This window comes from Oncorhynchus clarkii, chromosome 20 (assembly GCF_045791955.1).
Source record: "Oncorhynchus clarkii lewisi isolate Uvic-CL-2024 chromosome 20, UVic_Ocla_1.0, whole genome shotgun sequence".
NCBI classification, from domain to species: domain Eukaryota; kingdom Metazoa; phylum Chordata; class Actinopteri; order Salmoniformes; family Salmonidae; genus Oncorhynchus; species Oncorhynchus clarkii.
The window spans coordinates 57,223,903-57,295,991 of NC_092166.1; the positions used below are offsets into that span (position 1 = coordinate 57,223,903).

The 72,089-nt window shown below is 41.3% G+C and overlaps 4 protein-coding genes and 1 pseudogene across 7 annotated transcripts; 2 read left to right on the top strand and 3 right to left on the bottom strand.

Moving 5' to 3' along the window:
* Nucleotides 1-3,933: 3,933 nt before the first annotated feature.
* LOC139377122 (interferon-induced protein with tetratricopeptide repeats 1-like) lies at nucleotides 3,934-5,276 on the bottom strand (annotated as a pseudogene).
* Nucleotides 5,277-7,638: 2,362 nt separating this feature from the next.
* On the bottom strand, nucleotides 7,639-11,620 carry LOC139376569 (interferon-induced protein with tetratricopeptide repeats 5-like). 2 transcript variants are annotated; one of them, XM_071119309.1, is made up of 2 exons: nucleotides 11,257-11,620; nucleotides 7,639-9,473 (listed from the first exon to the last, which is right to left on the bottom strand). In XM_071119309.1, the coding sequence occupies exons 1-2, from the start codon at nucleotides 11,259-11,261 to the stop codon at nucleotides 8,033-8,035; spliced, it is 1,446 nt and encodes a 481-aa protein (XP_070975410.1). In that variant the 5' UTR covers nucleotides 11,262-11,620; the 3' UTR covers nucleotides 7,639-8,032. The 2 variants fall into 2 exon arrangements, with proteins under 2 accessions (XP_070975410.1, XP_070975411.1); XM_071119310.1 differs by lacking the exon at nucleotides 11,257-11,620 and adding an exon at nucleotides 10,292-10,398 and having other exon boundaries at nucleotides 7,734-9,473.
* A 180-nt stretch (nucleotides 11,621-11,800) lies between these two features.
* On the bottom strand, nucleotides 11,801-24,718 carry LOC139376570 (interferon-induced protein with tetratricopeptide repeats 5-like). 3 transcript variants are annotated; one of them, XM_071119313.1, is made up of 3 exons: nucleotides 24,627-24,710; nucleotides 21,106-21,197; nucleotides 11,802-13,581 (listed from the first exon to the last, which is right to left on the bottom strand). In XM_071119313.1, exon 3 carries the CDS (start codon nucleotides 13,560-13,562, stop codon nucleotides 12,222-12,224), a length of 1,341 nt encoding a protein of 446 aa, XP_070975414.1. In that variant the 5' UTR covers nucleotides 13,563-13,581; nucleotides 21,106-21,197; nucleotides 24,627-24,710; the 3' UTR covers nucleotides 11,802-12,221. The 3 variants fall into 3 exon arrangements, with proteins under 3 accessions (XP_070975413.1, XP_070975414.1, XP_070975412.1); XM_071119312.1 differs by lacking the exon at nucleotides 21,106-21,197 and having other exon boundaries at nucleotides 11,801-13,581; nucleotides 24,627-24,718; XM_071119311.1 differs by lacking the exons at nucleotides 21,106-21,197; nucleotides 24,627-24,710 and adding an exon at nucleotides 23,071-23,922 and having other exon boundaries at nucleotides 12,004-13,581.
* A 7,346-nt stretch (nucleotides 24,719-32,064) lies between these two features.
* LOC139375599 (cholesterol 25-hydroxylase-like protein) lies at nucleotides 32,065-33,296 on the top strand. The gene has a single exon (XM_071117387.1). The coding sequence runs from the start codon at nucleotides 32,089-32,091 to the stop codon at nucleotides 32,845-32,847; it is 759 nt and encodes a 252-aa protein (XP_070973488.1). The 5' UTR covers nucleotides 32,065-32,088; the 3' UTR covers nucleotides 32,848-33,296.
* A 24,152-nt stretch (nucleotides 33,297-57,448) lies between these two features.
* On the top strand, nucleotides 57,449-58,685 carry LOC139375600 (cholesterol 25-hydroxylase-like protein). The gene has a single exon (XM_071117388.1). It carries the CDS (start codon nucleotides 57,468-57,470, stop codon nucleotides 58,224-58,226), a length of 759 nt encoding a protein of 252 aa, XP_070973489.1. The 5' UTR covers nucleotides 57,449-57,467; the 3' UTR covers nucleotides 58,227-58,685.
* Nucleotides 58,686-72,089: the final 13,404 nt, after the last annotated feature.

Here is a 72,089-nt window from a genome sequence, read left to right on the forward strand (position 1 = left end):
GGAACATTTCAAGAACTTTGAAAGTTTTTTCGGGTGCAGTCGCCAAAACCATCAAGCGCTATAATGAAACTGGCTCTCATGAGGACCACCACAGGAATGGAAGACCCAGAGTTACCGCTGCTGCAGAAGATAAGTTCATTAGAGTTACCAGCCTCAGAAATTGCAGCCCAAATAAATGCTTCACAGAGTACACGTAACAGACACATTCTCAACATCAACTGTTCCCCAGGCGCCGAAGACGTAGATGTCGATTAAGGCAGTCCCCTGCACCTCTGATTCAGAAGGGTTGGGTTAAATGCGGATGACACATTTCAGTTGAAGGCATTCAGTTGTACAACTGTCTAGGTGTCCCCCCTTTCCCTGTTCAGAGGAGACCATGTGAATCAGGCCTTCATGGTCGAATTGCTGCAAATAAACCACTACTAAAGGACACCAATAAGAAGAAGAGACTTGCTTGGGCCAAGAAACATGAGCAATGGACGTTAGCCTGGTGGAAATTTGTCCTTTGGTCTGGAGTCCAAATTTGAGATTTTTGGTTCCAACCGCCGTGTCTTTGTGAGATGCGGTGTGGGGGAACAGATGATTTCAGCATGTATTTATCCCATCGTAAAGCATGGAGGAGAAGGTGTTAGGGTGTGGGGGTGCTTTGCTGGTGACACTGTCTGTGATTTATTTAGAATTCAAGGCACACTTAACCAGCATGTCTACCACAGCATTTTGCAGCGATATGGGATTGGGAACTCCTTCAAGACTGTTGGAAAGGCATTCCAGGTGAAGCTGGTTGAGAGAACGCCAAGTGTGTGCAAAGCTGTCATCAAGGCGAAAGGTGGCTATTTCCACAATCTTAAATATATATTTTGCTTACTACATGATTCCATGTGTTATTTCAAAGTTTTTATGTCTTCACTATTATTCTACAAAGTAGAAAAAAGTTAAAATAAAGAAAAACCCTTGAATGAGTAGGTTTTTTGACTGGTAGTGTACTTAGAGTACAAACCTACCTCACACAGGAAGCGGCACAGGTCCTAATCCAGGCACTTGTCATCTCCAGTTTGGACTACTGCATCTCGCTGTTGGCTGGGCTCCCTGCTTGTGCCATCAAACTCTTGCAACTTCTCCAGAACGCATCAGCCCGCCTGGTTTTTAACCTTCCCAAGTTCTCTCATGTGACCCTGCTCCTCCGCACACTACACTGGCTTCCAGTTGAAACTCACATCCACTACAAGACCATGGCACTTACCTACAGAACAGCAAGAGAAACTGCCCCTCCCTACCTTTAGGCTATGTTCAAACCCTACACCCCAACCCAAGCACTGCCACCTCAGATCTCATGGCCCTCCCGTAGGCAGGTCCCGCTCAGCCCAGTCCAAGATATTCTATGTCCAGGCACCCCAACGGTGGAACTAGCTTCCTTCTAACGATAGGACAGCAGAGTCCCGCCGATCTTCTGAAAACATCTGAAACCCTACCTCTTCAGTATCTTAAATAATCCACCCCTCAAAAAACACTTAACCAGCACTTTAAATTGCACACTTCTAGCTCTGACTCTACTGATAGGTACGTTGAGTAAAAATTTACTTTCTATGCCTGTGATATGTGGTTGTCCCACTTTGCTATCTTAGGTTGGATGCACTAACTGTAAATCACTCTGGATAAGAGAGTCTGCTATATGACTAAAATAAAAAAAAGAGTAAATGCTAAAATATTAACAAGTTGGCCTTTGGTTGTCACTGGCCTAACAAAGAGAAGGGGCCCTTTGATATCCAGAGTTTTGCTTAGCCTTGTTTTTTTTCAAATACCTAACATTCAACATGTATTCTATAGTAATGGTTTAACATCAATTATAAATCCTGCAGGTTGAAATACACTGTCTTCCCAATTGTTTTACTGGTTCCATTTCTGTATTTTACCACTAGGTGGAGACAGTCCACAGTACCCCTCACCCTGAGGACCAACATGTATAGTCTACCACATACTCTTTCATTAGCACCGCCAGCTGAAGAGTTTTCTCCTCAATTGTCAGTGGTGTAAAGTACTTCAGTAAAAAATACTTTAACATAATCCTTAGTCGTTTTTTGGGGTATCTGTACATTACTATTTATATTTTTGACTACTTTTACTTTACTACTTTCCTAAATAAAATTATGTACTTTATACTCAATACATTTTATCCTGACACCCAAAAGTACTTGTTACATTTGGAATGTTTAGCAGGACAGAAAATAGTCAAATTTGCACACTTGTCAAGCGAACGTCCCTGATCATCCCTACTGCCTCTGATCTGGCAGACTCACTAAACACAAATGCTTTGTTTGTAAATTATGTCTGAGTGCTGGATTGCGACCCTGGCTATCCGTAAATTAAAGAAAACAAGATAATTGTGCCGTCTGGATTCCTTAATATAAAGGATTTTTTTGTTATTTATACTTTCACTTTTGATACTTAAGTATATTTTAGCAACTACATTTACTTTTGATACTTAAAACCTCTTGGAACTACCCATCCCGGATCCGGGAGAATTGTCATCAACTACACTAATTAGCATAGCGCAACGGTCAAAACCAATTTCTAGAAAATATTCATATTCATGAAATCACAAGTGAAATATAGTGAAACACAGCTTAGCCTTTTGTTAATCACCCTGTCATCTCAGATTTTGAAAGTATGCTTTACAGCCAAAGCAAGACAAGCGTTTGTGTAAGTTTATCGATAGCCTAGCATAGCATTATGTCCAGCTAGCAGCAGGAAGCTTGGTCACGAAAATCAGAAAAGCAATCAAATTAATTGTTTACCTTTGATGAGCTTCGGATGTTTTCACTCACGAGACTCCCAGTTAGACAGCAAATGTTCCTTTTGTTCCATAAAGATTATTTCTATACCTATAATACCTCCATTTGTTGGTCACGGTATGTTGAGAAATCCACCAGAAAAAGCGGTCACAACAACACCGAAAAAAAATCAAAATGATATCCATAATATCGACAGAAACATGGCAAACGTTTTTTATAATCAATCCTCAAGGTGTTTTTCAAATATCTATTCAATAATATATCAACCAGGACAATTGGCTTTTCAGTTGGAGCGAGAGGAAAAATGACTACCTCTGTCTTTTACGCAAGAATCACTCTGAGAGCCCTCAGCTGGCCACTTACGCAATGTAGTCGTTTACGCTCATTCTTCAACATAAAGGCGTGAATCTACGTCAAAATGCTGTAGACACCTTAGGGAATACGTAGAAAAAGGAATCTGGTTGATATCCCTTTCAATGGCCAATAGGGGTGCATAGGAACACAACGGTTTCAAAACACGAGTCACTTCCTGATTGGATTTTTCTTAGGCTTTCGCCTGCAATATCAGTTCTGTTATACTAACAGACAATATTTTTACACTTTAGAGTGTTTTCTATCCTAAGCTATCAATTATATGCATATTCTAGCATCTGGTCCTGAGAAATAGGCCGTTTACTTTGGGCACGTTATTTTTCCAAAAATGAAAATAGTGCCCCCTAGCTTCATTTAAAAGCTAATACTTTTAGATTTTTACTCAAGTAGTATTTTACTGGGTGTCTTTCACTTTTACTTGAGTCATTTTCTATTAAGGTATATTTACTTTTACTCAAGTATGAGAATTTAGTACTTTTTCCACCACTGTGTATAATGTTGTTCATTCCTTTTGTGTGATTATTCGGATGAAAACCATTGAAGGCCGAAACTTTTATTTTTGAACCTTGCTTAATAAAACAAATATTTTGTTATGGTGTGCAAGTGTTGCGCCTTTTCCTTTTCAATAAATACATTGGCTAAAATATATATTTTTCAGCTATTGTAAAAACACATAATTCTCCGCTCAGGGAGAATTTAAACTATGTCTAATAAAGTTGATGCATGCACCCTTGCAGGGATTTATTACTAGATCACTTTGTAAATGACTGTTTTACCCTGGTATGTTATTACTGCAGTGAGAGACTGAGTTCACGGTGCACAGAGAGGTATTTGTCATTCTCTGGCCTGCTGTTTCTCCCCCTGTTATTTTATACACAACCCCCAGGATACCACAGGCCTTTTCATCTGTGGCGTCTTTGGAGAAAGGATTCTCTGCGATCATCATCCGTTTCTGGATACATCTCTTCTCTTCAGCAGTGTCCTTCTGCAGCTCCAAAAATCTTTGTCGTGCTTGATGGCCAGAGGTTCACATTTGTTGTGATACTGGTGGAACTGGCCGGTGTGCAGGTTGACCACTTGCAGAATGGCAGTCATGTCTAAGACTTTCTTGAACAGTTCCTCTGCATTGGCGGTGTCATTATCCTCGCCGTAGTGCAGTGCCAGTTTAGCCGTGGCATAGGTGAAGGAGGACATCAGTAAAGTAGACATCTTCAGATGATAAATGCACTTACGGAGTAGCTGCTGGATCTCCCTTTTCATGGAAGCTTCCTAGCATAGAACGATATTTTTCCTCTTGTAGCAGAAAGCCAATCAATGATATATTGTGGCAGACTGGCTTGTACGCTTTAGTGCTCCATTCAACAGATCAATGGACTTGCAAATGTGCTCCTGTTGGTCGGAGAAACTTCCCCACATATCGTGTCACATGCATGCAGTCTTGGGACATCTCCAGAGCTTTCTCCACTAGCTCCTCTGTCTCCCCAAATATTTTATAGACAGACCGTTTCAGGCCCAGTAGGACCATCAGGACTGCGTCTTGTGGGTTGATATTTAGGGCACGTCTCAGCTGTTTGATAGCTGGCGAGTCAAAATTAAGAGCGCTCTTGTTCTGCATAGCCTGCATTTCACTCACTCTCCTCAGGCTCCAGTTCCAGAGCTTTCTTGAAGCACGCTACAGCTTTGTCATAGTTGTTATAGGAGAACTTGAGGTAGGTCCAGCCTTTCTCCCCAATAGACCTCAGGGTACAAGACAGATGTGGAACCAGAAACTTCTCCTTGATCTTCAGTTCTCTAAGTAGCTCTGGCACTTGATGTGATCACCCACACATAACCAGGTGAGGTCTCCATAGGTGACACAGATGTTTCTCACAGTTCTCCCCATAGTGCTCCCTTCTGAGCTCCTCAGCCTTTAGCCAAATTAGCCACGGCCTCCTCTGGGTAACCCTTCAGGTACTTGATGTTGGCAAGAAAGCTGAATGACCCTGCAACCCCTCCTTAGAGTAAAAAAAAAGGAACCTCTGACTCCTCTGAGTTGCTCGCTATGCAGTCTATGCTTCAAAATGTAAATTCTTAAACCCTTTACCTTGTACCTATGTTTATCCTCTGTTGTTGCATGCCTTTATTTGCTGAAATCTATACCTTTCAATAAAATGTTCATCCAAATAAATCTACAACCACTGACTGTTTCCATGTTGAGATTCAATTGGCACATGCAGCAATGAGGAAAGTCGGTGGTTGTTTTTGATTAACGTTTTAAACAAAGGCACCCTAGAGGTACATGGTTTAAGAATGTACTTTTTTGTTGTTGTTGAATTTTAGTAGTTACTATCTTGTCTCATCGCTACAACTCCCGTACGGGCTCGGCAGAGACAAAGGTCGAAAGCCATGCGTCCCCCGAAACACAACACAACCAAGCCGCACTGCTTCTTAACACAGCTCGCATCCAACCCGGAAGCCAGCCGCACCAGGAAACACCGTACTTTTTAGCGCCCACCAACACACACAACCGACCAGTCTCTACCTGTGTATGTAACCACACGGACTTGGATGAAATACCTCTTCCAAGTTGGTGTGGTTTCTCCTGAAAATACCCAATTTGTGGCACAACCTCTTACAGGTCCTTAGACTTATAATAATATGGCTAGTATGTGCTACAAGAGCAAGGATTTCGTTATTTCTAAAGCAAATCCTAAAGTATAGTTCCACCAGTCATCTAACTCAGGCATTTTAACCGTGGCGCGCCAAGCAACTATGAGCCAGGGATGCATTAATCATTAATAACCAAATCTCCTACTTTAATCTTGAAACTGCGACTTTATTCTCAAAATGTCGACTTCATTCTCGAAATATACCCACTTTATTCTCGTAATATTGCTACTTTATTCACGGCATTTAAATGTGACTTTATAAAATGAAAATTCTACTTTATTCTCGAAATCTTGACTTTATTGTAAAAGTATTTTACATTTTTAAAGTACTATCTGCGCAAAAAAAATTATCAGAGTTCTTCCATCCATCAGCATGTTTTAATTTGTTTTTTTCACTTGGCAGTAATACTCTTCCGTAGGCTACTACTCTATGCTTTAATTTTTTCGGAACATTTTATTTTCATATGATTATTTTTGTTATATTTAGTCCCACCCTTCAGCTCCGCTCAACCCCTCCCATCTATCTCTGAACACCATCCAGTTTTGATTTCTATTAGTCATATATTTTTCAACTGTGCTGTGATGTTTCCCAAAAGACCTGTACCTTTATATTCTTATAGTTTCTACAGATTGTGAATTAAAGATCAAATGTTTTGCTAAGAGTATTATTATATTATTGATTGATTGACTATGACTTTTCAAATCACCCAGCAGTGCTATTTGCAGAGTTAGATCCTGGTAAATGTTGTAATGTTGACCAAAAACAAGCTACATATGGGCAGTACCAAAACAAGTAATCTAATGATTCTCTCTTCGTGGCAAATTCTGCAGAGCTGGGATGGTTGTATCCCCCATATATATACAATTATATTGGTAGCAAGAATTGTATATAAAAAGTGTTTATTTATTTTTTACCCCCTCTTTCAATCGTGTCTCATCACTGCAACAGACTCAGGAGAGGCAAAGGTCGAGCCATGCGTCCTCCGAAACGTTACCCACCAAACCATGCTTCTTGACACCCACCCGCTTAACCCAGAAGCCAGCTGTGCCAAAGGAAACACTGTTCAACTGAAGTCAGCCTGCAGGCACCTAGCCCGCCACAAGAGCACAATGAGCCAAGTAAAGCACCCCTGGCTAAACCCTCCTGTAACCTGGACAACGCTGTGCCAATTGTGCACCACCCTATGGAACTCCTGGTCGCGGCTGGTTGTGACACAGCCTGGGATCAAACCCGGGTCTGTAGGAAACACGCCTTAAGCACTGCAATGTAGAGCCTTAGACCGCTGCGCCACTCGGGAGGCCATACAAATCTAAATTGAATCCGGTGTTGTTTTGTGTATGTTCATAAACCATGGAATCGGTACATTGAAAATCTCTTCCTAACTACTGTGCAACCTGGATGGCAGCACAACAGTTTGCAATGTTACTGTCACCAGAGCCATAGCCTAACCCCTTAAATGAAGCCTACTCACTTACAATCGTTAAATGCCCAGTGCAGTAGAAACATGATTTTCCTGTGATTTATATATATTTCCAAACTATGAGGTTGGAATAGTAATGTGAAATTGTGAAAATTAGTGTAAGAGCTGTTTGGAAAGACTGCCTGAAATTATTTGATATTGAGAAGAAAAAAACCCCAGCTGCATTGGACCTTAAATATCTGAAATAAAATGACTTTTAATTTTGTTATGGAATTTATTTCTTATTGTTCCCTGTAATGTAAGTGGTAGGTAGACTCACTGTCTGTCAAACTTCGAGTGAGTCCCTCCAAACTTCAATCAAAGTGCAAGCATGGAGATTCTTAGAGGGAACAACAGGAAACGTGTATATCTGACGTGGTTCCCCTTTATTAAGCAATGTTGGCTTTAGGAACTAAGTAGAAAAAAACATAGCAATTTAACAAGAACAAAAGATAATCAAGACTTTGGTACTGTGTTTTATTACCTCTTCAGAATGTTACTGTCAGTTTAAGCAACAGTTTAACAGTCAATGAAGATATCTAATCATCTACGCTATAGGGGACACATCCAAAGACATTAAAAAAAAAATCTTACAAAAGTAAATAGAATCTTACTCAAATTTTCTTTGCAATTTTTTTACACAAAATCAAACTTAAGAAGCATACATGCAACTTGAAGTAAATATTACTCCCTGATTAAAACCATTAAAATGCACGTAGCAGTATTCTTATGTAAGCCATGCGTTGTGTTACAATCAAATATATCATTTGAGTTTCATTCCTTTGCCTAGGGCATCTGTAAGGTCATCTGTGTCTGGAGAGTCCACATTGACTCCCCTTGGCTCTTCAGCCTTTCTCTCCTCTTTGTCTACAGTGGCGAGGAACGCCAAAATCTCAGAGGCCTCGCCAACTCTCCTCTTGTTAGTCTGGCACCTCTCTGCTATCTGCTTAAGCTTCTTCCCAGCCTCCTTCCTGTCCCAACTCTCAATCTGAATCTGGTAGGCCTTTTTGAATTGTGTCGCAGCCCTGCCCTCATCTTTCTTCTTGTGGAACAGAAACAGGCCAAAGCTGGTGTGGCAGTGCTGCTTGTCAGAGTCATTGAGGGATTCATCTTTCACCAGGTTGATGAAGATCTTCAACGCCTCTTCCAGCTGGTAGTTGTTCCCGTAGGCCTCAGCCAGGTTCACCCTGGCGTGAATGTTGGAGGGCTTCAGCTCCACGGCTCTGGAGAAGTGACGGATGCAGTCCTCCACCTTTGCTTTTATCTGGCCCCCATTGACTCGTCCCCCTTTCCTCTTCTGCTCGAACAGCTGACTGAGCTGTTGTTTGTGACACAGGCCAATTTGGTGATGGAGGAAGTGGGAGTTTGGAGACAGCTCCAGAGCTTTCCCCAAAATGTTTAGGGACTCATTGACGGAGCCCTCGTATCTGAAAAACTTTGCCACGTAACGCATGACGTGAGGCACATCAGGAGACAGTCTGAGGGCTTCTGTGATGAGTTTCATGGACTCTTGTTTATTTTTGTTCTGAAGCTTCAGGGCTAGGAGGACCATGACCTCCGAGTTATCAGGCTCCAATGACAAGGCTTTCCTTAGCTGAGTGGTAGCTTCACTTTCCTCTGACCTCACTTTGTTATCCCTAACCATGCCCTCCAACCTGTACAGGACCATGGCATAGCCCACATTGAAAGAAGCATTGTTTGGCTCCCCCTGTAGAGCTTTCTGAAAGCTCTCTTTTACCCTTTTATAAAAGAATGCCCCAAGCCTGATAAGGCTCCAACCTTTCTCACCATGTACTGAAGGTAAGCTGCCTTGAATCTTTGAGGCCCTTGGAATACCCTTATTGATGTTTTCCAGCTTCTCAAGGTAGGCATCCACATCATCCATGTTCCCTGAGTGATAGTGAACCCATGCATAGTTAGCATAGGTCACCAGTAACTCTGTATCATCCTGTCTGTCCTTCAATGCACTCTCAGCCTTGTGGAGATACTCAAGAGCACTAGCATAATTTTCCTTCAGGTGGCTCAGGAACGCTAGTAAGTTGAAATACGTGACATGGTATTTTGAAGGGCAGAACTTCATGATGCGATCCAGGAGTTTTTCAGGGATGCTGTCCAGTTCCTTAATGTCAGCCTTCCTTATGCCCCATGTGAAGTGACACTCAAGTGCTTTCAGCTTGACTTCCATATCTGCTTTGACCGAGGCACTGTGAGAAAAAGGCAAAAATACCATAATTAACACACAGCATTTTAACGGTTGTGGTCACTTCTGCCTCCCAAGGTGTCGGACCATAAAGCTGAGGTTCACATAATCACAATTGTACCCAAGGTCGTCAGGTTGATCGACACCCTCTCCCCTGAGACCTGACCTACACTATCTGCCTATTCTATCCTTTCACACACTTACACGAATGCCTAGCTCCCTTTACTGCTCAAACATTAATATTGCACTAGCACTATCGAAGTTGCTTTGTGTGAGTATACAGTATGACCTATTTTCTTCTTAATTTTTTTTTTCCTATATGTTGTGGTAATTATATGAATCATTTTTCATGCATAGTCCACCTGTCAACTGTCACCTTTCATTTCCAGAAATAATTGTCCCTCTGGATAAATAAAATGCGAATTGAACTGAAGCAGCATACAGCACACCACACGGATTATTACTGTGTTATGTCAAGTCGATGATACAAATCATAGTTATTATTAACAATACGAAATGACACTAATGGTAGTATACGCTAAATAAACCATGATTTCAAAGACAAATATCACAGGTGATGCCAAAGTGTGCCTTCAACTCATTGATGAAATACAATAAAAATGTTACATATTGTAACGAGCCTGGGTTTATAAGCGCGGAAATTGCCCCTGCTGCTTGAGCATGCTTTTGCGGTACAGTCGATAGCGCGCTGGACTTCGGGCTAGAAGGTCGAGGGTTCGAGACCTACTCTCTGAAGTTTCATTACAATATATTTATATCACAACATGAGATCCTGTCTAATTTTCGCAGTAAAATTCGTACCTCATCTTGTTGAATACAGCGAGTTCTTTTTTGCATTGCACAAGTACGCGGACGTAGCCTACACAGCCGAAACGTACTCACTCCCTGGCAATATATAGGCCTTCTGCAACTTGCAAAGGACAGGAAAACGAAACTGATGAGTAGCTGTATTGCCAGTCTCCATTCCGGCAATACGCCATTTATGAACCTTTAGCACTGTAGCATACAACATATTGTGGTAATTTAGCTTACTGACCCTGGATCATCATGTTACAAAAGTTTCTCAACCGTGAATAGAAAATAGGTGCTATCGACAATTTATTCAGTAAGAATGCCTCCACGAAGAGAATTCCTGTGCTGCAATGATTGACCATGTACTGGCGCTGTGTACTATATAAAGGGGGAAAGGAGAAGGTCATAGAAGGGGTAGAGAGGAGATGCTTGTAGAAATGTAATTTTCCAGCGAGTAAATATTAAAATTGTTTTTTCAACGCTAATGACTCTACAATCACTCGTTGTGTTTGAACAATGCGTATTTTCATGGTGAATAACCAACAGAAATTGGAGTAACACTGCCTCCTCTCTATCCTTTCACACACCTACACGAATGTCCTATTTTCTTATTGTTTTTTTCCTATATGTTGTAATTATATTAATCATTTTTCATGCGTAGTCCACCTGTCAACTGTCACCTTTAATTTCCAGAAATAATTGTCCCTCTGGATAAATAAAATGTGAATTGAACTGAATAAGCATACAGCACACCACACGGATTATTACTGTGTTATGTCAAGTCGATGATACAAATTATAGGTGTTATTAGCAATACGAAATTGCACAAATGGTAGTATACGCTAAATAAATCATGATTTCAAAGATAAATATCAAAGTATGCCTTTAAGTCATTGATGAAATACAATAAAAATGTCATATTTATTTATATCGCACCAATAGATCCTGTCTAATATTCGGAGTAAAATTCTTACCTCATCTTGTTGAACACAGCGAGTTGTTTTTTGTAATGACCAAGTACGCGGAATAGGCTACACAGGCGAAACAACTCACTCCCTGCAATATATAGTCCTTCTGCAATTCGCAAAAGTCAGGAAACCGAAACTGATGCTTAGCTGTATTGCCAAAGTTTCCATTCTGACAAGTGACAACAGGTAATTTATTAACATTTTGCACTGTAGCCTAACAAAGACGGTGGTATATAGTCTACTGACCTGCGATCATCACGTGACAAACGTTTTCAAACCGTGAATAGAAAAGCAGTGCCATCAACAATTTACTCAAACCTGCATGAAGAGAATTCCTGTGCTGCAATGATTGACCATGGCGCTGTGTACTATATAAAGGGGGAAAGGAGAAGGTCATATAAGGGGTAGAGAGGAGATGCTTGTAGAAATATAATTTTCCAGCGAGTATATATTCAAATTGTTTTTTCAACTCTAGTGACGCTACAATCACTCATTGTTTCTGAACAATGCTTATTTACATGATGAATAACCACATTTGGAAATTAGAATACCACTTCAAAGTATTTTTTTTATTGCAAGATTTATCATGGTACAATTGTACAGAAAAAAACGGAGCTTTGTGACACTACATGACACATCTTTACGACATAGAAACATATGCTTTCCAAAAGTAATACATTTGAACTGACATTTTCTTTGCAACTTTTAAATAAAATAAAAAGAGGCGCACAGCCAGAGATGCGTACACCCAACTTGAACTTCACCATTAAAAACATGCACTGTTGATTAAGGGCTTGTAAGTAAGCATTTCACGGTAAAGTCTACACTTGTTGTATTCGGGGCAATGTGACAGATAAAGTTTGATTTGAGCAGTGTTTCAATGTAAGCCATGCATTGTGTTACAGCTAGGTATATCATTTGAATTTCATTCCTTTGCCGAAAGAATCTGTCTGGATGTCTGTGTCCTCAGACTACCTCTCCTGTTTGAGGAACGACAAAATCTCAGAGGCCTCGCCAACTCTCTTTTTGTTAGCCTGCCACCTCTCTGCGATCTGCTTCAACCTCTTCCCAGCCTGCTTCCTGTACCAACTCTCAATTGGAATCTGGTAGGCATTTTTGAACTGTGTCACAGCGCCATCCCCGTCCATCCTCCTGTAATAAAGAAATGTGCCGAAGCCGGTGTAGAGGAGCTGCTTGTCTGAGTCACTGAGGGACTTGTCCTCTAAAAGGACAGTGAATATCTTCATCGCCTCTTCCAGCTGGTAGTTGTTCCCGTAGGCCTCAGCCAGGTTCACCCTGGCGTGGATGTTGGAGGGCTTCAGATCTACGGCTCTGGCGAAGTGACGGATACAGACCAACACTTTTGCTTTTATCTGGCCCACTTTCACCTCTCCCCCTTCCCTCTTCTGCTCGAACATCTGGATGAGCTGCTGTTTGTGACACAGGCCAATTTGGTGATGGAGGAAGTGGGAGTTTGGAGACAGTTCCAGAGCTTTCCCCAAAACCTGTAGGCACTCATTGATGGAGCCCTCATATCTGAAATATTTGGCCACATAACGTAGTACATGAGGCACGTCAGGAGACAGCCTGAGGGCCTCTTTGGTGAGTTTCAAGGACTCCACTTTGTTTTCTTGATTTTTGATTTTTGATTTTTGAAGTTTCAGCGCTAGGAGGACCATAAGTTCAGAGTTATCAGGCTCCAAGGATAAGGCCTTCCTTAGCTGGTTGGCACCTGCAGTCATCACTGAACTCACTCTCTTATTCTTGACCATGCCCTCCAATCTGTACAGGACCAGGGCATAGCCCATATTGAAAGAAGCATTGTCTGGTTCCCCCTCAAGAGCTTTCTGGAAGCTCTCTTTTACCCTCTTATAAAATAATCCCCCAAACCTGATAAGACTCCAACCTTTCTCACCATGTACGGAAGGTAAGCTGCCTTGAATATTTAAGGCACTTGGAATTCCCTTACTGATGATTTCCAGCTTTCCAATGTAGGCATCCACATCATCAAGGTTTCCTGAGTGATAGTGAACCCATGCAAAGTTAGCATAGGTCACCAGTAACTCTGTATCATCCTGTCTGTCCTTCAATGCACTCTCAGCCTTGTGGAGATACTCAAGAGCACTAACATTATTTTCCTCCAGGTGGCTCAGGAACGCTAGTAAGTTGAAATATGTGGCATGGTATTTCGGCGTGGTAAACCTCATGATGCGATCCAGGAGTTTTTCAGGGAGGCTGTCCAGTTCCTTAATGTCACCTTTCCTTATGCCCCATGTGAAGTGACACTCAAGTGCTTTCAGCTTAACTTCCATATCTGCTTTGACCGAGGCACTGTGAGAAAGGCAAAAATACCATAATTAACACCCAGCAAGCATTTTAACTACCGCTGTCACTTCTGCCTCCCAAGGTGTCGGACCATAAAGCTGAGGGTCACATAATCACAATTGTACCCAAGGTCGTCTAGTTGATCAACACCCCTGACCGGCACTATCTGCCTATTCTATCCTTTCACACACTTACACTAATGCCTAGCTCCCTTTACTGCCCGAGCATTAATATTGCACTAGCACTATCGAAGTTGCTGTGTGTGAGTACAAACTATGTCCTATTTTCTTCTTGGTATTTTTTTTTATATGAATCCTTTTTCACGTGTAGCCCGCCTGTCAATTGTCATCTTTAAAACCTTTTCACAGGTGAGTTCCAAATATCTCTAACAGTCGCCCCAGCGTAGGTTGTTTTCTGCACGTGATATCAGAATGCACTCACTTTTCCAAAATGTGATTGTTACGCAACAGGACGGTTAACACGGGCTGCCTGCTAATTATCTATAGGCTTGTCAATTTCAAATTATTTTCTAACAAGTTGTATTTTCTAGCTGTTTGAATTGAGGTGTGTCCCACCTCCTCATTAATTCACATAGAAGTAGCCCATTTCAGCATTTCTGGCAATTCATGTTTGAGGCTTTAATGAGCCGGACAAACTTCTCCATTCGAGGAGTGCCCACGCACTACACCAATGTTTCCGCAGATCAAGTATGCAGACATTCCCTGATGGCCTGTCAGTTGAATTCTATAGGCAGTACTTGGAGTTACTAGAAGACCCTATTTTTAATGTTTCAACATTGCATTGAAAATGATGAAATGGTCTCCACTATGAAACAGGGCCTTATTTCACTGATTGCGAAGCCCGATGAAGACCCTTCTCTCATTGACAATTGGAGACCAACTACTTTATTAAATATTGATTACAAATGGATTGCTCTGGATTTTCCAATAGATTAAAGAAAGGAATAGATACCATTAGAAATGAAACTCAAACAGGATTTATGAAGGGCCGTCACATAAACTCCAACATTCGTTTAGCCCTTTTAGATTATTCAGATGCAATTGACTCAACTGGGTAGCGTACTCCGTTGTCATCAAACGCCAGCCCCGAAATACCTTTTACCCTTGGAACGCTGAGCTCCCCCCATTGTTTTCCTATGGAGAGGCATGCTGGTATATTTCGCCAAATATCTCGCAATATGTATATTTTGATTTTTTTCAAGTTGGACACCATTTTAATCAGGATAATCTACCGAGGTAAAGTTGGTTTTATATTCACATATTCAGGCATTCATCAGTCATTCAACAGACATTCGTCAAAATCCATTTAAAAATCAATAACTAATTCACCGTTTGTCACAATCATCAAACTAAATATGATTCATTCTATAAATGTCTAGCATACTTTTATAACTTTTGTTTTGAGTAAAAATTCCAGTTTTGATTTGATAGAGGGCATGTAGTCCATCTAAGAGGGTGTGTGTTTAAAGTTCTAACGAGTCTATTAGAAGGGGCCTGACAGAAAATTCTGCATCTTCAGTCATATTAATTTAGATTACAGGAAAAAACTACGGGATGAAGTGGTCAGGCCTGACTAACGAAGAAGACCGGTGGATGGATCGAGAGGACCAAGACAACCAAGAGGATCAACATGGACATTCCACAGAATGAGCCAGTGTAGTGTACAGTGTAGACATTGTTACAGGCTCAAAATGACCAGAAACAAAACTTTCTTCTGAACCTCATCAGTCTATTCTTGTTCTGAGAAAATACGGCTATTCTATGTGAGCCTGTCATTGAACCCACAAATGCTGATGCTTCAGATACTCAGCTAGTCTAAAGAAGGATAGTTTTATTGCTGCTTTAATCAGCACAACAGTTTTCAGCTGTGCTAACATAATTGCAAAAGGGTTTTCTAATGATCAATTAGCCTTTTAAAATTATAAACTTGGATTAGCTAACACAACGTGCCATTGGAGCACAGGAGTGATAGTTGCTGATAATGGGCCTCTGTATGCCTATGTAGATATTCCATTAAAAATCAGCCGTTTCCAGCTGCAATAGTCATTTACAACATTAATAATGTCTACACTGTATTTCTGAGCAATTTGATGTTATTTTAATGGACAACAAAAAATTGCTTAAATTTAAAAAACAAGGACATTTCTAAGTGACCCCAAAATTTTGAACGGTAGTGTATGTATATACTGTATGTGTGTGTGTATATACACTGCTCAAAAAATAAAGGGAACACTAAAATAACACATCCTAGATCTGAATGAATGAAATATTCTTATTAAATACTTTTTTCTTTACATAGTTGAATGTGTTGACAACAAAATCACACAAAAATTATCAATGGAAATCAAATTTATCAACCCATGGAGGTCTGGATTTGGAGTCACACTCAAAATTAAAGTGGAAAACCACACACAGGCTGATCCAACTTTGATTTCATGTCCTTAAAACAAGTCAAAATGAGGCTCAGTGGTGTGTGTGGCCTCCACGTGCCTGTATGACCTCCCTACAACGCCTGGGCATGCTCCTGATGAGGTGGCGGATGGTCTCCTGAGGGATCTCCTCCCAGACCTGGACTAAAGCATCCGCCAACTCCTGGACAGTCTGTGGTGCAGCGGTGGATGGAGCGAGACATGATGTCCCAGATGTGCTCAATTGGATTCAGGTCTGGAGAACGGGCGGGCCAGTCCATAGCATCAATGCCTTCCTCTTGCAGGAGCTGCTGACACACTCCAGCCACATGAGGTCTAGCATTGTCTTGCATTAGGCAGAACCCAGGGCCAACCGCACCAGCATATTCTGCATATTCACAAGGGGTCTGAGGATCTCATCTCGGTACCTAATGGCAGTCAGGCTACCTCTGGTGAGCACATGGAGGGCTGTGCGGCCCCCCAAAGAAATGCCACCCCACACCATGACTGACCCACCGCCAAACCGGTCATGCTGGTGAATGTTGCAGGCAGCAGAACGTTCTCCACGGCGTCTCCAGACTCTGTCACGTCTGTCACATGTGCTCAGTGTGAACCTGCTTTCATCTGTGAAGAGCACAGGGTGCCAGTGGAGAATTTGCCAATCTTGGTGTTCTCTGGCAAATGCCAAACGTCCTGCACGGTGTTGGGCTGTAAGCACAATCCCCACCTGTGGACGTCGGACCCTCATACCACCCTCATGGAGTCTGTTTCTGACCGTTTGAGCAGACACATGCACATTTGTGGCCTGCTGGAGGTCATTTTGCAGGGCTCTGGCAGTGCTCCTCCTGCTCCTCCTTGCACAAAGGCGGAGGTAGCGGTCCTGCTGCTGGGTTGTTGCCCTCCTACGGCCTCCTCCACGTCTCCTGATGTACTGGCCTGTCTCCTGGTAGAGCCTCCATGCTCTGGACACTACGCTGACAGACACAGCAAACCTTCTTGCCACAGCTCGCATTGATGTGCCACCCTGGATGAGCTGCACTACCTGAGCCACTTGTGTGGGTTGTAGACTCCGTCTCATGCTACCACTAGAGTGAAAGCACCACCAGCATTCAAAAGTGACCAAAACATCAGCCAGGAAGCATAGGAACTGAGAAGTGGTCTGTGGTCACCACCTGCAGAACCACTCCTTTATTGGGGGTGTCTTGCTAATTGCCTATAATTTCCATTTGTTTTCTATTCCATTTGCACAACAGCATGTGAAATGTATTGTCAATCAGTGTTGCTTCCTAAGTGGACAGTTTGATTTCACAGAAGTGTGATTGACTTGGAGTTACATTGTGTTGTTTATGTGTTTTTTTTTTGTTGAGCAGTGTATATATATATATATATATGTGTATATGTATATAGCAGTGTATATATATATATATATCCACCATCTGGTATCTTTCAATACCCATGCAAAAAAAAGCACTAATAAAAGAAGTGGACGGTACATGTTTTGTTTTTGGGCTAAATGTATACATTGTGATTTGCCTCTGAACTGTATGTGAAACCCTCTGCAATCTACCGGCACTAACCATTAAAAACTAGGACTTCAACCAGGCTGTCCCTTTGCTATTTGCTCTCTTTCTCTCTTAAACTGCTAGCACAAAGCCTACGTGAAAATTAGTTTTTTCACAAAAGATCATGAAAAAATATATAAACTGGCCCAAATCAGCTATACATAATTCAGCAGGGAGGTGTGCAACTACCACACATTATACCCATTATACCAGTGGAGAAATTACATCACCTACATAAGTATTACCATATCCCTTTCAATTCACATTCCTTGCAGAAAGAACTATTTGCAAACATTTTAAAACATCCAGAAAGACTTAGAAGGGTATTTATACTTTAAAATACATATTTTATGTGAATGGATGTGGATGAAAGAATTCTGCCAGTGTGTTAAAGTCCTAGTTTTATATTTTTTTCTTTACCTCCAACTCTATATATCCAAGTGAGCCTATGAGGAACTTGGGGATCAGATGTACCATTATACCCATTGATGAAACGTATAACAGACAAACACATCTCAAAAGGAGTTATTTGTGATATCTACACTCAGTTGCTACTTTATTAGGTTCACCATCCTATTCATGAAAATAAATTACTCCTACAGTACATACACCAAGCCCCGTGGTCTCGGCTTGCTAGACACTAAAGCACATATGTCAGAGTCAAGGCCCGCGGGCCACATCCGGCCCGCAAGAAGGTTTTTTACGGCCCCTGGGATGATCTTGATTTATTATTAGAACCGGCCCGCAGCAAGCCGGCAGCCCGCAGATCTTTTACACGCACCAATACTACATTTCCCACAATGCAAAGGTGACGCACCGAGCAGTAGGCTGCTTCATTTCAATATTTATTGGCACAGCAGTCGTCAGCATCACAGTAAAATTAACTTTCAGATACCCATCAAAAATGGCAAAACGGAAGGTGGATACTGAGAACCGGGGGTTTCAAACAAGGTGGGAGTCGGAGTATATGTTCACGAAGGTAGCTGGAAAACCTGTGTGTCTTCTGTGTGGAGAAAGTGTGGCGGTACTGAAAGAGTATAATCTGAGACGACATTATGAAACGAAACACGCGGACACACACGCGGACGCAACTGTCAAGGCCAGTTTTATTTTGGCAGAAGAGATCGCTAAATCAGCCCGGCCATTTACGGAGGGGGATTTCATCAAAAACTGCATGATTAAAGTTTGTGACGAAGTTTGCCCAGAAAAAAGGCAACTCTTTTTAAATGTGAGTCTGAGCAGAAACACCATTGCCGAGAGAGTAGACCAGTTGTCCATCAATCTAAAAGAGCAGCTTGTGAAAAAGGGAAAAGATTTTATTGCATATTCCTTGGCTGTGGATGAGAGCACCGACATTTCTGACATTGCCCAGTTGTCAATTTTCATCCGCGGAGTGGACTCCAACCTAAGCGTGACAGAGGAGTTTTTGGCTTTACGTCCTATGCATGGCACAACTACGGGGCATGATTTGTATGAAGAGGTGTCAAGATGTGTAAATGAGATGGAGCTGCCTTGGGAAAAACTCGTGGGTTTGACAACCGACGGAGCACCTGCGATGTGTGGACACAGGAGCGGACTGGTGGCGAAGATACGGGAAAAGATGCAAGAGGAAAACGCGACAGGTGAGCTGACAGCTTATCATTGTATCATACACCAGGAAGCGTTGTGCGGTAAAGCCTTGAAAATGGAGCATGTAATGAGCATCATCACGCGCACAGTTAACTTTATCAGAGCCAAAGGTTTGAATCACCGCCAGTTCAAGGCATTTCTGACGGAGTTAGAAACGGAGCATGGTGATTTGCCTTATCACACAGAGGTGCGATGGCTAAGCCAGGGAAAGGTGCTTCAAAGATGTTTCGAGCTTCGTGAGGAGATTTGTCTGTTCTTGGACAGCAAAGGGAAAGACACAACACAACTCCGAGACAAAATGTTTCTGTGTGAAATGGCTTTTCTGTGTGACATTACGAGTCATCTGAATGCAATAAACTTGCAGCTGCAGGGTCGGGATCGTGTCATCTCTGATATGTACAGTACAGTGAAGGCATTTAAAACCAAACTGACTCTGTGGGAGACGCAGATGCGGAAAGAAAATTTGAGCCACTTTCCCAGCTGCCAGACCATGAAAGAGAAGCTCTCTACCAGTGCGTTCCCGAGCACACAGTTGGCTGATAAAATAGGTATGCTTGCCGCTGACTTTCGACGCCGATTTGCTGACTTTGAAGCACAAAAAAGCAGGTTGGAACTGCTCGGTAACCCATTTGCTGTTGACGTGGAAAGCTCACCACCAAACCTCCAAATGGAGTTGATTGACCTCCAATGCAATGATGCACTGAGGGCAAAATATGCGGCAGTGGGTGCTGCGGAGTTCGCCCGTTTCCTCCCCGGCACAATGCCCCAGCTGCGCATCCAGGCTGCTCAAACGTTGTCTATGTTTGGCAGCACATACCTGTGTGAACAACTGTTTTCTTTGATGAACCTGAACAAAACATCACACAGAAGTCGACTTACCGCTGAACACCTCCACTCAATTCTGAGGATTTCTTCAGCTCAGAGCCTTACCCCGAACATTGATGAACTTGTGGAAAAGATGGGACACCACCAAGTATCACCCTCAACCTCAAACAAGTGAACATTACTGTGCAATCACATATTTAGAGTTTTTACTCAGTTCAAGTTTAAAAGTTAAAATTTAATATTTGTTTTCACTGCATGTTACTTCTCCTTAAACAAAGTGTTGTTTTTGATTAATAGATTTTTGCACTTTATTTTTTTGTATTTCAATCCAATTATATTTTAAAAATATTTCAGTTGAGTGGATGATAGAAAATTGCTATTATTGTTTTTTCTTTGAAGTAAATTTAGCCCACTTTTGCTAAAATAGAAAATATAGTCTACTGATGGTGCCTTGAATACCGGTTTCTTTCATTTAATGTTCATGTTATGGGGATATTTATATAAAGGAAATTTGTCTTTTGTGTCTGTTGAAAATTAAAGATTACTGACAGAGCCATAAGAAAATATTGCTTTATTTATCTGATCATATTGTAATATATTTGTTAGGTTTTCAGTAGGTTCAATTAGGTTCACTAGACTATATGCGTCATTTAAAAATTTTTCAATGAACATTCGAATAGTCCGGCCCTCGTCTTGTAGCTGATTTTTTTATTTGGCCCTCCGTCCATTTGACTTTGACACCCCTGCACTAAAGCATGCAGAGAAGTATTAATCAGGTATTCTGTTACTGTTTGTTTGAACTTTAGAATGTGCAAAACGACAGCAGTCTGTGATGGTCTTCTGTAACTCAGAAAAGTTCCAAAATGTGAACTGACTGTAATTAACTCCAACTGGACTTAAAAACTTGAACAGTCTTATCTCCTTTCCCAGTTTCATCAACAGTTCTGAATTCACGCTGTTCCAGATGCAAAGGGGGTTGTACCTAATAAAGTGACCACTCAATCTATAGACTTTCCAGAATGTGTTCTGGGAATACCCGGGGTATTAAACATTTGGCTGTAAGTGTTGAACATTTTAGTCTATTACCTCAGGAGATGGTACTATTCAGCTTGTCTGGGGATGACAAAGAAGGACTTCAACAAAGCCAAAATAGAAAGTGATTGGAAGGGGCCTCTTTCCTGTTAAATTAGAGACGTATAAATAAATAACTGTTGTGCCTTGTAACTACTTTAAAATGTGGAACTGTTGCACAAAAAAATGCAAACTGTACAACTTTATGTAAACATGGTCTAACTTCCCATAGAACACATTTCACTTGAAATTAACATTTCTTTAAAGTTATTGCAAATAAATGCATATTTTCACTTTTTTTGTGAAATCACTGAATTAGTTATGCAATATTTGAGATGTTATGTATTCCTATCAAATCAAAACTGGAATTTCTACTCAAAGCAAAGGTTGTAAAAGTATACTAGACATTTATAGAATAAATCATACCTAGTTTGATGATTGTCATAATCAGTGAAACGTTATTGATTTATATAGCTTTAAATGGCATTTTAAAGATGTTGTGTATTTCTATCAAGTCAACTGGAATTTTTATTCCAAACAAAGGTTGTAAAAGTATACTAGACATCTATAGAATAAATCATACTTAGTTTGACGTTTGTGACAAACGGTAAATTAGTTATTGATTCATGCCGCTTTAAATGGCATCTTATACATTTTATGTATTTATATCAAATCAAAACTGGCATTTTTCCTCAAAACAAAGGTTGTAAAAGTATACTAGACATCTATAGAATAAATCATACCTAGTTTGATGTTTCTGTGACAAACCGTGATTTAGTTATTGATTTATACCGTTTTAAATGGCATTATATAGATTTGACCTATTTATATCAAATCAAAACTGGAATATAAAACCAACTTTAACTAGGTGGATAACATCTTTCTAATTACATAAGGTTGGGCAGCGTACTCTGCTGTCATGATCGCTAGACCAGAAATAATACAAAGTTGTAATTTTTCCCCTACGTCCTCGTTATGCAGACATAAGCACACGTGGCACTATCGAGGTGCGGATGTTTACGTTCTACACAAGTTGTTATTTTTCAGTTGCGTCCTAAGAACAGATTGTAGGGGTAAAATTTAATTCTAAGCGTCACTCCAGTCCGAAGAGGCTCGGCAAACGTTCGATTCCAGTCATTTGCTCTGGGCTCGAGCTAGTGTTCCAGCTCAGCCAAAGTTATTTAGCAATTTTTCAGCCTTGACAGCCTATCTGTATATCGTGTTGTCGTTTCTACTGTAGCATGAAGTATGTATGGATGGAGCATAATGTATTTACAGTCTTAGTCACGTTTTCAAGTACTAGTAACAAATAATGCATTCCGATTATTGCATATATTGTAATTGACATCTATGTGTGTAAAATACTTTTTTGAAGGTTGTACTGATTATAATGATGTAAAGTGATAAGAATTCCTTATAACTGAGTAAAAGACCCTCTGCATTTACCAGTTGGCTCACCAATAGGATCTTATTTCGGAACCAATTTTCTAAAAACAAAAAGTATTTTTATACAATATATCCCGATTATTCCATATATAATATATGTGTGGAGAAAAATGGTGTTTATAAATTAAGGACCATGACAAGAAAACCTGCCAATGAAAAGCAGAACGTTTCACTGGAACTTTGTCAATATTATAATTGCAAAACAACATGAAGTTAAGGCCACCAAAAGTAGAGAAGACATGATGAGGAATACAATTCCAGATAGAAGTGGGTCTTCTTAGGAATTGTTTTATCCAATTGAACTTAAAAGTATTATTTAAGGTAGTAAAGTCCAGAAAATTCAGCCCACCATTCTGTTGTAATGAACACCAAGTGTTCATTACAACAGTTTTCCTAATGTAATGGGTACGGATTCTCCAGACAGTTGAAAAGCATCTGGTCTATTTCCTTGCTTATTTTACCATCAAGATATAAAGATAGAGCGCCATATGTTAGTCTAGAGATACCTTCAGCCTTGGTTATTAGGACTCTTACCTTCTAAAGATAAGTCCCTCTGTAGCCATTGATTTAGTTTCTTCTGTTTTTTTTTAATAAGAGGGTTAAAATGTAGTAAGCCTCTAGACTTCTGATCCTTTGTAATGGTTATGCCTAAATATGTAAGTTCTTCTTTTACTGGAATACCATAATATGAAGGTGTCACACAATCTTTGACAGCCATGAGTTCACATTTATGAATGTTAAGATATAGACCAGACGCTTTGGGAAAGGATTGTAATCACATTGATCGATATTGGAATTTCGTTAGCATCTTGAGACGTCTATTGTTATTATTTTCCACACTTTTTTCACTCTCGTTTTCACATCCTTGATTTCACCACATGCAAACTCCAGTCTTTTTCAAGCCTTCGATAACCATGGTGTTTGCGCCTCTACCATTTTCTCAATTGTGTCAGACTTGCGAGTTGATGAGTAAGGAGAGGGTAGCCACGATGTCAGAGTTCATGTTGGGTTTTGGAGGGTGGAGGTTTGGACGGAGTAACCGGTAAAGAGGGGAATTCGTCATCTTCAACAGTATTCGAAAGCATGATATTATCCATAGGGCACGCGTAGTTATGGCAGTTGTCTATAAGAACGTTTCTCTCTTGTTGATCAGCAATAGAACCGCTAGCTTCTTCCTTTCTTTTTTTTGTCACGACTTTGCATGGACATGCCGAATTAAATTATCCAATTATTATTCCAGTCACATGAAAGGTCTTATATCTTGAACAAATAAAAACTGTAATAGTAATGACTGTAAACTTGTTTTTTTCACAATCGTTCAGAAATTTGGTACGGAGCTCAGTAAAAAAAAGCGTCGGTTCAAGCCGCCATCTTGGCACCTCCCCCAGACGAAAGATATTATAATGAGGTGAAGGAATGGTTTACTCGTCATTCGGGTAAACTTCCGTAAGTGAATGAAGGGAAGTCAATGATGGTAGACGACACACCCCCTTCAACATGCATACTGCAAACAGACCAAACTCATCTTGTCTCCTCGTATTATCTTTGGTCAATGCGAAAAACAAATAGGGCGGCGCGCACAAACTACCATCATCGGATTATTTTTTATTTCTAGAAAGTGTTTTACTCAATTATTTCGATCAATGTTGAGCTCACCCGTGATATGATTAACTATAAATAGTAATTGCTATTAGCTAATTCACATTGTGTTTTTTTTTGTCAGCCGAGAGTTATCTAAATATTAGCTATTGTGTCAAATCAATATTTCATAAATTAGCGCTAGGACTACTGTAAACTACATTTTCCGGTTTGGATGATTGTGTTATGATGTCATTACTTCTGTGAATGTCTGAATATTGCATCCAAAAATAAACTTGTCACATTCAGGACAGCTATTTATTAGCAATACGAAATTACACAAATTGTAGTATACGCTAAATAAATCATGATTTCAAGAAGAAATATCACAGGTGATGCCAAATTGTGCCTTCAATTAATTGATAAATTGACAATTAATTGACAATAACAATGTAACATATATTTATATCCCACATAGAGATCCTGTCTAATATTCGGAGTAAAATTCTCACCTCATCTTGTTGAATACAGCGAGTTGTGTTTTTGTAATGTCGGGGTACGCGGAATAGGCTACACAGCCAACACGTACTCACTCCCTGGCTATATATAGGCCTTCTGCAATTTACAAATAAATGAAAGGAAACCGAAACTGATGCGTAGCTGTATTGCCACGGTTTACATTCTGACAAGTGCAAATACGTAAATTATTAACATTTTGCACTGTAGCCTACATAAGATGTTGGTATATGGTCTACTGACTTGTGATCATCATGTGACAAACTTTTAAAACTTTGAATAGAAAAGCAGTGCCATCAACACCCTTATTCAAACCTGCATGAAGAGAATTCCTGTGCTGCAATGATTGACCATGTACTGGCACTGTGTACTATATAAAGGGGGAAAGGAGAAGGTCATATAAGGGGTAGAGAGGAGATGCTTGTAGAAAAATAATTTTCCAGCGAGTAAATATTCAAATTGTTTTTTCAACACTAGTGACTCTATAATCACTCATTGTTTCTGAACAATGCTTATTTACATGATGAATAATCAACTTTAGAAATTATAATAACACTTACAAGTGTTTTTTTTATAGGCCTAGTTGTTTTATTGCAAGATGTATCATGCAGCCACATGGTGCAATTTTACTCAGACAACTGAACTTTGTGACACTACCTGACATCTTAAGACATAGAAACATATATGTTTCCCAAAAGTAATACATTTGAACTCAAATTTTCTTTGCAACTTTTGCACAAAATAAAACGAAGAGTGCAGCCAGAGATGCGTAGTCCCAACTTGAACTTTACTTTTCACTTCACCATTAAAAACATTCAAATGCTCAAATGCATGCAGCAGTGTGAGTCATGTAAGCCATGCATTGTGTTGTAGTTAGGCATATCATTTGAGTTTCATTCCTTTGCCGAAAGAATCTGTCAGGTCGCCTGTGTCCTCAGACTACCTTTCCTGTTTGTGGAACGACAAAATCTCAGAGGACTCGCCAACTCTCTTGTTATCCCTGCCACCTCTGTGATCCGCTGAGAGGTACCTCTTCCCAGCCTGCCTCCTGTCCCAACTATCAATCCAAATCTGGTAGGCGTTTTTGAACTATGTCACAGCGCCATCCCCGTCTCTCTTCTTGCTATACCAAAGCCGGCATAGCAGAGCTGCTTGTCTGAGTCACTGAGGGACTTGTCCTCTAAAAGGACAGTGAATATCTTCATCTTCTCTTCCAGCTGGTAGTTGTTCCCGTAGGCCTCAGCCAGGTTCACCCTGGCGTGGATGTTGGAGGGCTTCAGCTCCACGGCTCTGGAGAAGTGACGGATACAGACCTCCACCTTCGCTTTTATTCTTAATGTCAGCCTTTTTTATTCCCCATGTAAAGTGACGTTCAAGTGCTTTCAGCTTGACTTCCATATCTGCTTTGACCTCTGTGAGGAAATAGAAAAAATACTAATTATTACAAGTTATTATATTATTACTAGCCCAACATTGTTATCGTTGTTAACAGTCATAATCATCCTCATCTTCAACACAACAGCATTGTTTGTTATTGTGATATCAAGTAGTTCAGAGAGATAGATTATGTGTGTGTAATTAAATTATTTTACAATTGGTGTAAAATTCTTACCTCGTTTTATTTTCGATGGCAGATAAGATATATGACCACAGTATTGAGGTAATACAAATCTGAGACTAGTGCAAACCCTGGCTTTGTGATTTTTCTATGTATTGACCATTGAGAGGCTTTGAAGCCACCGGGTTGGCCGTATTGGCACTCCCTGGTAGGAGCAGTCCTCCATAGAAATTAATGGAATTTTACAGTATTTCAATTCAATGTTTCAAGGACAAAATTACCTGTTTTGAAGTATTTTTGTTGTTGTAATGGCAACAGTACATTAGTTATCTAAAAAAATGTACTTTAAGGAAAATGTTTATATAAAATATTTATATATTTTTATATTACAGACACTTTAATGCATACTTTGAAATTATATTATGTGAGCTAACATTTAAAAAACACACATATATATATAGTTAGCTCACATAATATAATTTCAAAGTATGCATTAAAGTGTCTGTAATATAATACATTTATGGGAAAAATGAATGTCGACAATAAATGCATTTATATAGCTTCCTAAACATTTTTTAGAAGCCAAGATGGAGGCTTCAAAACAGCGCCCCCTGGAAGTAATGTAGTATATATAGAAATAATTGGCACAGAAACTTGAAACTTGAACTAGCCACTCCCTGGCATATTATTTTATTTATATTATTTACGAAAACGAAACTGATACGTGACTGCCATGAGTTTCTATTCTGCCAAATAGCTATTTATCATGTAACAAAGTATTTTTTATGTGAATAAAAAACAGTAGCCTACTATCAACAACTGAATCGAAATTTTGATAACGTGTATGCACCATCATATTAATAGTATCTCAAGCATACCATACATCCGGCTTCTACACCTGCATTGCTTGCTGTTTGGGGTTTTAGGCTGGGTTTCTGTACAGCACTTTGTGACATCAGCTTATTTAAGAAGGGCTTTATCAATACATTTGCTTGACTGATGGATTTCTCCAACAATTTACCGGGTCACGTTTACGAACTATCGGTATTCAGCTTTATCATTACTTGTTTTAACCACTTGATGGCGCTCTGCACTAGGAGCTAGAGGGGCAAAATATTTTGGGGTTTCATCCGTGGCCAGTGTCCAGTCAAAATAGAGCAGACAACACAGCAGCATTCTACTTATGAAACTACAATGCTAAAGATACAGATTCCTGATCTCTCACTTTCAATTTTCAATCTGAGGCAATATTTATTTTATTCATGGTTTTGAAGAATTCATAGGGAAGTTGCATTAGGCCTACATACAATATGTACACTACCGGTCCAAAGTTTTAGAACACCAACTCATTCAAGGCTTTTTCTTTAATTTGAACTATTTTCTACATTGTAGAATAATGGTGAAGACATCAAAACGAGGAAATAACACATATGGAATCATGTAGTAACCAAAAAAGTGTTAAACAAATCAAAATAGATTTTATATTTGATATTCTTCAAATAGCCATCCTTTGCCTTGATGACAGCTCTGCACACTCTTGGCATTCTCTCAACCAGCTTTACGAGGTAGTCACCTGGAATGCATTTCAATTAACAGGTGTGCCTTCCTAAAAGTTAATTTGTGGAATTTATTTCCTTAATGCGTTTGAGCCAATCAGTTGTGTTGTGACATGGTATGGGGGTATACAGAAGACAACCCAATTTGGTATAAGACCAAATCCATATTATAGCATGAACAAATAAGGAAAGAGAAACCACAGTCCATAATTTCTGTAAAATGTGAAGGTCAGTCAATGCGGGACATTTCAAGAACTTTGAAAGTTTGTTCAAGTGCAGTCGCAAAAACCATCAAGCACTATTATGAAACTGTCTCTCATGAGGACCGCCACAGGAATGGAAGACCCAGAGTTACCTCAGATTTGTTTAACACATTTTTTGGTTACTACATGATTCCATATTTGTTATCATGGCCGGTTGTGATACAGCCTGGAATCGAACCAGGGTGTCTGTAGTGACACTTCAAGCACAGAGATGCAGTGTCTTAGACCACAGCGCCACTCGGGAGCCCAAAAGGGGAGAGCTTTTGCAGGTGGTTGTTTAAACACATATGTCAAGCTCACACAACAAGACTGAACACAACGCTTCAACAGAGCCTATGGGACTTGATACTGGAATATCATATGTGACTCAGATCACATTCTCAGATTGACATAGTCACCTGCCTCCTTCGACTTTCAATACTTAATTTGACATCTGCTGCACCCCAAGGTGCCCTGGCTGTACAGGACAGATTTACAGAGTTAATGTAACACCTCAATTTTACACTGAAAAATCAGCACTAGTTAACGCTGGCCAATTTGCTGCGTATAGATCAACATCTGTGTAACACGATCAAGCTTTTTCAAGCAGAAATTTGCTTCCTGCAACACAAACTCAAAACGTTTTGGGACACTGTAAAGTCCTTGGAGAATAATAACACCTCCTCCCAGCTGCCCACTGCACTGAGGATAGGAAACACTATCACTACCGATAAATCCACTATAATTGAGAATTTCAATTAGCATTTTTCTACAGCTGGCCATGCTTTCCCCCTGGCTACCCCTACCCCGGTAAACAGCACTGCACCCCCCACAGCAACTCACCCAAGCCTACCCCATTTCTCATTCTCCCAAATCCAGTCAGCTGATGTTCTGAAAGAGCAGCAAAATCTGGACCCCTACAAATCATCTGGGCTAGACAATCTGGACCCTTTCTTTCCAAAATTATCTGCCAAAATTATTGCAACCCCTATTACTAGCCTGTTCAACCTCTCTTTCGTGTCGTCCGAGATTCCCAAAGATTGGAAAGCAGCTGCGGTCATCCCCCTCTTCAAAGGGGGGGACACTCTTGACCCAAACTGCTACAGACCTATATCTATCCTACCCTGCCTTTCTAAGGTCTTCGAAAGCCAAGTCAACAAACAGATTACCGACCATTTCGAATCCCACCACACGTTCTCCGCTATGCAATCTGGTTTCAGAGCTGGTCATGGGTGCACCTCAGCCACGATCAAGGTCCTAAACGATATCTTAACCGCCATCGATAAGAAACAATACTGTGCAGCCGTATTCATTGACCTGGCCAAGGCTTTCGACTCTGTCAATCACCACATCCTCATCGGCAGACTCGATAGCCTTGGTTTCTCAAATGATTGCCACGCCTGGTTCACCAACTATTTCTCTGATAGAGTTCAGTGTGTCAAATCGGAGGGCCTGCTGTCCGGGCCTCTGGCAGTCTCTATGGGAGTGCCACAGGGTTCAATTCTTGGACCGACTCTCTTCTCTGTATACATCAATGATGTCGCTCTTGCTCCTGGTGAGTCTCTGATCCACCTCTACGCAGACGACACCATTCTGTATATTTCTGGCCCTTCTTTGGACTCTGTATTAACAACCCTTCAGACAAGCTTCAATGCCATACAACACTCCTTCCGTGGCCTCCAATTGCTCTTAAATACAAGTAAAACTAAATGCATGCTCTTCAACCGATCGCTGCCTGCACCTGCCCGCCCGTCCAACATCACTACTATGGACGGTTCTGTCTTAGAATATGTGGACAACTACAAATACCTAGGTGTCTGGTTAGACTGTAAACTCTCCTTCCAGACTCACATCAAACATCTCCAATCCAAAGTTACATCTAGAATTGGCTTCCTATTTCGCAACAAAGCCTCCTTCACTCATGCTGCCAAACATACCCTTGTAAAACTGACCATCCTACCAATCCTCGACTTCGGCGATGTCATTTACAAAATAGCCTCCAATACCCTACTCAACAAACTGGATGCAGTCTATCACAGTGCAATCTGTTTTTTCACCAAAGCCCCATATACTACCCACCACTGCGACCTGTACGCTCTCGTTGGCTGGCCCTCGCTTCATACTCGTCGCCAAACCCACTGGCTCCATGTCATCTACAAGACCCTGCTAGGTAAAGTCCCGCCTTATCTCAGCTCGCTGGTCACCATAGCAGCATCCACCTGTAGCACGTGCTCCAGCAGGTATATCTCTCTGGTCACCCCCAAAACCAATTCTTCCTTTGGCCGCCTCCCCTTCCAGTTCTCCGCTGCCAATGCCTGGAACGAACTACAAAAATCTCTAAAACTGGAAACAATTATCTCCCTCACTAGCTTTAAGCACCAGCTGTCAGAGCAGCTCACAGATTACTGCACCTGTACATAGCCCATCTATAATTTAGCCCAAACAACTACCCCTTCCCCTACTGTATTTATTTATTTATTTAGCTCCTTTGCACCCCCATTATTTCTATCTCTACTTTGCACATTCTTCCACTGCAAATCTACCATTCCAGTGTTTATTTTTTATTTTTTACTTGCTATATTGTATTTACTTCGCCACCATGGCCTTTTTTTTTGCCTTTACCTCCCTTATCTCACCTTATTGGCTCACATTGTATATAGATTCATTTTTTCTACTGTATTATTGACTGTATGTTTGTTTTACTCCATGTGTAACTCAGTGTTGTTGTACGTGTCGAACTGCTTTGCTTTATCTTGGCCAGGTCGCAATTGTAAATGAGAACTTGTTCTCAACTTGCCTACCTGGTTAAATAAAGGTGAAATAAAAAAATAAAAAAATACAAACGTAAAGTGGTTCACTAAGCCAGACTGTGTGACAGAGGGGGGGAGCCAAAGTAAACCCGTAGATCCAGTCGGCACTGCCACAGATATGATCAGAATTGAGATTTCGGAATGTAACCATTGTGTGTTGGGTAATCTTGGAAAGTACACCTTGGATTTTCCGGGAATGGAAGGATCTCTATTTGTAGCTGACACCAAAGAACCAGTAAAGACAAGTGGAACTCAACTTACCTTATCTTATCTCAGAAAGGGAGAGTCACCACTTGACCCACTCCCACTCTCTCCCTGTGATTCATAGGATAGATGCATTGAATTTAAAGTGGAGATGAGGATGAGCTTTAATCCCAACTAAACCCTAGTTAGTTGCCACATCCAGTTTACAGAAAGTGCTATTGACATCTTCATTGTGCATAGAAAATAATTAATTACTGGGGTTTTGTTAACAGATGTTTATCATGAGTAGGGCTTGACAGAGCCTATATGAGTCATGGTCTATTATCCAGCTATTCACTCTAAATACCAAGGCAGTCGACCACTCAACATCAGGAATGACAGGTTTCCTTTTCTGTTTGATCTCTGGCACTGACATAATACTGTTCAGGAACACATCCCTAAAACTGATGAATGGAAAGTTCATTTCATCACACATTGGAATGTGAATAGAAGGACAATTAGTAGAACAGAAACGGAAAGCAATCAACAGCACCATCTACTGTTTGCATTGTCACTATGCCAAGTTCTCAGCTCTCACAGGAATTCTGCTACACAGGTTGAGTCATCAGAGGGTCACAGCTCTGTTGTAACAGTGGTGAAGTCTCTCTGACTATCAGTGGGTCAGACCTCCATCAGCTCTCACCACGTTGTTTGCTCCTGGCAAAAGAAAAATGTTCAACCCAACCCCTCCTCCTTGTCCTCCTCTTCTCTTTGATAACATTATGCAATACAGGGAAACTTTGATTTCCCTTAGCTTAGAATAACACTAATATCTGAATGTACTTACTTAATGATTGTATAGAGATTTTCAATACAGGCACACAGAACAATCATACTCTGAATCAGATAACTGAGCTAAGTGTGGAATAAGTCAAGGGGTATGAATACATTCTGAAGGCACTCTGAGAAGTCCCCCGGAAGTTTAGTAAGTCTATATAAGGACATCTGTGGGCGGATACTTTTCACAGAGAACTCATAAAAGGGGAGAGCTTTTGCAGGAGGTTGTTTAAACACGCCCGTCAAGCTCACACACAACAAGACTGAACACAATGCTTCCACAGAGCCTATGGGACTTCATCCTGGGATATAATGCCTGGCTCAGATCACCTTTCTTCCCTGTGCTTTTCTCCCTCAGCGTCTACCTCACCTTCTGCCTGCCCTTCGTGGTGCTGGACCTCCTCTCCCCCAGGCTGGCCTGGATCAGGACCTTTAAGATCCAGCAGAAGAGCCACGTCTCCTGGACCATGATGTGGAGCTGCCTGGCTCACTCCCTCTACAACCATGTAGTGTTCCTCTTCCCTCTCACTGTGCTGCACTGGTTCTGGAGACCAGCCACCTTCATGCCCGAGGCCCCCGGAACGCTGCGTCTCATCTGGGACGTGGTCGCCTGCCTCCTGCTGTTCGACTTCCAATACTTCATCTGGCATCTGTTGCACCATAAGGTGCCCTGGCTCTACCGGACGTTCCACAAGGTGCACCACAAGCACACATCCACCTTCGCCCTGACCACTGAGTACTCTGGGGCCTGGGAAACCCTGTCTCTGGGATTCTTCGCTGGGGTCAACCCTCTGCTGCTGGGCTGCCACCCCCTGACAGAGATGCTCTTCTATATTCTAAATATCTGGCTTTCTGTGGAGGACCACTCTGGCTATGACCTGCCCTGGTCCACGCATAGACTGGTGCCCTTTGGGCTCTACGGTGGAGCTCCACACCACGACCTGCACCATCTGAAGTTCAAGTCCAACTATGCTCCGTACTTCACACACTGGGACAGGGTTTTTGGGACATTGCACAAGCATTCAGACTGAATTTCTGCACAGAAGAAAGTGCAATTGGACATCTTGAATATCTTTTATGTTAAAAGGATGGGATGCAGAGAGCATCACTTTGTGATACATTGTATGATATGCTGATGTTATTTAGCATAGTAAAGATAAAGCTGTATTTAAGTTTATTTAATTAAACGTGTTATTTATTATGGCATAGCCTGACTGCAGATTTTCTATGACAGTTGTATATGAAAGTTATCTCTAAAGATTCAGAGCTGTGATGCTAGTTTACTGAACTATCAGAATGATTTTGACTGGGGTTGAATGACTGAAAACTATTGTGAATGATTGTGTTGACTTCTCAGTGCTACTGGGTGAGCATCACAGAACAAAATGTTCAGCTGTTTCAAGCTGTATGCAGTATTAACAAGAGGTAACCCTCAACATTTTAGTTACAAAACAAGATGTAATAAAACTTGTGACCTAAATATTTGTGTGGCTCGCTTTCATTCATCTACATTCTTCCGTACATACGCCTATTTGTTTATACGATGTTGTTGATTTATAGAGATGGCTGTTTTCAGCTACAGCAAGGCTGCATGCAGCACAACCCTGATGGTTTTCTATGACGCATACATACGTAAACATCACTTGTATGTAGTATTTTGAAACCCATGAGTGTGCCACCGTGCGCCAAATTCCCTTTGTCTGGTGACTGAAGCTATGTGTTATTTTGTTAATCATGTAGAAGAAAAAGAAACGCACACCTATTAAGACGAGGTGCTGGCTAGCGGAGTAGAAACTTGAAAATAAAAGAGAGCCGCACACTCTAGGAGCTCAGATGCAAAAATGTAATACTTGGCTGTCGAAACGTTGGTATTACATTTTTGCATCTGAGCTCCTAGAGTGTGCGGCTCTCATTTTGTTAATCATGACCTTGTGAACAAAAGAGGTCGATGCTCATTCCAAGATCCATTCGTTTTTTCTGGACCATGTGACCTGAACATGAACAAAGGTTTTCTACATTAGCATGTACTAATTTTATCAGTTTCTAACAAACTGTTTTCTTTCTTACTCACGATATATGGACAACAGTATTCATGTTAATTAGGCCCTTTCCATTACTACTGTAATCATGTGAAAGTTGTGTCAAAACCCACTGGTGACAGGATCCCCGCGAGGGGAAGTACAGAATGAAGTCCACTATTTATAAAAGTGCAGTAATCAGCCTTGCCCCCATCCACACTTCCAAACAAAATATGAAGTCACCAAAGCCTCATCTAAAAAGGGAAAAGGACATCTTCCTGAGATTGACAATTGAGAATTTCCCAGAAGTAATTGGAGAATTCCCAAACAGGAGAAGGAACAATACAATTCTGCAGACAAAAACAGAGCCATCAGACACTCATTTCCTGGCCTATGCAATACACTGTATGACGTTTTCTGATTATATCTTTGTGAACATGTAGGATTCTTTGTGAATGTTATGATAGCGTTTCGAGCAGTGTTTTCAAGATAGTGGTTTGCACGCCACTGGTCCATGGGTTGTGGTCAAGCCTGTTTTGATGTTAAAAGAGGCACTGGCTTTGTTTAATCACTGAGTCACAGGGGAACACCAAGTGGGGAACCACTGTTTGAAGCAATTCGGGGTTCACTTTTACAGACAACTAGAAGTATGATGTATCCTAAGATCCTCTGTCTCTTTCTAAAACAAATCTGAACAACATTGCTAAGGGGTAATATCTGAGAATGATGGTGTTCAGGTTTTGCTATGATGGTGAGTACTCAGGCTGAGATGAGTCTCGCAGACACAGGATCTTATTTTGATCACTCTTTTCTTGAAAATATTGTTCACATGTTCTGTTGCTGCTGTATTAGTGGACTAGGAGAGCAAAAATATAACCACTGTTCGAAATATTCTGAATGCCCGATCGCATTAGTATTGACCACAGATCCAAACATGTCTGAGGTTGACCGCTTTCCAGATTTCAATTATCTTACTCAGTCTCTCCCCATGCACAAGTGGCCTGAGGCCAAACCCACAAACACTTATCCACCATGAGACAGCAAACATGACTTTCTACGTCAACACACATGTTTGAACAAGAAAAAGAGATTCTGTATTTTCCCCAACATTTTCCCACCACCCCAAACAAATCTGTATACAAATAAAGTGAATTTTATCTCTTGCGATAATATCTTCAGACAAACACTAAAATGAAGCACAGATGGTAGTCTAGACCTCTGCCATTGTTTTGGTATTGTTTAATCTTAAAATAATCAAACTGATGCTTGTCTTCAAGACATCCATAGTTACGCAACATTTCCTGGAATTTAGAAGGACATGTCCTGAGAAAAGCTCAGAAACGAGGGCTCAATTCAATCCGTAGCGTTGATAATCCGCATTATAGCACCAGTCACATTTAAGTCATTTCCGATTGAGTCGACATATGCAGATTCCTCTAATGCGGGAACATTGCCTTTCAAAGGTTTTAGGATTAGACACGCTGCCAATAGGAGTCAAACTACGCAACATAAACACACATCTTAGAGTTATTAAGTGGAGGAAAGTGTCATTTATTATCTCCACCTGGTTGATACATCAAATACTGTCACTTTGCCTTCCAAAAATAAATTTCAAAGAAAAATATATAACATACAGTTGTCATGACGTTGCCCTCTTTGAGTACAGCGAGCACCATCCCCCGCTCTCTGCTTCTACAACCAGACTGCTGTGGTCAGAGGTCGTAAAATCCTCAGAAGACCTTGCCTCATGGCCACACAGTATTAGAGATAGGGTAAACTTTCACAGAGGACAAAGGAAATCCTTCCACCTCACAGAACTTGAGGTACGAACAAACTTCATGTTCCGGAGAAAGTGTAAAAGATCGGTGAAGAATCCAGCTACGAACTGGTCCGTTTGTCACAACTTGGGAAGCTCATGGGAGACGGTGTGGCCACATTACCATAATGCTGTTTATATAATAGCCCCAGATATAAAGTTTACATCTAATTGTTGTATAAGATGAATGAGTGAGTATGATACTGTTTACACAATTTTACAATGTGATTTTGGACTGTTTAATGAAGGAAAACTCAAAAAGGGAATTGGATTTGAACTAAATCAGAGGAACGCCCCTGAGCCCAGTTAGGGTCAGACATCCTGGGACAGCCCTTTTCTGCCATTCCGAATAAAACCCAACTTTGAGAAATTATCACCAGACCATGTGTTCCTCCATTAGGAGGGGGACAAAGGTTGTAGGCCGAGCTTACCTCAATTACGAGATGGCTAAAGGTTGCAGAATCTTTTAACCATACCGCGTGGTTAAACTCTTAGACTATCGATACCGACAGAATAGGAACAAGTCTTTGATACAAATTACTAGTCTGCAGCTAGGAATTCGGTATCATTGAACGCGAAGAACGACAACCGTCGAAACATCCATTCTATAACGAACGTCACTTTGAACTATCCCCTCTAACCAAGACAGAGAGGGAGAGAGACGGACAATTCTACAAAAGACACAAACTTTTCACCAGTGATCAAGACGACATACTGAGCGTAAATATATATATTGATTGCAATTGTTCCCGAATGAGTGAGCGTTCATGTGTAAAGGATTCGCATTTTAATTGTTATAATTATCACTTTGTAGTGACTTCTTAGTTGACCCCCATTTCCCCTCTGTCTAACAAGCCGCCATGCCGGTTCAGCCCACTAGGGTACATTTTCCTATAATTTCATGTAACCACATTTACCTTGTTTGTTTGTTTATGCATTTCTGTGAATTACTTAGTTAGTCATAAATAAATTATTTAAGGCAATTGATGTATGGATGAGTCATAGTGAAGACTGGGTTTGTGCAGATAACCAACAATTTTCAACGTTTGGAATGAGACTAACGTGAGGTAAAATAAATAAATCATTAATCAGAAGACTATTGATCAGATATGAAAATATCTGAAAGGTTATATTGGGAAATTATAACTTTGTAATCTGAATACTTTCCTTGGTCCTCCGACTTCCTAGATAATTACAGTTACATGATAATTCAGTTTAAACACGTAATACTAATTACAGGAATCTTTGATAAAAACGAAGTCGTCAATTTAATGATAAAGACACAACACAGTAGTGTAATTGCACACACAACGTGCACACAAACACACACTGATGCAAATTTAGACAGTGATCTTGACAAACATAAAAATTCATGTAATACCACAATGTTCCTTTGCCCATTGACCTAAAACAAAGATGTTACAATCAACCTCTCTTTTTATTTTCACTGAAGCCTTTCAAAAGGATAGTACTGATCATCTTGCCCAAACCAATCTCCCTGACGCCACCCCTATGCAGAAATGATATTCTGCATGACGACCTTGCCATTGCGAAATAACACTTATCTTTACCGTTTACATAAAAATGATTACAAATGATTAATGGCAGGCTTCATGGACACAAAACACAAAGAATATATGCTGAGTAGAGGAAAAACACAGTATTATATAAGCATGTAATTAAACAATGTGTCTACTGTAAGTCATTACTGTATGTGTTTTACATACAGATCCAAACAGCTTTAAGTGAATGTGCATAATGTGTTGGGTACTGTGTCAAAACCTTTGAAATAGAAAATGTTTGAAAAGTTTTGGCTCATTGAGGTTTTTGAGCTTCTCAGCATTACAACAATGGCATTACCTAAAAATGCATTGCCACATAATGTTTTTTTGAAAGTAATAGGCATTGCAACAGAGTATTGTGAAAGTACTAGGCAGATGATATGAATGATAGAGAATGGTGCGAATAACGAATGACTACTGCTCTGATTGATCATATTTTGTGTGGGTTGGTGTGAGTCATACTTCAATGAAAAGACCTCTTCGTATTTCACATTTCACACAGTTTAAGGAATTGGTTTAGATTTGAACTTGACTGGTCTTGATGTACTCCAAGACTGTAACATTATCTGGCAGCAGTTTTTACTGTACACGGTCAAATATGTCCTACATTTTAGTGTATTTATAGTAAATCTGCCTGTGCGCGATTTATCCTTTCTGAGGTCAACAGAGACCAATAAGTGCTCCTCAGGGAACCTTTAATCTTTTTTATTTTAATTTAAATGTAACCTTTATTTAATTAGGCAAGTCAGTTATTAAGATCAAATTCTTATTTACAATGATGGCCTACACCGGTCAAACCCAGACGACGCTGGGCCAATTGTGCACTGCCCTATGGAACTCCCAATCACGGATGGTTGTGATACAGCCTGGATTCAAACCAGGGTGTCTGTAGTGACGCCTCTAGCACTGAGATGCAGTGCTTTAGACCGCTGCACCACTATTTCTCTCAACACATTCCTAGAAAATATTGTTTTACATGCAAACAAAGGTTAATTGACTCCTGTCGTGTCTTTGGCTGTGCCGGATTAAGTAATATGACATGCTATTCTATAAAATAATTTCTCCGTAATTACTATTACCTGATTGAGCTTATCATGTAAATGTAATTAACTAGAGAGTCGGGCACCACAAAATAATATTTATAGAGCTGTTATCTTCCGAATAAACTCTTAAAGACCTAGTAATATTTTACATCAATAGCAGTCAACATTAATCGTCTCACCTGAAAGTTGTAAATTGTTAGTTATCTGCACGAATCCTGGCTAACAATTTGAATCAGCAATACAAAATTGGGTTTAATTATTTATTTACTAAATGCCTAACTAATCACACAGAATCACACATACACACATACCCAGCCGCTTTTCTTTTGTGTAACCAGCTGTCATATCTGTTCCGCCCTCTATGGATGTTTTCCTTTATGACGTCATTTGTAATCAAGTTTGCATGTTTGCAGAGCCCTATCTTATGAAAACCCAAATCTCACATTTTAGAAGCTAAAATCACATTTCATCCCATCACGAATAATTTCATATTCAAACATTTAAATTGAACAACAATTCCATGTCCACAATTCCATTCCATTCCCGATAACTCTGATGTGTAGACTTTCCACTGTAGAGTTTGTCATCTTATCATTGATGAGAATGCCTCAGATGACAACCGAACTGACAAAGTAAGTACCACCGCATATGTTCAATTGATCGGATTGCCAGAATATAGTTCATTTCCCCCCACCTTCTGATGTTCCCAGAGTCTCAATGTTAACCAAGGGTTTTGCAAATGTAACCTCAGTTAGGGTAGAGAGAGGAAAAAGGGGGGAAGAGGTATTTATGACTGTCATAAACCTACCCCCCAGGCCAACGTCATGAAACTCCCTAAACATTGATGCTTCTTGAGCCAATGAACCTCATGTATTCATGTATCTTGCAGGAATTTCTCAAGACCATGAAGTGTAAGGATGTTTATTTATAGTTATACAACAGGTGGGTCTAATCCTTAAAGCTGATTAGTTAAAACAAAATTCCAGATGTTGTCTATTCCACAAGTTTCCACCGGCTAAATCTACAACATTACAATGTCTATTTACTCTGTTCCATCTGACTTCACAATCCACTGTCTAATCAGCCCAGCCAGGTAATTTACAGTTGAAGTTGGAAGTTTACATAAACCTTAGCCAAATACATTTAAACTCAGTTTTCACAATTCCTGACATTTAATCCTAGTAAAATGTCCTGTTTTAGGTCAGTTAGGATCACCACTTTATTTTAAGAATGTGAAATGTCAGAATAATAGTAGAGAGAATTATTTATTTCAGCTTTTATTTCTTTCATTACATTCCCAGTGGGTCTGAAGTTTACATACACTCAATTAGTATCTGGTAGCATTGCCTTTAAATTGTTTAACTTTGTTCAAACGTTTCGGGGAGCCTTCCACAAGCTTCCCACAATAGGTTGGGTGAATTTGGGCCCATTCCTCCTGACAGAGCTGGTTTAACTGAATCAGGTTTGTCAGCCTCCTTGCTCGCACAAGCTTTTTCAGTTCTGCCCACAAATGTTTATGGGATTGAGGTCAGGGCTCTGTGATGGCCACTCCAATACCTTGACGTTGTTGTCCTTAAGCCATTTTGCCACAACTTTGGAAGTATGCTTGGGGTCATTGTCCATTTGGAAGACCCATTTGCGAGCAAGCTTTAACTTCCTGACTGATGTCTTGAGATGTTGCTTCAATATATCCACATCATTTTCCTCCCTCATGATGCCAGCAAAGCACCCCCACAACATGATGCTGCCACGGTTGGGATGGTGTTCTTCGGCTTGCAAGCCTCCCCCTTTTTCCTCCAAACATAACGATGGGCATTATGGCCAAACAGTTCTATTTTTGTTTCATCAGACCAGAGGACATTTCTCCCAAAAATAGATCTTTGTCCCCATGTGCAGTTGCAAACCGTAGTCTGTCTTTTATATGCCGGTTTTGGAGCAGTGGCTTCTTCCTTGCTGAGCGGCCTTTCAGGTTATGTCGATATAGGACTCGTTTTACTGTGGATATAGATACGTTGTATCTATTTCCTCCAGCATCTTCACAAGGTCCTTTGCTGTTGTTCTGGGATTGATTTGCACTTTTCGCACCAAAGTACGTTCATCTCTAGGAGACAGAATGCCTTAGCCGATCACACGGCTGTGTGATCCCATGGTGTTTATACTTGCGTGCTATTGTTTGTACAGATGAACGTGGTACCTTCAGGTGTTTGGAAATTGCACCCAAGGATGAACCAGACATGTGGAGGTCTACAATTTGTTTTCTGAGGTCTTGGCTGATTTCTTTTGATTTTCCTATGATGTCAAGCAAAGAGGCACTGAGTTTGAAGGTTATCCTTGAAATACATCCACAGGTACACCTCCAATTGACTCACATGATGTCAATTAGCCTATCAGAAGCTTCTAAAGCCATGACATCATTTTATGGAATTGTTCAAGCTGTTTAAAGGCACTGTCAACTTAGTGTATGTAAACTTCTGACCCAATGGAATTGTGATACAGTGAATTATAAGTGAAATAATCTGTCTGTAAACAATTGTTGGAAAAATGACTTGTGTCCTGCACATAGTAGATGCCCTAACCGACTTGCCAAAACTATAGTTTGTTAACAAGAAATGTGTGGAGTGGTTGAATTAAACAAGTTTTAATGACTCCAACCTAAGTGTATGTAAACTTAATAAACTTAATCTCCACTATTTATTTTAATTTAACCAGGCAATAAAAAGTACACATTTTTATTTATAATGACAGCCAAGGAACAATGGGTTAACTGTTTGTTCAGGGGCATAATGACATATTTTTACCTTGTCAGCTCGGGAATACGATCTAGCAACCTTTCAGTTATTGGCCCAACACTCTAACCACTAGGCAAACCTGCCTCACTATAAAAAAACATCTAGACATTATCTCACATTTACCTTATAATAACATTTCATTTTCAACAGCGGAGATTTGTATAAACATTGCTGTCTGTCTCTCCGACATTTGCAACATTGTTTCCATATTCAAATTCGATCTCCTGCTGTCCCATAGTAATGAACGTGTCAGGAGTCGAGAAGAGACAGACAAGCAGGTAGACAGGCAGCATTCCTCAGCCAGTCAAAATCATAAATCAGCTGGCATCATTTTTATGGATATATACAAAAAAAAGGTACATTGAAAAAGGTAAAACGAAATTGAGCTAATTCGCTCTTTTTCCAGCTTCAGTTTGAAGTGATTGTGTTACTGTAGCTGTGTTGTTGGCTAGCTCCTTTGAATAACAGTGTCCTGACGAGTAAGCACATTTTCTATGCCAGGCAAAATCATGCCTCATTAGCTCATTGTTATGGATGTATAAATGTCACTGGAAATCAGCTTAAACAAATGCAAATGTAGCTACTTTGCTGTTATTCTGGCTGCACTTTTTGACGTGACTGTAAGTTAGCCGCAGTTGGCTAGCTAGCAAGCAAGGGATAAGACCGCTGCCAGCCAGTATGGAAATGGAACATTTAGAACGAATGACTGGGTCGCGTCCATAGATACCGAACAAAAAGACCGAATGACTGATCTTGTCTCTAGCAGCCCAATATTTGTGTCTGGACTATATCTTGTGGAAGGACTAAATAGTATAAATAAATTCCTCAAAATAATGTTTTTAATTAAAATATGTCAATCATTATTTGAATATGTTGGTAACCTGTTGTATAAAAGTGATAATGCCCTCGGATCCAGTGTTTGGAGGATATATTGGCAGGGTTCGCCTAACAACACCCGTGCCAATATATCCTCCAAACATCGGCTTCTTGGGCATTATCATTTAATTGTAAGCTCAAGTTCAAGCGTTCTGAGATATTTGACGACGTCTTCCTGAAGACATTTGGATGAAGAGAAAACACCCATGAGAACCATACAGCAGGAGGCTTGCCTTTTGAATTCTTAAATTCTACAAGAAAAGTTTGAGAGTTGTGTGGTTGATCTTCGCTAGAGATATTTTACTGTACATAAATCTTTCCCCTTTCACTACACAGCAAATTCTCCAGTGTTAAATTTACACTTGAGAATTGCTGACCGAAACCATCTAAACTGGAACAACCATTTCAGTAACTGGAGCAACAAGCCCAAGTCACAGATTGGATTAGTACATTTTTTAAAATGTTATTTATATTTGGGTAGCATAAGATTGATGAATTAATCAATGGACATGCAAAACAAAGATATTGAATTAAAAAATTGTATAACATACACCATTTATTTTGCTAAATAGATGTCTCTGCCCCACCTGCCCTGAATGACGGGTCACAGCTGATATGGACAATAGTATCCATGTTAATTAGGCCCTTTCCAATGTTAATGGTTTTAGGTGAAAGTTGTGCCAAAATACCCTGGTGACAGGATGCAGACATTTCCTGATTTCCCCATGAGGGGAAGTACAGAATAAAGTCCACCTCTTATAAAACTGCAGTAATCAACCCTGACTCGCCCCCATCCACACTTCCACCCTCCGAACCTCAAAATAAACACAAAGTTGTCAAAACCTCTAAAAAGGGAAAAGAAACACTTCGTGAGATGGACAATTTCCCAGAAGTAGTTGGGGATTCCCGAACAGAAGAAGGAACAATACAACTCCACAGTCATCAGACACAAATTTGCTGGCCTATGCAATGCAATACTCGACAACACCCATGCAAATATATCCTCCAGACACCGGCTTCTCGGGTATTATCACTTTTATACAACGGGTTACCAACATATTCAAATAATGACTGACATATTTTCATTAAAAACGTTATTTTGATGAATTCATTCATACTATTTCATCCTTACACAAGATATAGTCCAGACGCAAATCTAGGGTTGCTAGAGACGTGACCCAGTCGTTGTCTTTTTGTTCTGTATATATGGACGCGGCCCTGTCGTTCATTCTAAATGTTCCATTGCCATACTGGCTGGCAGCGGTCTTATCTCTTGCTTGCTAGCTAGCCAACTACAGTTAACTTACAGTCACGTCAAGAAGTTTAGCCAGAATAACAGCAAAGTAGCTGTTTTGCATTTGTTTAAGCTGTTTCATAGTCACATTTGTGACTCACCACCTGGATTCGGTCTTACTTGTTTTGCATGTTCAACATTTTTATTTCATTTTTTTACATTGGATAAAAGTAAAGCCTCAGAGCTACAAAATGGTATATTATATACTGCATTTGAAGAAACAATGGGAACATAATTATTCTTTGAAAGTTGATCAATTTGTAAACTCACTTTTGAGAAAACCTTCTTTCAATGTTTTGGTTCTACTATTGGAGAGCCCTTCTATGTCTACACCCATTCAGCATTGTTCACACCCTCTTAACCCTTAGCCCAACCCATCTCTTTCAGGGTTGATCCGTGTGTTCTGTACTAACTTTCCAGCTACTTCCAGACATCTAAGAGAGAGCGAACACCTCACTGAACATTATTCGCCCTTGGAGAGCTCGTTAGGCTGTTATGTTATCCAGAGCGTTGGTGACTGCAACTGTGCTGTCAGATTGTCCATTCGTAAATTCAGTGTTTCGCATTCAGAATGCACACTGGATGCTCTGGCCAATAAGTAGGGTTGTTCCGAAAGCTCTGACCTCACAGCGACAGTGAAGCACCCAAGCTAACTGGCTAACATTGGCTAGCTGACCATTTTACTCCCCCTAGCAGAGCTGGTTAGGCAGTTTTCATGTTATCCAGAGCGTTGGTGAATGTAACTGTGCTACTGGCAACAATTGAATTACGCTTTGTTGCTGATATTTACTGACACCAGCCATATTCAACGGGTGTTGAGCATTTAAAATGTATCAGTCATTCTGCGTCTGGCACACTAAGACGAGAGTATTTTGTTAAGAAAAGTAGCTAGAGAGCTAGCTAGGTAAACAATGAATCCCAAAGTATGATGTAACGTTAGTTAGCGAGCCAGCCAGCTAACGTTAGCTAGCTAGCTAACAGTATACTAACATGAAATGAAAATACTTTGTCAAAATTAGAATGGAGTCTTTTGTTAAGACAGGTAGCTAGCTAGCTAGCTAAACAATGGACCATAATCCCAACTCATGACATTACTACCCTGCATGAATCTGCAGGTAGCTAACCAACCAGTTTCTATGGCTATAACTAGTCAAACAAATGTGTCTGAGATACGAAGAATAAGATCATACACAACGTTGGCTAGCAACTCAGCCAGCTAACATTAGCTAGCTACCCAGCCAGCTAACATTAGCTAGCTACCGGTACACTTGAAATTAAACCACTTTCTGTCAAAAATGTGAAATGTTTAATATCTGAAAATGTAGCTAGCTAGACTATCTTACCAGTACCTTAGTTTGATGACGTAATCCAGACTGGCGTTTTCTCCATCTCCTTAGCTACAGTATCATGCTCGAATTCCACTGATTTCAAAATTGGGTCCTCCAAAAAGTGGAGAGCATACACATAACGTTAGCTAACGAGCCAGCCAGCTAACGTTAGCTAGCTAACAGTACGCTTTAACTAGGTTTATGCAGTTTTACTACGCGACACATTTTTTAAAAAGCAACATTTGACATGAATACCTAGACATACTGACCAGCTCCAATAGACAGACGTGGGCTATATGGCATACCAATCCAAACTCATCTCTTGGCATGTCCAGCCCACTCATTATCTCAGCCAATCATGGCTAGCGGGAAGGTTGCTGGCTTTTTCCGTGGCTAAACCAACTAGGCTCGTAATTGACATTTTTTTATCCGTATTTACAGATGGCATACAAGTTTGATATTAAGGCACATGAAAGTTCACATGTTCGAGAAGGCATTTCTGCCCAAAAACACATTTTGATTAAAAAAAATGTTTTACGTTCAGACAGCTCTCCTGTGAAGTCGTGACTTGTGACATATGCCTAGTTTCCTGAATCGGATCACATTTATTTGGATACATCCATAACAATGAGCTAACGAGGCATGATTTCGCCTGGCATAGAAAATGTGCTCACTCGTCAGGACACTGTTGTTCGGAGGAGCTAGCCAACAACATAGCTACAGTAACACAATCACCTCAAACTGAAGCTGGAAAGACAGCAAATTAGCTGAGTTTTGTTGTACCTTCTTCAATTATATATTTTTTTGTATACTGTATATCCATTAAAATGATGCCAGCTGACTCATGATTTCGACTTGCTGAGAAATGCTGTCTGCCTGTCTGTCTCGTCACGACTCCCGACACGTTCATTACTATGGGACAGCAGGAGATCGAATTTGAATATTGAAACAATGTTGCAAATGTCGGAGAGACGGACAGCAAGGTTTATACATATCTCCACTGTTGAAAACATAATGTTAGTGTAAAATAAATGTGACATAATGTCTAGATGCTTTTAATAATGGAGATCAAGTTTATAAGTTGCATGGCCAGGCTGATGAGACAGTAAATTGCGCAGTCAGATGGAATAGAGTAAATAGGCACTTTATAGGTATAGATTTAGCTGGTGGCAATTTGTGGAATAGGCACCGGCTGGAATGCGATTTTAACCAATCAGCATACAGGATTAGACCCACCCATTGTATAATTTATGACATTTTATGATTACATGTTTATGAACATGTAGGATTCTCTGTGAAGATTATGATACAGTAGCATTTAGAGCAGTGTTATCCAGATAGTGGTTTGTGGCCCACTGGTGGGTCGCCACTAGTCCATGGGTTGTGGTCAAGCTGGGTTGAAGTTAGAAGAGGAACTGGCTTTGTTAAATCCCTGAGTCAGAGGGGAACTCACAAAGTGGGGAACCACTGTTTGAAGCAATATCTGCTATTCGTGGTTCCCTTTTACAGACAACAAGAAGGAAGATGGATCCTATGATCCTCTGTCTCTTCCCAAACCAAATTTGAACTACAGTGATAGTGGGTAACAGCTGAGAATGATATTTAGGTTTTGCTATGATGGTGAGTACTCAGGCTGAGATGAGTCTTCTGGATTTAGGATCTTAATTTGATCACTCCTTTGTTGAAGAGAATTTTCCTGTTCTGCAGAATATTTTCCTGTTCTGCCAAATAAAAATGTGATTTACATTTTGTTTTAAATTATTATAAAACAATTATTCAGTTTATCTTTGGAGAAAAAAAAATCCTTCACATTTTCAAATAGTCCATTTATATTTTCCAACAGTGCTATACATTTGGGTGAGTTTTTTTTCTCGCCTAAGTAGCCTCGTTTCACTGCCAAAAATAAAATGAAACCATCTAGTGTTCAGCGAAATAACAACACAATGTCAAATATAGGTAGCCTAGTCAAATAATTTACATCCAATCACATTAACTGTTACTCTCTCGTGGGAATTGTATGTAGCCAAAAATAAACTCAGCATTAAAAGAAACACCCTTTTTTCAGGACCCTGTCTTTCAATGATAATTCGTAAATATCCAAATAACTTTATAGTGAAGGGTTTAAACACTTTTTCCCAATGAACCTTAAACAATTAATAAGCATGCACCTGTGGAACGGTCGTTAAGACACTAACAGCTGACAGACAGTAGGCAATTAAGGTCACAGTTATGAAAACTTAGTACACCAAAGAGTCCTTTCTACTGACTCTGAAAAACACAAAAAGAAAGATGCCCAGGGTCCCTGCTCATCTGCGTGAACGTGCCTTAGGCATGCTGCAAGGAGGCATGAGGACTGTAGATGTGGCCAGGGCAATAAATTGCAAATTACTGTGAGACGCCTAAGACAGCGCTACAGGTAGACAGGATGGACAGCTGATCATCCTCGCAGTGGCAGACCACGTGCAACAACACCTGCACAGGTTCAGTACATCCAAACATCACACCTGCAGGACAGGTACAGGATGGCAACAACAACTGCCCAAGTTACACCAGGAACGCACAATCCCTCCATCAGTGCTCAGACTGTCCGCAATAGGCTGAGAGAGGCTGGACTGAGGGCTTGTAGGCCTGTTGTAGCAGGTCCTCACCAGACATCACCGGCAACAACGTCGCCTATGGGCACAAACCCAACATGGGCACAAACCCGCCTATGGGCACAAACCCATCGCTGGACCAGACAGGACTGGCAAAAAGTGATCTTCACTGACGAGTCCCGGTTTTGTCTCACCAGGGATGATGGTCGGATTCGAGTTTATCGTCGAAGGAATGAGTGTTACACCGAGGCCTGTACTCTGGAGCGGGATCAATAGGGAGGTGGACGTCCGTCATGGTCTGGGGTGGTGTGTAACAGCATCATCGGACTGAGCTTGTTGTCATTGCAGGCAATCTCAACGCTGTGCGTTACAGGGAAGACATCCTCCTCCCTCATGTGGTACCCTTCCTGCAGGCTCATCCTGAAATGACACTCCAGAATGACAATGCCACCACCCATACTGCTAATTATGTGCGTGATTTCCTGCAAGACAAGAATGTCAGTGTTCTGCCATGGCCAGCGAAGAGCCCGGATCTCAATCCAATTGAGCATGTCTGGGACCTGTTGGATCAGAGGGTGAGGGCTAGGGCCACTCCCCCCAGAAATGTCCGGGAACTTGCAGGTGCCTTGGTGGAAGAGTGGGGTAACATCTCACAGTAAGAACTGGCAAATCTGGTGCAGTCCATGGAGAGGAGATGCACTGCAGTACTGAATGCAGCTGGTGGCCACACCAGATACTGACTGTTACTTTTGATTTTGACCCCCCTTTGTTCAGGAAGACATTATTCCATTTTTGTTAGTCACATGTCTGTGGAACTTTTTCAGTTTATATCTCAGTTGTTGAATCTTGTTATGTTCATACAAATATTTACACATGCTAAGTTTTCTCAAAATAAACACAGTTGACAGTGAGAGGACATTTATTTTCTGTCTAGGCGTCACTGAACTGTCTCATTACATACACCTGATTCCATTTCCCCTGATTAGTAATTGTATATGTCTGTGCCCTCTGTTCACCATTGTCTTGTCGGTTATTGTTCCCATGTCCGTTGGTCTTTATTATTACCTGTGCTTTATTGTTTTGGTTTAATCTCACTCTTTTGTTTGGGTTTTCGTATATGTGTTTGTTTTGGGCTTCGTCCCCGTGCCTTTCATGGCATGTTGAATTTTTGGGTGGAGTATTAAAACCCACTATTTTGAATTCCTGCGCCTGTCTCCAATCATTTATACTACGTGACACCTCTGGCCAATCCCACAAACACTCATCCACTTGTACCTTAAGACAGAAAACATGACTTTGTACGTCAACACACGTTTGAATAAGAAAAAGTGATTCTAGATTTTCCCCTAAGTGAATTTTATCTCTTGCGATAATATCTTCAGTTAAACACTAAAATGGGACACAGATGGTAATCTAGACCTCTGCCATTGCTTTAGTTTTGTAAAAGCTTAAAATAATGAAACTGATGCTCCTCTTCAGGACATCCATAGTTACTCAACATCTCCTGGAACTTACAAGATCTTTGTGCCCTGAAAAAAGCTCATAAACGAGGGCTCAATTCAATCCGTAGTGCTGAAGATCTGCTTTATAGCAAGGTTCACATTTAAAGGTAATTTCCGATTGAGCCAACATATGCAGCTTTTACTGTGATTGCAGTCTCCACTAACGCGGGAACATTGTCTTTGAATTTATAGTGCTGTAGCGCAGCTTAAATGCCAAGTTTATGTCCACAAAGATTTTTGGATTCGACACACTGCCATAATAGCAGTCAAACTACAAACATACAGTGCCTTGCGAAAGTATTCGGCCCCCTTGAACTTTGCGACCTTTTGCCACATTTCAGGCTTCAAACATAAAGATATAAAACTGTATTTTTTTGTGAAGAATCAACAACAAGTGGGACACAATCATGAAGTGGAACGACATTTACTTTCAGTGCAGCAAACTCTCTCCAGAAGTTCAGTGAGGATCTCTGAATGATCCAATGTTGACCTAAATGACTAATGATGATAAATACAATCCACCTGTGTGTAATCAAGTCTCCGTATAAATGCACCTGCACTGTGATAGTCTCAGAGGTCCATTAAAAGCGCAGAGAGCATGAAGAACAAGGAACACACCAGGCAGGTCCGAGATACTGTTGTGAAGAAGTTTAAAGCCAGATTTGGATACAAAAAGATTTCCCAAGCTTTAAACATCCCAAGGAGCACTGTGCAAGCGATAATATTGAAATGAAAGGAGTATCAGACCACTGCAAATCTACCAAGACCTGGCCGTCCCTCTAAACTTTCAGCTCATACAAGGAGAAGACTGATCAGAGATGCAGCCAAGAGGCCCATGATCACTCTGGATGAACTGCAGAGATCTACAGCTGAGGTGGGAGACTCTGTCCATAGGACAACAATCAGTCGTATATTGCACAAATCTGGCCTTTATGGAAGAGTGGCAAGAAGAAAGCCATTTCTTAAAGATATCCATAAAAAGTGTCGTTTAAAGTTTGCCACAAGCCACCTGGGAGACACACCAAACATGTGGAAGAAGGTGCTCTGGTCAGATGAAACCAAAATTGAACTTTTTGGCAACAATGCAAAACGTTATGTTTGGCGTAAAAGCAACACAGCTCATCACACTGAACACACCATCCCCACTGTCAAACATGGTGGTGGCAGCATCATGGTTTGGGCCTGCTTTTCTTCAGCAGGGACAGGGAAGATGGTTAAAATTGATGGGAAGATGGATGGAGCCAAATACAGGACCATTCTGGAAGACCTGATGGAGTCTGCAAAAGACCTGAGACTGGGACGGAGATTTGTCTTCCAACAAGACAATGATCCAAAACATAAAGCAAAATCTACAATGGAATGGTTCAAAAATAAACATATCCAGGTGTTAGAATGGCCAAGTCAAAGTCCAGACCTGAATCCAATCGAGAATCTGTGGAAAGAACTGAAAACTGCTGTTCACAAATGCTCTCCATCCAACCTCACTGAGCTCGAGCTGTTTTTCAAGGAGGAATGGGAAAAAAATTCAGTCTCTCGATGTGCAAAACTGATAGAGACATACCCCAAGTGACTTACAGCTGTAATCGCAGCAAAAGGTGGCGCTACAAAGTATTAACTTAAGGGGGCTGAATAATTTTGCACGCCCAATTTGTCAGTTTTTGATTTGTTAAAAAAGTTTTAAATATCCAATAAATGTCGTTCCACTTCATGATTGTGTCCCACTTGTTGTTGATTCTTCACAAAAAAATACAGTTTTATATCTTTATGTTTGAAGCCTGAAATGTGGTAAAAGGTCGCAAAGTTCAAGGGGGCCGAATACTTTCTCAAGGCACTGTAAACACACATCTTAGTAGAGAGTTAATAAGTGGGGGAAAGGGTCATTCATAATCTCCACTGTGGTGAAATGTAATGTCTTCTATCTTGGTTGATACATTAAATACTGTCACTTATCCTTCCAAACAGAAAAATGTAAAACATCAATTTCAAAGGTAAAAAAAATATAGATCATACAATAGTTTAATTGTGCACAGACACACACACACACAGACACATACTGATGCTCACACTCACAAGATGCAAATTCAGACCGTGATCTAAGAAACATTAAAAAATGATAGTATCAAATTCATGTAAGACAACAATGTTCCTCTACCCATTGACATAAAAAAAGATGTTACAATCAACCTCTCTTTTTATTTTCCCTGAAGCCTTTCAAAAGGATAGTACTGATCATCTTGCCCAAACCAATCTCCCTGACGCCACCCCTATGCAGAAATGATATTCTGCATGACGACCTTGCCATTGCGAAATAACACTTATCTTTATCGTTTACATTAAAATAATTTAATTTCTAATGGAAGGCTTCATGTACAAAAAACACAAATAATATATGCTGAGTAGAGGAAAACACAGTATTTTATAAGCATGCAATTAAACAATGTGTCTACTGAAGTAGAAAAGCTTTGAAATTGAAAAGGTTTGGGTTTTTGACCTTCTCAGCATTACAACAACAGCATTACCTAAAATGCATTACCACACAATATTTTTTTAAGTAATAGGCATTGCAACAGAGTATTGTTGTGAAAGTACTAGGCAGATGATATGAATGATAGAGAATGGTGCGAATAACGAATGACTACTGCTTTGATTGATCATAGTTTGTGTGGGTTGGTGTGAGTCATACTTCAATGAAAAGACCTCTTTGTATTTCACCTTTCACACAGTTTAAGGAATTGGTTTAGATTTGAATTTGACTGGTCTTGATGTACTCCAAGACTGTAACATTATCTGGCAGCAGTTTTTACTGTACACGGTCAAATATGTCCTGTACATTTTAGTGTATTTATAGTAAATCTGCCTGTGTGCGATTGATCCTTTCTGAGGTCACTGCTCCTCAGTAAACCTTTAATAATCATGACCTCTTTCTCTTGTTTTAAACACATTCCTAGAAAATATTGTTTTACAAGCAATCAAAAGTTCAGTGGTGGACTAAACATGAATTCCTCTTGAATTCAATGAACCTTGTGTAATAACGTTTCTTGAAAGAATTTCAATTTCTCAAGACCATGATGCGTACGGATGTTTATTTATAGTTGAAAGCTCCAGCTCAAGTGTTCTGAGATATTTGATGACATACACTGGCTTGTGAAAGTATTCACCCCCCGTTCACCCCCATTTTTCCTATTTTGTTGCCTTACAACCTGGAATTAAAATTGATATTTTTTGGGGGGGGGGGGGGGGGGGGGGTTTGTATCATTTGATTTACACAATATGCCTACCACTTTGAAGATGCAAAATATGTTTTATTGTGAAACAAACAAGAAATTAGACCAAAAAAATGAGAACTTGAGTGTGCATAACTATTCATCCCCCCAAAGTCAATACATTGTAGAGCTACCTTTTGCAACAATTACAGCTGCACATCTCTTGGGCCACGGTGATTTTTGCCCATTCTTCAAGGCAAAACTGCTCCAACTCCTTAAAGTTGGATGGGTTCCGCTGGTGTACAGCAATCTTTAAGTCATACCACAGATTCTCAATTGGATTGAGGTCTGGGCTTTGACTAGGCCATTCCAAGACATTTAAATGTTTCCCCCTAAACCACTCGAGTGTTGCTTTAGCAGTATGCTTAGGGTCATTGTCCTGCTGGAAGGTGAACCTCCGTCCCAGGGTCAAATCTCTGGAAGACTGAAACTGTCACGTTCGTTATAAGGATCGGACCAAGACGCAGCGTGGTATGCGTACATTCTTATTTATTTAAAGAATGAACACTGAACAAGCTAACAAAATAACAAAACGAAGCGGGAAGTTATACACACGAGTGAAGACAGGCAACTACACATAGACAAGATCCCACAAACACCAAAGGGAAATGGCTACATAAATATGATCCCCAATCAGAGACAACAATAAACAGCTGTCTCTGATTGGGAACCATATCAGGCCCACATAGAATTACAAAAACCATAGACAATACAAAAACTCTAGACAATACAAAACTAGTGTACCCACCCTAGTCACACCCTGACCTAACCAAAATATAAAGAAAACAGAGATATCTCAGGTCAGGGTGAGAAAGAAACAGGTTTCCCTCAAGAATTTCCCTGTATTTAGCGCCATCCATCATTCCTTCAATTCTTTCCAGTTTCCCAGTCCCTGCCGATGGAAAAACATCCCCACAGCATGATGCTGCCACCACCATGCTTCACTGTGGGGATGGTGTTCTCGGGGTGATGGGAGGTGTTGGGTTTGCGCCAAACATAGCATTTTCCTTGACGGACAAAAAGCTCAATTTTAGTCTCATCTGACCAGAGTACCTTCTTCCTTCCATATGTTTGGGGAGTCTCCCACATGCCTTTTGGCGAACATGTTTGCTTATTTTTGTCTCTTAAGCAATGGCTTTTTTTCTGGACACTCTTCCGTAAAGCCCAGCTGTGTGGAGTGTACGGCTTAAAGTGATCCTATGGACAGATACTCATGTCTCCGCGGTGGAGCTTTGCGGCTCCTTCAGGGTTACCTTTGGTCTCTTTGTTGCCTCTCTGGTTAATGCTCTCCTTGCCCGGTCCGTGAGTTTTGGTGGATGGCCCTCTCTTGGCAGGTTTGTTGTGGTGTCATATTCTTTTCATTTTTTAATAATGTATTTAATTGTGCTCCGTGGGATGTTGAAAGTTTCGGATCTTTTTTTAGAACTCAACCCTGATCTGTACAATCTCCACAACTTTGTCCCTGACCTGTTTGGAGGGCTCCTTGGTCTTAGTGGTGTTGCAGACTCTGGGGCCTTCCGAACAGGTGTATATATACTGAGATCATGTCAAAGATCATGTGACACTTAGATTGCACCCAGGTGGACTTTATTTAACACCAGATCTTATTTAGGGGCTTCATAGCAAAGGGGGTGAATATATATGCACCCACATTTTCCGTTTTTAATTTTTTTAAACAAATAATTTTTTTACATTTCACTTCACCAATTTGGACTATTTTGTGTATGTCCATTACATGAAATCCAAATGTTGTATCGCAAATAAATAGGAAAAACGCCAAGAGAGATTAATACTTTTGCAAGGCACTGTATCTTCCTTCAGACATTTGGAAAAAGAGGAAACACCCATGAGAAGCATACAGCTAGAGGCTTGCCTTTTGAATTCTTATTTCTACAACAAACAAAAATGTAAGCATTGTGTGTGGTTAATCTTCGCTAAATATATTTTACTGTACATAAATCGCTCCTCTTTAACTAAATTCTAGAGTGTTAAATCTACACTGAGAGTGTTACATTTACAGTGGGGCAAAAAAAGTATTTAGTCAGCCACCAATTGTACAAGTTCTCCCACTTAAAAAGATGAGAGAGGCCTGTAATTTTCATCATAGGTACACTTCAACTATGACAGACACAATGAGAAAAAAAATCCTGAAAATCACATTGTAGGATTTTTAATGAATTTATTTGCAAATTATGGTGGAAAATAAGTAGTCTCCCAGTCCCTGCCGCTGAAAAACATCCCCACATCATGATTCTGCCACCACCATGCTTCACTGTAGTGATGGTGCCAGGTTTCTTCCAGAAGGGGCGTTAGTCATTCAGGCCAAAGAGTTAAATATTGGTCTCATCAGTTGGAATAATCTAGTTTCTCATGGTCTCAGAGTCCTTAAGGTGCCTTTTGGCAAACTCCAAGCAGACTGTCATGTGCCTTTTACAGAGGAGTGGCTTCCGTCTGGCAACTCTACCATAAAGGCCTGATTGGAGGAGTGCTGCAGAGATGTTGTCCTTCTGGAAGGTTCTCCCATCTCCACAGAGGAACTCTGGAGCTCTGCCATCGGGTTCTTAGTCACCTCCCTGACCAAGGCCCTTCTCCCCCGATTGAAAGTCTTCCATTTAAGAATGATGGAGGCCACTGTGTTCTTGGGGACCTTCAATACTGCAGAAATGTTTTGATACACTTCCCCAGATCTGTGCCTTGACACAATCCTGTGTCAAGAGATCTATGGATAATTCCTTCAACCTCATGGCTTGGTTTTTGCTTTGAGATGCACTGTCAACTGTCGGACCTTGTGTAGACAGATGTGTGCCTTTCCAAATCATTTCCAATCAATTGAATTTACCACAGGTGGACTCCAATCAAGTTGATAAATGGAAACAGATGCACTTGAGCTCAATTTAGAGTCTCATAGCAAAGGGTCCTAAAACTTACGTAAATAAGGTATTTGAGAAAATGTCTTAATACCGGTTTTCACTTTGTCATTATGGGGTATTGTGTGTAGATTGATTATTTTTTAAATCCATTTTAGAACAAGGCTGTAACGTAACAAAATGTGGAAAGTCAAGGGGTCTGAATACTTTCCGAATGCAGTGTACCACCAATGACTGTATTTGTTAGTGACATAGAAATAGTTGTGCTATTCATCCATTTTCAGTCCTGTGGCCTTCACCAAATGAAGTCCTAAACGAATATGTTATCATTCAAATGATATGACTTTACCCAATAAAGCACATATTTCATAAGGCCTTATTTTATGGGCATAGTTCTACCCTAATACAGTGGCCTGAAAGTCGTGGTTTTCAGGCAACATCAGACCTGCAAGTCACATTATGCTGGCTTGCAAAGTGATGAGTAATTCCTTTTGGAATCCAGCCAGAGTGGGGATATCCAACATTTTGAAATGTTATTTACCCACAATCTGAATTCAGATTGACTGCCTGGTTGGGAACACTAAGATATGAGACTACCTAAACCAGTGGTTCTCAACAGGTTTTGCCTCGAGACCAGAATTGAACCATGTTGTCTCAGTCGTTATCCAATATTCACAAAGGATTTTTTGTTGTTGCCAAAATGCAATCTGGAAAACAATTTTTAATGCTATATTGATAGTAAATGTACCAATTATTGGACAAGGGAACAACAATCCCACCTTTTTCATTGTCAATAATTACATTTTGCCTATATTCGTGATGAAGAATGTTAAGCTCACTGGTTTGAGACCACAAAATCAACCAACCAACCTGCTAAATAGGGGCTCTAATAACTCTATATTGAAAATATACTGTGATTGAAGACAAATAATTCAGAGGTTAAATTATTTAAAAATATAGGTTCATTATCATTTCTACACAGTTTCTGGAGTATCTAAAAATCTGCCTGCTATAGGGCATGATGGGAAATATGATAATGGTGTGCGTGGTTTTGGTTTAACACCAACACAGTTTTTTTTACACCAATAGGTGTTAATCTTACACTTACAGAGTACATGTAACACCCAAATCAACACTAGAAATGTTACACTGCAAAATCAACCGGTGCCCCCTGTACATAGCCTGGTTATTGTTATTCTTATTGTGTTACTTTTATTAGTACTTTTTATTTTAGTCTACTTGGTAAATATTTTCTTCTTCTTGAACTGCACTGTTGGTTAAGGGCTTGTAAGTAAGCATTTCACAGTAAAGTCTACACTTGTTGTATTTGGCGCATGTGACAAATAACATTTGATTTGATCCACATAAAGTGGTTCACTACGGGCATTGGTTGTAGAAGGCAGATTGAGGAGGGAGTCCAAATAGATCCGGTCGGCACTGCCACAGATAGGATCAGAATTGAGATTTGGGAATGTGCGTGGGGTACGCTTGGAAAGTACACACGGGATTTTCCGTAATGGGAGGATCTCAATTTGTAACCTGACTCCAATAGGCCAGTCAAGGCAAATTTCAGCTGAACTCACCTTATCTTATCTCAGAAGGGACAGTCACCACTTGACTCTCTCCCACTCTCTCCTTGTGCTGTCATATGTGTGAACATTAAAGATGCCTCTTATATGATGGGTTCCTGTGCAACCTGCTGAAATGTGTTTAAAAGTGTGATTCGTAGGTTAGATGGATAGACTTTTTAATGGAGATGAGGATGGATTTTAGACCCTAATTAACCCCTAGTTAGCTTCAACATGCCGTTTACAGAAAGTTATATTGACATTCCTCGTAATGCATTGCAAAATGTTGTAATTACTGGGGTTTTGTTAACAGATATTTATCAAGAGCAGGGCTTGATAGATCATAAGAGACTAATGGTCTATTATCCAGCTATTCACTCTAAATACCAAGGCAGTCGACCACTCAACATCAGGAATGACAGGTTTCCTTTTCTGTTTCACCTCTGGCACTGACATTGTACTGTTCAGGAACAAATCCCTAGGCTGATGAAACGAAGTTCATTTCATCAAACGTTGGAATGTGAATAGAAGGCAAATGAGTAGAACAGAAACGCAAAGCAATCAACAGCGCCATCTACTGTTCGCATTGTCACTATGCCAAGTTCTCAGCTCTCACAGGAATTCTGCTACACAGGTTGAGTCATCAGAGGGTCACAGCTCTGTTGTAACAGTAGTGAAGTCTCTCTGACTGTCAGTGGGTCAGACCTCCATCAGCTCTCACCACGTTGTTTGCTCCTGGCAAAAGAAAAATGTTCAACCCACCCCTCCTCCTTGTCCTCCTCTTCTCTTTGATAACATTATGCAGTACAGGGAAACTTGATATACCTTAGCTTAGAGTAACACTCATTTCTGGTTATGAATGTATTTATTTAATGATTGTATTGAGATTTTCAATACAGGCACACAGAACAATCATACTCTGAATCAGATAACTGAGCTAAGTGTGGAATAAGTCAAGGGGTATGAATACTTTCTGAAGGCACTGTAAGAAGTCCCCTGGAAGTTTAGTAAGTCTATATAAGGACATCTGTGGGCGGATACTTTACACAGAGAACTCATAAAAGGGGAGAGCTTTTGCAGGAGGTTGTTTAAACACGCCCGTCAAGCTCACACACAACAAGACTGAACACAATGCTTCCACAGAGCCTATGGGACTTCATCCTGGGATATAATACCTGGCTCAGATCACCTTTCTTCCCTGTGCTTTTCTCCCTCAGCGTCTACCTCACCTTCTGCCTGCCCTTCGTGGTGCTGGACCTCCTCTCCCCCAGGCTGGCCTGGATCAGGACCTTTAAGATCCAGCAGAAGAGCCACGTCTCCTGGACCATGATGTGGAGCTGCCTGGCTCACTCCCTCTACAACCATGTAGTGTTCCTCTTCCCTCTCACTGTGCTGCACTGGTTCTGGAGACCAGCCACCTTCATGCCCGAGGCCCCCGGAACGCTGCGTCTCATCTGGGACGTGGTCGCCTGCCTCCTGCTGTTCGACTTCCAATACTTCATCTGGCATCTGTTGCACCATAAGGTGCCCTGGCTCTACCGGACGTTCCACAAGGTGCACCACAAGCACACATCCACCTTCGCCCTGACCACTGAGTACTCTGGGGCCTGGGAAACCCTGTCTCTGGGATTCTTCGCTGGGGTCAACCCTCTGCTGCTGGGCTGCCACCCCCTGACAGAGATGCTCTTCTATGTTCTGAATATCTGGCTTTCTGTGGAGGACCACTCTGGCTATGACCTGCCCTGGTCCACACATAGACTGGTGCCCTTTGGGCTCTACGGTGGAGCTCCGCACCACGACCTGCACCATCTGAAGTTCAAGTCCAACTATGCTCCGTACTTCACACACTGGGACAGGGTTTTTGGGACATTGCACAAGCATTCAGACTGAATTTCTGCACAGAAGAAAGTGCAATTGGACATCTTGAATATCTTTTATGTTAAAAGGATGGGATGCAGAGAACATCACTTTGTGATATATTTTATTATGTGTCGATGTTATTTACCATAGTAAAGATAAAGCTGTATTTAATCAAATGATTTTTTATTAAGTGTGTTGTTTATTATGGCGTAGCCTGACTGCAGATTTTCTATGACAGTTGTATATGAAAGATTCCTGCAATGGACTCTACAATGTACAAACATTTTCAGGTTAAATTTAAAACCTGGTTAAATTAACCAGTTTAGTCAGAACTATCAGAATGAATTTGACTGAGATTGAATGACTGAAGACTATTGTGCATGTTTGTGTTGACTTCCCAGTGCTACTGGGTGAGCATCACTGAACAAAATGTTCAGCTGTTTCAAGCTGTATGCAGTATTAACAAGGGATGACTCCCAACATTTTAGTTACAAAGCAAGGGGCAATAAAACGTATTACCAAAATATCTGTGTGGCTCGCTTTCATTCATCAAAATGTTTCCGTACGTAAGCCTATTTGTTTTCTACGATGTTTTTGATTGATGGAGATGCCAGTTTTCAGATACAGCAACGCTGCATGCAGCACAACCCTGATGGTTTTCTATGACGCATACATACGTAAACATCATTTGTATGCAGTCATTTGAAACCCATGAGTGTGCCACCGTGCGCCAAAAGACATTTATATTGATACACGTTTCTACGAGTGGTCCATTAGGGCTCGAGACACTTTTAAGAGGCAGATGACCACATGAATCATGTGGTCTAAGTGGAAGGATTCTTCTCACCAAAGTCTTGCTGCATCCCAAATGTGTTATTTTGTTAATCGTGACCTTGTGATCAAAAGAGGTCATTGCTCATTGCAAGATCGAGGAGTTTTTTCTGGACCATGTGACCTGAACATGAACAAAGGTTTTCTACATTAGCATGTACTAATTTTATGAGTTTCTAACAAACAGTTTTCTTTCTTTCTTACGATAGATGGACAATAGTATCCATGTTAATTAGGCCCTTTCCAATGTTACTGGAATTAGGTGAAAGTTGTGCCAGAATACCCTGGTGACAGGATGCAGACATTTCCTGACCTCCCCGCGAGGGGAAGTACAGAATGAAGTCCACTATTTTTAAAAGTGCAGTAATCAACCTTGCCCCCATCCACACTTCCAAACGAAATATGAAGTCGCCAAAGCCTCATCTAAAAAGGGAAAAGGACATCTTCCTGAGATTGACAATTGAGAATTTCCCAGAAGTAATTGGAGAATTCCCGAACAGGAGAAGAAACAATACAATTCTGCAGACAAAACAGAGCCATCAGACACTCATTTCCTGGCCTATGCAATACACTGTATGACGTTTTCTGATTATATCTTTGTGAACATGTAGGATTCTTTGTGAATGTTATGATAGCGTTTCAAGCAGTATTTTCCAGATTGTGGTTTGCGGCCCACTGGTGTGTTGCCACTGGTCAATGGGTTGTGGTCAACAATGGGTTCGAGGTCAGAAGAGGCACTGGCATTGTTTTTTTTTATCATTTAACCTTTTATTTAACTAGGCAAGTCAGTGAATCACAGAGGATCCCACAAAATGGAGAAGCACTGTTTGAAGCAATATCACACAGATTTAGAATTTTATATTCTTTCGTGTTTGCTATTCGTGGTTCACTTTTAAAGACAACTAGAAGTATGCTATTGGATAATATGTGAGAATGATGGTGTTTAGGTTTTTGCTATGATGGTGAGTTCTCAGGCTGAGATAAATCTTACAAATCAAATCAAATTTTATTTGTCACATGTGCCAAATACAACAGGTATTTCACCTTACAGTGAAATCAACCATTGTGTGTGGGATAAGCTTGGAAAGTATTTCCAGCAATGGGAGGATCACAATTTGTAGCCTAACTCCAAAACCCAAAAGACTAGTCAAGACAAGTGTGAACAGATGCTTATCAAGTGTAGGGCTTGGTAGGTCATATATGAGTCATGGTCTACTATCCAGCTATTCACTCGAAATACCAAGGCAGTCGACCACTCAACATCAGGAATGAGAGGTTTCTGTTTCAAATCAAATCAAATGTTATAAGTCACACGTGCCGAATACAGCAGTGAAATGCTTACTTACGAGCCCTTTACCGCCAATGCAGTTTAAAAACAAATACAGATTAGAATAAGAAATAAAAGCAACAAGTAATTTGAAGAGCAGCAGTAAAATAACAATAGTGAGACTATGTACAGGGGGGTACTGGTAAAGAGTCAATGTGCGGGGGCACCGGGTTAGTTGAGGTAAAATGTACATGTAGGTAGAGTTGTTAAAGTGACTATGCATAGATGGTAACAACAGAGAGTAGCAGCGGTGTAAAGGGGTGGGGGTAAAATACAAATCGTCTGGGTAGCCATTTGATTAGGTGTTCAGGAGTCTTATCCCTTGGGGGTAGAAACTGTTTAGAAGCCTCTTGAACCTAGACTTGGTGCTCCAGGCACCTCTTGCCGTGCGGTAGCAGAACAGTCTATGACTAGGGTGGCTGGAGTCTTTGATAATTTTTAGGGCCTTCCTCTGACACCGCATGGTATAGAGGTCCTAGATGGCAGGAAGCTTGGCCCCAGTGATGTACTTGGCCCCCGTGATGTACCACACTACCTTCTGTAGTGCCTTGCAGTTGGAGGCCTTGCAGTTGCCATACCAGGCAGTGATGAAACCTGTCAGTATGCTCTCGATGGGGCAGCTGACAAATGAGTAGAAGGCAAACAGAAAGCAATCAACAGCACCACCTACCCTACTATTTGCATAGTCACTATGCCTAGTTCTCAGCTCTCACTGTAATTCTGCTACCCAGGTTGAGTCATCAGCGGGCCACAGCTCTGTTGTAAAAGTGGTAAAGTTTCTCTGTCAGTGGGTCAGACCTCCATCAGCTCTCACCACGTTGTTTGCTCCTAGCAAAACATTAATTTATGTGCAACCCACCCCTCCTCGTCCTCTTCTTTCCTATGATAACATGATGCAATACAGTGAAACCTTGATGTTAGGATTTTTTAATTGTTGGGTAAGGTTTTTAGAAGCATGTTGATGTATGCATTATGATCCATCTGATCAACAACAGCAGAGAAACTAGTTTGCTTTATTGATGATTTATCTTGAAAGAACTGAAGCTTGACCACTCGGTAGCACATTCTACGAAGTACATTTGCATAACACTTTATAACATCCTTTATAATGTGTTATAACACTGACTATAAGCATCCATAATAAGTCCCAAGCACTCATAAAATTCTGTATTATATTTTATAGATTATGAACTGTAATGACTTGACTTATAAGACTATAGTGCACAATGCATTATAGCCATGCTGGTTTGAAAACACAGACAACTACAGACGTGAATGCTAACTAGTGAAAACACTTTCTTACAGACAGAGCTGGGAATGAGCTAGCTATTGAGCGATTTCAGTGCCAAGAGAAATTGTATTCAAATTCCATAATTTTGAATTTGTAGTAGGATATTGAATTGGAATTCAATATTTTTGCATTTGTAATGTATACATACAGTGCCTTGCGAAAGTATTCGGCCCCCTTGAACTTTGCGACCTTTTGCCACATTTCAGGCTTCAAACATAAAGATATAAAACTGTATTTTTTTTGTGAAGAATCAACAACAAGTGGGACACAATCATAAAGTGGAACAACATTTATTGGATATTTCAAACTTTAACAAATCAAAAACTGAAAAATTGGGCGTGCAAAATTATTCAGCCCCTTTACTTTCAGTGCAGCAAACTCTCTCCAGAAGTTCAGTGAGGATCTCTGAATGATCCAATGTTGACCTAAATGACTAATGATGATAAATACAATCCACCTGTGTGTAATCAAGTCTCCGTATAAATGCACCTGCACTGTGATAGTCTCAGAGGTCCGTTAAATGCGCAGAGAGCATCATGAAGAACAAGGAACACACCAGGCAGGTCCGAGATACTGTTGTGAAGAAGGTTAAAGCCGGATTTGGATACAAAAAGATTTCCCAAGCTTTAAACATCCCAAGGAGCACTGTGCAAGCGATAATATTGAAATGGAAGGAGTATCAGACCACTGCAAATCTACCAAGACCTGGCCGTCCCTCTAAACCTTCAGCTCATACAAGGAGAAGACTGTAACGAGTTTCGTCTTCATACGAAGGAGAGTCGGACCAAAATGCAGCATGTGGTTTACGATCCATGTTTATTAATAATACGAAACACGAATCTCCAATACAATACTACAAAACAAAACGTAACGAAAACCTAAACAGCCTATCTGGTGAAAAACACATAGACAGGAACAATCACCCACAAACACACAGTGAAACCCAGGCTACCTAAATATGGTTCCCAATCAGAGACAATGACGAACACCTGCCTCTGACTGAGAACCATATCAGGCTGAACATAGAAATAGACAAACAAGACATGAAACATAGAATACCCACTCAGATCACACCCTGACCAATCAAAACATAGAAAATACAAAGTAAACTATGGTCAGGGCGTGACAGTACCCCCCCCCCAAGGTGCGGACTCCGGCCGCAAAACCTGAACCTATAGGGGAGGGTCTGGGTGGGCATCTGTCCGCGGTGGCGGCTCTGGCGCTGGACGTGGACCCCACTCCATGACAGTTTTAATCCCCCTCCTAAACGTCCCTAAATTAGGTTACCCACCACAATGATAACATGGGACAGAGGGACAGCTCGGGACAGAGGTAACTCGGGACAGATAGGTAGCTCAGCACTGAGAGGAAGCTCAGCACTGAGAAGAAGCTCAGCACTGAGAGGAAGCCCAGGCAGGTAGTAGAAACTACCAGAACCTGGCTGGCTGGCGGTTTCAGCAGATCCTGGTCGACTAGCAGATCTGGGAGATTCTGGTCGACTGGCGGATCTGGGAGAATCTGGTCGACTGGCGGATCTGGGAGAATCTGGTCGACTGGCGGATCTGGGAGAATCTGGTCGACTGGCGGATCTGGGAGAATCTGGTCGACTGGCGGATCTGGGAGAATCAGGTCGACTGGCGGATCTGGGAGAATCTGGTCGACTGGCGGATCTGGGAGAATCTGGACGACTGGCGGATCTGGGAGAATCTGGACGACTGGCGGATCTGGGAGAATCTGGACGACTGGCAGCTCTGGGAGAGTCTGGTCGACTGGCAGCTCTGGAAGAGTCTGGTCGACTGGCAGCTCTGGAAGAGTCTGGTCGACTGGCAGCTCTGGAAGAGTCTGGTCGACTGGCAGCTCTGGCTGCTCCATGCTGACTGGCTGCTCCATGATGACTGGTAGCTCTGGCTGCTCCATGCTGACTGGCAGCTCTGGCTGCTCCATGCTGACTGGCTGCTCCATGCTGACTGGCTGCTCCATGCTGACTGGCTGCTCCATGCTGACTGGCGGCCCTGGCTGCTCCATGCTGACTGGCGGCCCTGGCTGCTCCATGCTGACTGGCGGCCCTGGCTGCTCCATGCTGACTGGCGGCCCTGGCTGCTCCATGCAGACTGGCAGCTCTGGCGGCTCCTTGCAGACTGGCAGCTCTGGCGGCTCCTTGCAGACTGGCAGCTTTGGCGGCATCCTGCAGACAGGCAGCTCTGGCGGCTCCTTGCAGACTGGCAGCTCCATGCAGACTGGCAGCTCTATGCAGACTGGCAGCTCCATGCAGACTGGCAGCTCCATGCAGACTGGCAGCTCCATGCAGACTGGCAGCTCCTTGCTAACTGGCAGCTCCTTGCTAACTGGCAGCTCTAAGCTAACTGGCAGCTCTATGCTAACTGGCAGCTCTGAACAGGCGGGAGACTCCGGCAGCGCTGGAGAGGAGGAAGGCTCCGACAGCGCTGGACAGGCGAGGCGCACTGTAGGCCTGATGCGTGGTGCTGGCACTGGTGGTACTGGGCCGAGGACACGCACAGGAAGCCTGGTGCGGGGAGCTGCTACCGGAGGGCTGGGGTGTGGAGGTGGTACTGGAAAAACCGGACCGTGCAGGCGCACTGGAGCTCTTGAGCACCGAGCCTGCCCAACCTTACCTGGTTGAATGCTCACGGTCGCCCTGCCAGTGCGGCGAGGTGGAATAGCCCGCACTGGACTATGCAGGCGAACCGGAGACACCGAGCGCAAGGCTGGTGCCATGTAAACCGGCCCAAGGAGACGCACTGGGGACCAGCTGCGTAGAGCCGGCTTCATGGCATTAGGCTCGACGCTCAATCTAGCCCGGCAGACACACGGAGCTGGAATATACCGCACCGGGCTATGCACCCGCACTGGAGACACCGTGCGCACCACTGCATAACACGGTGCCTGTCCGGTCTCTCTAGCCCCCCGGTAAGCACAGGGAGTCTGCTCAGGTCTCCTACCTGGCATAGCCATACTCCCTGTTAGCCCCCCCCCAAGAAATTTTTGGGGCTGCCTCTCAGGCTTCCATCCGCGTCGCCGTGCTGCCTTCTCATACCAGCGCCTCTCTGCTTTCACCGCCTCCATTCTACGGTAACCCTCCTCGCACTGCTCCAGCGAATCCCAGGCGGGCTCCGGCACTCTCCCTGGGTCGGCCGCCCACCTGTCGATCTCCTCCCAAGTAGTATACTCCATACTGTACTCCTCCTTGGGCTGTTCCTGTTGTTTCTTCTCCCGCTGCACCTTAGTGCGGCTACACTCCCCTGGTTTAGCCCAGGGTCCTCTCCCGTCGAGGATTTCCTCCCATGTCCAGAAATCCTTATTGCGCTTCTCCTCGCGCTGCTCCTGCCTGTTGACACGCTGCTTGGTCCGTTGGTGGTGGGTGATTCTGTAACGAGTTTCGTCTTCATACGAAGGAGAGTCGGACCAAAATGCAGCGTGTGGTTTACGATCCATGTTTATTAATAATACGAAACACGAATCTCCAATACAATACTACAAAACAAAACGTAACGAAAACCTAAACAGCCTATCTGGTGAAAAACACATAGACAGGAACAATCACCCACAAACACACAGTGAAACCCAGGCTACCTAAATATGGTTCCCAATCAGAGACAATGACGAACACCTGCCTCTGACTGAGAACCATATCAGGCTGAACATAGAAATAGACAAACAAGACATGAAACATAGAATACCCACTCAGATCACACCCTGACCAATCAAAACATAGAAAATACAAAGTAAACTATGGTCAGGGCGTGACAAAGACTGATCAGAGATGCAGCCAAGAGGCCCATGATCACTCTGGATGAACTGCAGAGATCTACAGCTGAGGTGGGAGACTCTGTCCATAGGACAACAATCAGTCGTATATTGCACAAATCTGGCCTTTATGGAAGAGTGGCAAGAAGAAAGCCATTTCTTAAAGATATCCATAAAAAGTGTTGTTTAAAGTTTGCCACAAGCCACCTGGGAGACACACCAAACATGTGGAAGAAGGTGCTCTGGTCAGATGAAACCAAAATTGAACTTTTTGGCAACAATGCAAAACGTTATGTTTGGCGTAAAAGCAACACAGCTCATCACACTGAACACACCATCCCCACTGTCAAACATGGTGGTGGCAGCATCATGGTTTGGCCCTGCTTTTCTTCAGCAGGGACAGGGAAGATGGTTCAAATTGATAGGAAGATGGATGGAGCCAAATACAGGACCATTCTGGAGGAAAACCTGATGGAGTCTGCAAAAGACCTGAGACTGGGACGGAGATTTGTCTTCCAACAAGACAATGATCCAAAACATAAAGCAAAATCTACAATGGAATGGTTCAAAAATAAACATATCCAGGTGTTAGAATGGCCAAGTCAAAGTCCAGACCTGAATCCAATCGAGAATCTGTGGAAAGAACTGAAAACTGCTGTTCACAAATGCTCTCCATCCAACCTCACTGAGCTCGAGCTGTTTTGCAAGGAGGAATGGTAAGAAATCTCAGTCTCTCGGTGTGCAAAACTGATAGAGACATACCCCAAGCGACTTACAGCTGTAATCGCAGCAAAAGGTGGCGCTACAAAGTATTAACTTAAGGGGGCTGACTAATTTTGCACGCCCAATTTGTCAGTTTTTGATTTGTTAAAAAAGTTTGAAATATCCAATAAATGTCGTTCCACTTTATGATTGTGTCCCACTTGTTGTTGATTCTTCACAAAAAAATACAGTTTTATATCTTTATGTTTGAAGCCTGAAATGTGGCAAAAGGTCGCAAAGTTCAAGGGGGCCGAATACTTTCGCAAGGCACTGTACATTGAATCATTGAATTCACAAATAATACATTATATTCCATGATATGGAACTGAATCGAATGAACATTGCAGTCCTGTGGCTTTAACCGAGTTAATTCCTAGGTGAATGATATCTTTATAATTAAACTTTTTTATGACAATACATTACATATCTGATAAGGCCTTATTTTGAGGCTTAGCTTTACCGTAATACAGTGGCCTGAAACTCATGGTTTACAAGCCACATCCGGCTTGCAAGTAGGGTTGCAAAATTCCAGTAACTTTCCCAAAATGTTCAGATTTTCAATCTTCCAGCTGTGATTTCTGGAAAAACCAAGGGAAATTAACCAGAATTTTCCAACCCTACCTGCAAATCACATTATGTTGGCTTGCAAAGGGATACATCATTCCTATTACAATCAAGCCAGAGTTAGGACATTTCAATGGTTGACATTTGTATTCACTCACAAACTGCATTCATAATGACTGCCAGGGTTAGGAACTTTGTGAGGAGACTACCTAAGCCATTTAAACTGGAACAACCATTTCCGTAACAGGTGCAAAAAATGTAACTGAATGATAGGATTAGTTTAGAAAAATGTATGTTATTTATCTTTGCGTAGCATAGAATTATTCACTCAATGCACATGCAAAAACACAGATATTCAAAACAATACCCCAAAAATAAACCCGCAGTAGAGCATGTTGGGGAAAAAAGTTAATTTGTTATCATAACTTTATAAAATACAGTTGATGTGACTAATTTAGTTTTGAGTCAGTACCAAAAACATTTTAAGTAATGATGACTTTTCATTGACTTTGAGATCAATTTAACAAAAGTATTTAAATAAAAAATTCCTTGGGCTTTACAGCACATTTAATATTGGTCTTGTGACTGACTGGGTTCAAACCGTGTCTCCTGCATATCACAAGACTGTGTTAGCCCACTTAGCTAATGTCTATAAGAATTTGTTCAAGAAGTTCATGTTAATTACTCTGTATGCATAGCAAGTATCGCTTCCCCCTGATTCAGCTCATACGAGACAAAAACTCAGGACCTCTGCCTCGCAAACACATGGACCCTCTTTCCTGAAGCATTCCAACCCATCATATTGAAAAAGGCCTTCTTCAGTTATGCAAGGGGTGACACTTCAGGCTGATGAGTGAGTTTCACAGATCCCCATCTGGTACACTAACACAAGTCTTCAAGATCCAGCAAGGTTACTCATCAAGACAGCATGGTTTGGTGATCTTTGCTGACGTGATGAGCAACCTTGCCTGAGACCTGAAGACGTGTTAGTTTGACATGTGTTAGTTTGTGTTAGACGTGCTAGTTTCAAGTCTCCAGCAAGTGTACTCATTAAAGGTTAACATGTGACTGACTGGGTTAAGACCGTGTTAGCCTGCTGAGTTAAAGCCTAAGCATTTGTTCCTGTGACTACACTCTAAAAAGAAAAGGTTCATGGAGTATCCTTGAGGGATTCTTCAAATTGCAACTGTGGGGGAACCCCTGTAAGTTCTTCAAAGAACCTCTTTTTAATGGATCGTCAAAGAACCTTTTGAAGAACCTTTTGGGGTTCATTTTTGAATCATCTCCCCTTCCCTATTATTATGAATAATAATAAGAATAATATACATAACAATAACAACAATAACATAACATTTTTGTTGTTTTACTATGATTTTAGTGGCAAAGCAGAATTTAAAAAATCTAAACCTAAAGTAAACTCCCTGCAGAGCCCCAAGTCTAATGGGTACAGTATATCCTCTGGGAAGGATTGTTTTGATAATGGTTTTCATACACATACCTTGTCCATAATGTAGAGGCCTCTGGAATTTTAAATTAAGAGGTAAGGGGGGAGGATGGTACAAGTGATCTACATAACATACCAATTGACTTACCTTTGTATGCCTCCTCGTCTTTATACCTGCAGACACACACACACAATAGTGAGCAGTTCAGTCATCTGCGCCCAATACAGCCAGCCTTCAACATGTTCCTATAGCCTACATATTCTTACCTCTTTGTTGACTGATATCCATTAAATTGTGTCCATGTTCTGTTTGAGAACAAGTTTTAAAAGGGAGAAAGTGTATAAACAACACAACAATTTGTACACATTTTTACAAATATACCACCCATATATAAATAGGTTTTTATAATAGGTTTTTATGAGGTTTTTATAATTTATAATGATAAATGTATCATTATGAAACAGTATCAATTTGATCGTACAAGGGACAAACCTTAACTGAAAAATGATTGATTGATCATCCTTGATTGATCCTACCTCCTATGGGGTTCTTGGAATAACCTTTTGGGAGCAATTTCCAGTGCCAAGCACCCTAAGGTTCTTCGAAGAACTTTGACGATCTTAGAAGAACCCTTGATGAACCGCTCATTTTCAGAGTGTCGGATGGGTCTCTTGAAGATGGTCAAAGGGGGTGACGTGTAAGACAGGTGGTTCAGTGAACACGCTCACGTGATGAGTAGGCTGTGTGGTCCTCTGTAGCCTGTCCTCCTATAGCTCCTCCCACCAGCCTCCTATAGTGCACGGATCCTTCCCCTTCTGTTTGCCACAGAAAGTGCTCTTGTTGTGCAGTAGTTTAGTTTAGTGTATTAGGATCCCCATTAGCTACTGCACATGCAGCAGCTACTCTTCCTGGGGTCCACATACATGGATATGGTCCACATAGTAAGCCTGTTTTTTCACCCAGTCAGTTATATTGGTGCCCAGGTAGCCTAGTGGTTAGAGTGCTGGGCCAGTAACTGAAAGGATCCTGGTTTGAATCCCCAAGGCCCTTTCAATGTGTGTTTGAGCAAGGAACTTAACCGTAGTCTCTCTGTATAAAATTGGAGCTAAATGCTGTGTTTTTTTTAAAGTGTTGAAATAATAAACAGCTTTGCTTAAAAATGTCCACATGATGTTTCCACTGTTAAATAAAATGGGTACGTTACCAGGGTAGCTAACTCTGTGTTGTTGCTTTTTCTTTATATTCTGGAAAAGGATTACACTTGACTTAAAGCCTACAAATACCTTTTATAGTGTTTTATAAATAAGTGAAAAAAACATCACACTGAGTTTTATAACCTCTTATGAGTAATTATGGACGCTGATAGTTATAAGTTATGACGCATTATGAAGGACGTTATGAAGCGTTATGTACTTCATAGAAAGTGTTACCGAACACTTCATTCCAGCAGTTGGGTTGAATCTGAAATCAAAACATCTAAATATGAACTCTTCCCTAAAGCTGTTTTGCTGAAAAACAAAAGTTATTATTATGCCACTAGAGGGCGAGAGAGGAAAAGGCACGTGGAGTACAGAGAGTGCCAGTGCTCCGCAGAACGCAGACAGTGAGGGCAGTAAAGGGGAAGGGGGATACCAGTTGGCCAGAGGTCAGGTGAGGCTAAATACAACAGTAAAAGAGGTGGAAACCCACAGAGACAAGACAGATTACACCAGATAATATCCCTAGGTTTACCCAGTAGGGCATTCTGTCTTCTTTTTCTCATCTTCTTCACTTCATCACCACAGATTTGATTGGATTTGGCTGGTGAAAGCAATATGGTTGAGACCTTCAAATCCTTTGACCAATCAGAGGCCATTAAGGAAATGGAACAAGGAACTGAAGACTGAAGAGTATTGAGGTACTGGATCTGTACTCGAGTTAGCTAACACAATGTTCTCGTTCTCGTTCTCGTTCTCTCTCTCTCTCTCTCTCTCTCTCTCTCTCTCTCTCTCTCTCTCTCTCTCTCTCTCTCTCTCTCTCTCTCTCTCTCTCTCTCTCACTCTCACTCTCTCTCACACACACACACATAGACAATCACGCACGCACATGCGCACACACACACACACGCACACACGCACACACGCACGCACAAACACACACACACACACACACACACACACACACACACACACACACACACACACACACACACACACACACACACACACACACACACACACACACACACACACACACACAGAGAGAGAGAGAGAGACACACACACACACACACACACACTCAAAACAGGAAGAAAATGGGCTCGGGCTCAGGCCTTGCTTGCGAGGAGTCACCATAAGACATTCCAGAGCTGGTTGTGAGCAGATGCCTGTTGATGCTAAGCGTCCAATGAGAAGGCAGCAGGGAACGTCCTTAAAGACCACAGCTGCTTTGCCATTTTCGGTCAAAGCACATGACAGTAGAGCCCTGCAAGAGCCCAACGCCCTGCTGCACACACTGGCCTGCTCTGATCGGTTGATGTCTGCCGTGATGGCCTGGCGTCAGATGGGGATTTAATGTGGAGAGGATTGATATCAACGCTGATAGTCGGAACAGTAGTAGCAGCAGTAGCTGTGTTGAGGGAGATGTAACAGTCTACAGCCACGTTCCCCTATAAATGCTGCTAACTCGATTCAATGAAAGAGGCATAGGTGGAAGATACTGAGGGGCAGAGATGTTTGTCAAGTTATGTGACATCAAGGTTATGATGACTATCATGTTCCTTTAGAACCTCTCAAATAGATAACAACATGTCTTACATGATGCTGTGTACCCCTGGTCTTCCGAAAGGTGCAGTGTTATGCATCTTCTTTCAAAACAAGGCTCACTGAATCAGTTGCTGCCGTTACTATCACTTAGGCACGCAGATGTGCCTTCAATGAGGCAAAGAACGAGAGGAGGTCTCATAAAGGAGAAGAGAAGTCGCTGCAAGAGAGGAGAGGAAGTAAAGAGTGCAGCTAAACATGGGAATAAGTGAGCGCACGCTGATTGATGGGGTGCAAAGGATACCTTCAGTTTAAACACGCCTTTTCACCCACAGTATTACGTAGATGCAGACGCACCCACACGCACGCGCACCCACACGCACGCACACACACACACACACACACACACACACACACACACACACACACACACCACACACCACACACCACACACCACACACACACACAAAATAGAGTGAGGGTATGTTTTTTCCCAGACCACACCTTCGGTGGGATTGTTTCTTCCCTACATGCCTTGAGGAAGCACGGTCTGCCAAGTCTCTCCTTATTTACTGAACAGCTCCTTTTTTGGTGCTGCATTCAAATCTGCTGTGCGCTGTTACTGTGGCCGAGTGGGAGGCAGGTCAGTGGCTTTCCTTCGATGTGTAAAGCTGACCTCCAATTTGAGGGATTTCACGCTGACAGAGAGTGATGAACACCAGCCATGCTAGTATTGCAAAGGTCATGTATTGGTAAAGGGGCTCTTTGTAGAGATGTGCAAGTCTGACTAGTTAGACAATATTGGGATTGCTGTGAATGAATGAAAAGTCTTGTAATGTGGTACATTTGGCCATCTTGCTGTACAACGTCTTGTTACTAATTCCAAGTGTTAAAAGTATGAACCGAAGGAATACCAGCATCAGCTAGCGTCAGTCTAGGATGGAGTGTAGGCTACAACAAACTACATTTATTTTTGACAGCAGATCTAACATTCCAAGCATTTTTTCCATGAAACAGTTTAGCTTCTGTACTACTGAACATGACCAATCCTTTAATACAACAGGACTGAGAATTCCCTCGATCACACAACTAAGGAACAAAATCAGTCAAATATCATCCTCATGACTTTGCAGAACATGAGAAGGAATTGAGAATGTTATTTCAAGA

What these genes read in the sequence shown, in the direction of transcription:
- LOC139375599 (XM_071117387.1), top strand. Translation starts at nt 32,089, where the DNA reads ATGCTTCCACAGAGCCTATGGGACTTCATCCTGGGATATAATGCCTGG.
- LOC139375600 (XM_071117388.1), top strand. Translation starts at nt 57,468, where the DNA reads ATGCTTCCACAGAGCCTATGGGACTTCATCCTGGGATATAATACCTGG.
- LOC139376570 (XM_071119311.1), bottom strand. Translation starts at nt 23,099, where the DNA reads ATGGCTACAGAGGGACTTATCTTTAGAAG. An exon ending in GAGGGACTTATCTTTAGAAG is followed by an intron (nt 13,582 to 23,070) that starts GTAAGAGTCCTA and finishes CCTTTCTCACAG; the next exon opens with TGCCTCGGTCAAAGCAGATA.